Source organism: Cinclus cinclus, unplaced genomic scaffold (assembly GCF_963662255.1).
Source record: "Cinclus cinclus unplaced genomic scaffold, bCinCin1.1 SCAFFOLD_92, whole genome shotgun sequence".
Classification (NCBI taxonomy): Eukaryota; Metazoa; Chordata; class Aves; order Passeriformes; family Cinclidae; genus Cinclus; species Cinclus cinclus.
Window position 1 is genome coordinate 24,554 of NW_026912148.1, and position 70,034 is coordinate 94,587.

The 70,034-nt window shown below is 54.3% G+C and overlaps 1 protein-coding gene across 1 annotated transcript; it reads right to left on the minus strand.

The window, feature by feature from the left end:
- Positions 1-21,172: 21,172 nt before the first annotated feature.
- On the minus strand, positions 21,173-23,467 carry LOC134057489 (zinc finger protein 239-like). Its single transcript, XM_062514473.1, has 2 exons — positions 22,785-23,467; positions 21,173-22,598 (listed from the first exon to the last, which is right to left on the minus strand). The coding sequence occupies exons 1-2, from the start codon at positions 22,864-22,866 to the stop codon at positions 21,682-21,684; spliced, it is 999 nt and encodes a 332-aa protein (XP_062370457.1). The 5' UTR covers positions 22,867-23,467; the 3' UTR covers positions 21,173-21,681.
- Between the last annotated feature and the right edge of the window lie 46,567 nt (positions 23,468-70,034).

Below are 70,034 nucleotides of genomic sequence, written 5' to 3' on the forward strand. Positions count from 1 at the left end.
CACCATGGTCAGCACGTAGCGCTTGCCTTGGCGTGTCTGAGGCAGTGTGATGTAGTCAATCTGCCAGGCCTCCCCATACTTATATTTGGACCACCGCCCCCCATACCAGAGGGGCTTCACTCGCTTGGCTTGCTTGATGGCAGCACACATCTCATAGTCATGGATAACCTGGGAAATACTGTCCATGGTGAGATCCACCCCTCTATCTCATACCCACTTATAGGTGGCATCTCTGCCCTGATGACCTGAGGCATCATGGGCCCATCGAGCCAGGAACAATTCTCCCTTGTGTTGCCAGTCTAAGTCTATCTGTGACACCTCTATCCTTGCAGCCTGATCTATCTGCTCGTTGTGTCAGTGCTCCACATTAGCCCAACTCTTGGGGACATGGGCATCTACATGATGGACATTAAATATGTTAATGATTTTGGGAGAAAGGATTATAATATGTATCTTTATTCCAGGAAAATCAGTGAATATGTATATAAAATAGAGTATAAAAACAGAAGCATTTTCTATTATCACTGTGTGAGTTTGCTGGAGTTATGCCCCATACATCCAGCCAAATAACGCCTGCTTTCTACAGGAAAACACAGGAGACTGCTCCTCAAACATAGGGCTGAAATGCACAGAAAGAGAATGCTCACAAAATTGCACCAAACTGTTTCCAAGCCACCAAAATCCCTGAAATGTAATCAGACAGTTTAATTTAAACAGCAGAATGGGACAGACTCCTTTGCTTTGCAAAGAACAAGTACAATATATCTACTTAAGACAATTCCTTCTGGAATAACACATTCCTCAACTTCTCCTGAAACTGGGATTTTATACTAAATACAGACATGACTAAGACTTTTTTTTTCCAACCTGACTTTCACGGCAGTCCACTTTTGCCCTGTGAGTCTCACCTTAAAGAGCTTTTGTAAAGATTGTTTTATCTGCAATGACTTTGTGCCTGTATATGGGAAGTATTTTTAATTATTCTTTTAACCATTGCTGCCCTCAGAGTGGGTTTGCCTGAGGAGAATAGAAGCTCAGACATGCGGGTGTGAGCAGGCTGCTTCCCCTGGAGTAATCAAAGTATACACAGAGCTCACATCTGGGATTTGAGAGGTCCCAGCTGGCTGGAATCTGGCAAATGTACAAATGTCAAGGAGGACAAGAAGGGGGACCCCAGACACTCCAGGCCAGTCAGTCTCATTTCAATACCAAATAAAATAATGGAAAAGTTTATTCTGGGAAGTATTGAAAAACACCTGGAGGACAATACAGGCATCAGTCAGAGTCAGCATGGCTTCATGAGGGGAAGGTCCTGCTGGTGAAGTCTGATTTCCTTCTACAACAGGGTAAAACACATCAGTTGATGCAGGAAAGCCAGCACATGGAATCTTTCTGGATTTCAGCAAAGCTTTTGGTACTGTGTCTCCCAGAATGCTTCTGGACAAAGTGTCCAGCACACAGCTGAATAAACACATTGTGGGATGGGCAAGCAACTGGCTCAGGGGTCAGGCACCAAGGGTGGCAGTGACTGCGGTGACACCACACTGACAGTGGTCACCAGTGGGTTCTGCAGGGCTCCACTGCCAGCCCCAGCTCTTCAACATCTTCCTTAAGGACCTGAACACAGGGCTTGAAGGGATAATCAGTGAATTTACTGATGACACTAAACTGGGAGGAGCCGTCACCTGCCTGGAGGTCAGAGAGGCTCTGCAGAGAGACCTCACAGCTAGAGATGGGCAATCACCAACTGTGGAGTTTAACAAGGGCAGTGTCAGATTCTGCCCCTGGGATGGGGCACCCCTGCCTTGGTGTATGGACCAGGAAGGAGAGGCTGGAGAGCAGCTGTGGGGAGGGACCCAGGGGTCCTGGCCAAGGGCAAGTGGAACATGAGTCAGCAGTGCCCTGGCAGTCCAAAGTGCCACCATGTCCTGGGGCAGCAGGCCCAGCATCAGCAGCCGGGCCAGGGAGGGGATTGTCATGCTCTGCTCTGCACTGGGGTGGCCTCACCTTGAGGGACAGCACAACATAGAGAAGACATAAAGCCATTGCAGAGTGTCCAGAGGATAATAGCAATCTCTTCACTCTCATGAGCAGGGACAGGACTCGAGGAAATGGCTGGAGCTGAGTCAGAGGAGGCTTAGGTTGATTAGGAAAATCTTTTTCACCTAGAGGGGGCTTGAGCACTGGAACAGGGTCCCCAGAGAAGTGGTCCCAGCCCCAATTCTGTCTTGGGACAAGAAGCATTTGGACAGTGCTCTCAGGACCATAGTGGAATTGTTGCGGTGTCCTGTGCAGGGACAGGAGTTGGACTCAATGATCCTGATGGGTCCCTTCCAACTCAGCACATTCTGAACTTCTCTGAAATTACTTCAGCATCCAGCACTCAACTTCCACTCCAGAATAACTCACCTGCCCTGTAGAGGAGATGAATCTCTCTGCAAACAGCCCTTCAACAGTCCCCTGGAACCTCCTTTGAGATAAGAAAAACTACTTGCTTCGAATGACTCATGTTATAAAAATGCAAGCTCTTCCTATCTTTTTAGAATATTACTGGTTGGGTTTGGTTCTTTATAATTGGTTGTCCCAAACAAAGAAAGATAATGTAGTTAGCCAAAATGTGTTTACCCTGTTTTCCATTGGTTTACTTGTGATCCCCCCAAAACCTATAAAAGTACATGTGTGATCCCCTATCTTTGGATTTGTAGCCTGACCCCTTCACGGACAATAATAAAGCCTGTGGAAAAAAGTCTGAGCTGCTCTCCCGGTCTTTTTATGCCGGCTGGAAACTACAGGTTTCTGTGAGAAACCATGAAGCTAAGTGCCTGAAAGGCCAGCGCTCACAAACCTTGTCACTTTCCCCTGCCCAACAACACGGCAGGGGACACAACAAAAAGTTACACTGTCCCATCCTGTGTCCCCAGCTCTGCCCTGGCACTGCTGTCGCCGTGTCCCCTCCTCCTGCCCACAGGGCGCAGGTACAGCTGCAGGGATGGCCTTGTCCCTTGTGTCCCCTCAAGACCCCACGGCTCCTTGGGCACCTTGGAGGGGACAGAAAACACCCTCTGGATCAGCGCCCAGTGCACGCTGCCCTTGGGGACACCCCTGTCACCAGCCCTGTCGCTGTCGGGGTGGCTGTAGGAGCGTTTCCAGCCCTGCAGCCGCTCCCAGCGCTGGCTCCCCAGGGACCCCCCGCCCCTTTTGGGGTCCCCTCCTGGGGTGGTGACGGCCACAGTGTGCCACTTGTAGGTCTTCAGTAGTGCGGGGGGGGCTCAGGGGTGTCCGGGGGGGCTCACACCTCCATGTGTGGTGGCGGGGAGTCAATTTTGGGGGGTTCAGGGGCTGCATTTGCTGGCGGCATCATGCGGGAAGTCATTTTGGGGGGACCAGGGGTTGGATTTGGGGCTGGTGGGATGGGGAGAGGGATTTTGGGCTTGGATTTGGGGTTGGTGGGACAGGGGAGGCATTTTGGGGACTGAATTTGGGAGTGATGGGGTAGGGAGAATAATTTGGGTGGGTCCAGGAGCTGCATTTGCTGGCGGCATCATGCGGGAAGTCATTTTGGGGGGACCAGGGGTTGGATTTGGGGCTGGTGGGATGGGGAGAGGAATTTTGGGCTTGGATTTGGTGTTGGTGGGACAGGGGAGGCATTTTGGGGACAGATTTGGGAGTGATGGGGTAGGGAGAATAATTTGGGTGGGTCCAGGAGCTGGATTTGAGGGTGGTGGTGGGAAGCATCCCCAGCCTGGAATCCCCACCTTGAAGGGTCCCAAATTTCCTGACCACCCAGGGGTTCCAAATTTTTGGGTTCTCCTGCCCACCCATGCCAGCCTCCCGCAGCCTCCACCCCTGCTGGGGACAGGGTGACAGGTGTCCCGCTACCCCTGTGCCCCAAGTGCAGGAGGGACTGGAGGCATTTCTGCTGCGCCCCAACCACACTTCCCTTCCCCCCTACACCTTGGGGATACCCCTGACCACCTCTTTATCACCCTGGGGTGCCCCTCAGTCAGGGGGTGCTTGGTCATACCGCAGGACCCCCTCTCTGTGCAATCCCCGAGGTGGGGGTGGTGGCAACATTTTTGGGGTCACTCCCGACCATTTCCTTTTCCCTGCATCATCCTGAGGATGCTGCACCACCCCACATCACCCCCCCCCCCCAAACACTGCCCCTGCCACAGCATTCCCTGAAGGGACCTTGGGGACTGTCCCCATGTCCTCCCCTCCCCCCTGACCCCCCGTGGTACCTCCACTGCTCCACCTGTGCTTGGCCCCAGTTCCTGTCGCAACCTCCCCATGTAAACGGGCAGGAGTTTCAGTCACATCCTCACCTCCTCCTCCTTCTCCTGCGGTGGACTCACTGGTGACACCAGAAGAACACCACGGGTCACCCTTCGAGGGGACTGCAGAGTCACGGTGGCTCCTGGAGTCCCCCTGGTGTGACAGCTGAGGGGCCTGAGATCCTGCGGTGACAATCTGGGGGTTGGGTGCTTGTTTTGGAATCTCCAGGGTGGATCCCTAGGTCCTGAAGTCCCCTCCCACCACCATACTCACCCCCCCCCAGCTCATGCCTCAGTTTCCTCCTCACTCTGCAGGGACTACCCAAAGCTGATGTTCTGATACTGGGTTTATTTTGGGGTGTTTGGGGTTGGGGCAACTGGAATGGGCTGGTGGACCAGTGAGGCTGGCCAGGGCGTTGCCAGGCTGGTGATCATCTGTGCTGGGGGCTGGCCAGGCTGGGGGTCTGCAGGACCAAGGGTTGTCCAGACCAATGTCCAGCTGGGATCTACCCAGAGCATTGTCCATCCAGAGTGGGATCCCTGGCTCTGGTGTCCATCTGAACCAGTGTCCAGCTGGTATCCATGGCTCTGGTGTCCATCAGGACCAGTGTCTAACCTCTCCTGCCCCCATCCATCCCAGACTCCCTGGCGAGGGATACTCCTCACTGCAGAGTGGACAAGACCCACGGTCAGTCCCAAGATGACCCCAAACTCCCTCCCACCAGGAACTGCATTGAGCAGCGCTTTGCCATGGCCAAGATGAAGGTGCTGGTGGCACTGTGGTGGCACAAGTGGTGGCATTGATGCCATCCCAGTTCATGTCCCCATCCACGTCCCCCCATATCCATATTCCCCATGTTCCTACTCATGTCCATGTACCCTCATGTCCATGTCCCCTTACCCAGGGCTGTGTCCTTACATGTCCTCACACATCCCCACCCATGTCTTTGTCCTGCCACGTCTCCATCCATGGCCATGTACCCATCCATGTCCACGTCTCCCATTTCCCCACCCATGTCATTGTCCACCACGTGTCCTGATTCATGCCTTAGTACAATGACTTTACCCCGATTTTGGGTGTTTTTAATGACAAAGAGAAATGAAAGAAAATCTAGGCCACGAGGAGCCAGGAGGATGTGGAGCCCCCAGCCGGGTGCCTTCTCAACATAGATGAGTGGCAACACAGATCACCGGAGCTCTGCCCACTGGGGGTCACTGGGGATCATCCAGCACAGATCCTGCCATGGGGGATGGAGCTGGAGCAGCACATGAAGCTTTTCCCACACTCGGGGCACTCACAGAGCTTCTCTTAGTGGAAACTCTGTTGGTGTATGATCAAGTTAGAGTGCTGTGAGAATCTCCTCCCACACTCCCCACACCCGTAGGGCGTCTCCCCGGTGTGGATGCGCCGGTGCCTGACGAGGGTGCAGTTTTGCTTGACGCCCCTCCCACAGTCAGGGCAGCAGAAGGGCCTCTCATCCATGTGAATGCGATAGTGCTTGAGCAGATCAGAACTGCTCTGAAATCTCTTCCAGCACTTATCACACTCAAAGGGCCTCTCCCCTGTGTGGCTCCTTTGGTGGACAGTCAATTCTGAACTTATCCTGAAGCTCTTTCCGCATTCCCCACGTTCATAGGGCCGCTCCCCCGTGTGGATTCTCCAGTGGCAGATGAGGTTGGATTTCTGACTGAAGCTCTTCCCAACTTTTGAGCACTTGTGGGGCTTCTTCCCATCGTGAAGCTGCTCATGGACCACCAGCTCCAAGCTCTGGCCGCGTCTTTCCTCCTGGGATCCCCCTGATCTGCACTTGCAGCCCCTCCTCATGCGGGATCTCCAGGGCTTTTCCTCCCCGTTGGATTGCTGCACCGTGGAGCTGCTCAAAACGGCCTCTTCCACGAGGTTCTGCTGCGGGGATTTGTCCTTCCTGGTCTCCTTCCCCTGCTCCATCGGGCCAAGGTTGGGGAATGGGAAATCCTGGTTTGTGGGAAAACAAGGTCTGAGCACGCTGGGTTTGATGGTCCCTCTGCCCGAGGGCAGCTGGAGAAGCCAGGGCCCCTTGCAGCCTCGGGGAGCCCAGAGCCCGCTCAGCACCAACCTCCCACACCCCTCCAGGCTGCCGGGGGTCCCCCGGCTCCGGGTCCAGCAAGATCCCTGCCCTGCAAAAAACCCCTCCCGGAGACCCTTCCGCCGACTGATTTGGGACGAGCTTCCCCTCCCAGCTCACCTGCGGAGTCCGAGGGGGGGTGATGCTGCCGCAGCCGAGGGAGTTGCTGCCTGAGGGGAAAACTGCGTGTTTCTGCGGCTGCTACTCTCCCTCCCGTTCTGCCCTGGGGGATTCCAAAGCAGCTGCGCCCGCGGGGCACTGGGAGCGATACTAGGAGCACTGGAAGCGATACTGAGAGCCCCAGAAAGGAATTGGCAGCGCTATCCCTGCCAGGACCGCTCTTACTGGGAGCACTGGCTGCAGCCGGCGGTGGGCGGGGCCACATACAAGGGCATGGTTATGCAAATCCAGAGCGATCGCGCGCTGTAATTGGTGGGAGGGAGGACCGCGGGGTTTCCCCAGTCACGTGAGGATCGACGTGGGGGGGGGCTGGGGATGGCGGCGGCGTCAGGTGAGAGGGGACGGGAACCGGGAATGGGGACGGGGAATGGGAACCGGGTTCGGGAACGGGAAGTGTGACTGGGAATGGGGACTTGGAATGGGACGGGGAATGGGACCGGGAATACGGGACAGGAACCGGGAATGAGAGCGGGGATGGGAATATGGGAGCAGGTCAGGGAATGTGGGAGCAGCAAGCAGAGAGAGAATATGGGATGGGGATTAGTGTTCAGAAGTGTTCCAGTGAAACACCCCGGGGCTGTGAGCTCTGCAGCTGGGCCTGCCCTGGGCTGCTGCGGCCCAGGGCCCCAAGGCTGGAGCTGCAGCCTTGCTCCTGTGTCAAGAACAGGAGCCTCGTGCAGGCCCATGGCCCTTGCATGGCCCCACTATGAGGGAGGGCTCTGAGGCACAGGGGTGCTGGCAGGATGGGCTGCTGTGGCCAGCTGGGGGCCTCTGAGCAATGCCCAAAGCCTTGTACTCTCTGCAGCTGGCCAAGGAGAGCAGCAGGGCTGAAGGGTTCATGTGGCACGGCAGCCCCAGCTGTGAAACCCTCGGCCCCCATGGGAGAGGCGGCCCTCAGGAATGGGACTGGGAATACAGGACAGCACTGGGAATGGAACTGGGAATGGGACCAGGAATGGGGACCAAGATCTGGAATGAGACTGGGAATGGGGGTGGGAACTGAGAAAGGGCACCGGGGAACAGGGACTGGAAATAAGGACAGCGACTGGCAATACAGGAATGGGACCGGGAATACAGGGCTGGGACTGGGATTGGAGACAGTGACTGGGAATGGACCCCAAATACGGGACACAAGCGGGAATGGGACCAGGGATGCAAACATGGGTATGGGACAGGGAATATGGAAAGAGCAACCAGAGAGAGAATATGGGATGTGGATTAGGAAGATTGGGAACCTGAGTACGGGAGCAGAACTAGGAATGTGAACTTTGGAACAAGACAGGGACTATAGAAATGGAAGTATGGAACTGGAGCAGAACTGGGAATATGTCAGTGGGAACAGGACAAGGAATATGGGCCTGGGAATTTGGGAAAGGCAACCAGACAGAGAATTCAGGACACTGACAGGGAATGAGACCTCGAATGGGATCCAAACTGGCATGGGAGCAGGAGTGGGGTGACTTGGGAATGGGCTGGGGGCAAGGGAGCTGGCAGCAGGGACAGGGGGATCCTGGACAAGGCACACCAGGGACCGGGATGGGGGGACATGGGGACAGTTCCAGGGCAGGGGGTCCTTGGTCAGCTGCCCCAGAAACTCTGCCAGGGTGTCCCAGTGCCGACAGAGCTGCTGGGCCTGCAGTGCCCAAAGCCCTGAGCAACCCCCAAGTCCCTCTGAGGAACCCTGAAGTCCCACGAACCCAGCATCCCCCACATCCCCTGGAAGATCCCCCCATGTCCCCTTCCACATCTTAGTTCAACATCTTTATTTCTGCCCCAGTTTTGGGTGTTTGGAAAGGACAAAGAGAAATGCAAAGAAAATACAGGTAACGGGGAGCCAGGAGGATGTGGATCCCCCAGCCAGGTGTCTCCCCAACACGGATCAGTGGCACCACAGATCACCAGGACTCTGCCCACCCAGGGTCACTGGAGATCATCCAATGCAGACCCTGCCATGGGGGATGGAGCTGGAGGAACACAGTCTTGGTTTAAAGACAGGTGTCTGCTGAGGAAGACAGGAGCCTCTCTTGAAATGGAAAATGTAAACTCTCTCTCTCTGTTATAACTTTGAGATTAAGGAGCTCTCAGGCAAAGATATGGGAATAGGAATATCAGATTTTTACTGGGAAAATTAAAAGTATAGTAATATTAAAAAGAAAACACTGATAGAGTTAGAATGCAACCTGACACCCTATTGGTCACAGTGTTGGTAGCAGTCTGATTACATGCAGGCTATAGTTTTACTGGAGTGACAGATGTGGTTTTGTTGAAGCAATGATTTTGGAGAAGGGTGTGTTCTTTTTGATTTTTTTTTTTTTTAAGATTTACTGGTGATGAAGCTGGGCCTGGTCTTTCTGGTCTTTCTCTAGGAATTTAGTGGGAAAAGGTTGCTGTGATATTTCAAATTTTAGATTTTATTTAGGTAGGAAATGCTTGGCTCTTCCCCTTGGGTGGGGCATTTCAAATGGGATGATGTAATTTGATTAATCATGCAGCGAGACTTAATGGCTTATTAACAGAAAATACCTTTGTTATAAATGAGAAAGAAAGTCTCCATATTTAGCAAAATTTAAGTTGCTTTATTTGATATAGACGGAGCAAGCAGCGCTGGGGAACGTGAGGGGTCAGCGCCCACTCCACGCTCTGTCAAACCTTGGTTTGCAGCTCCTTTTTATAGGATGTTTTTCCTCGTAGTAATCAATAACTGTTATTTTTTTTGTTGTCATAATTCTGCCAGGTAAGCGGTGGTGGTCAAAAAAACATCCATGGGACCGCTTGTGAAATCTCTGGACAATTTGTCAAGTAACCATCTGGTTTTGGTAGATAAAGAACAGCAGAAGTGGGAAGTCTGGTCTTAGCAGATAGGTTGCAATTGATTACACAAAGGCAGGAAATCTGATTTTGCAAAATCTTTCAGGCTGTGGGAAATCCTCATTTTGCAAACTGGTATTGAATACAATTTACTAAAAAACACAATATTCATAACAGGGGTATTTAAAGAGAATGATTTAATCATATATATTTTTCTCTATTTTTCTCTATCTAATGTCCATGCTTCATTTCAGACCTAAGTATTCTGGTTTATACAAACCCCACTACTTTTATGATTGACACGAATCTTTTATCAATTATCACACCTTCCTGGACAAAGGATGGGTCCTGAAAGGGGTAAACAAAACTACCCCACCTGGCTTTAACAGCTGGCCTATTAACAGAAGATATTTCCCCCTGCCCCCTGGAGTTATGATGGATGGGTCATGGAAGAGAGAAGGAACACTGCTCCACCTGCTTTTAACAGATGGTGATAGAATATATACTTGTGGTTAACATCTTACATTGCAACCTTAGACTGGCACAAAGCTCTTCTTGCACTCCGGGCACTTGCAGGGCTTCCCTCAGTGGTGCATCTTGGTATCTGGTGAAATGAGAGCTCTGTGAGAAGCTCTTCCCACACTTGGGGCACTCATGGGGCCTGAGACATCACAAGGGGCAGGGCTGTGATGTGCTCTGGTACCTGTGACTGAAGGCTGGTAGGGGGTCTTTTGAGATTCAATGCTTCAGACCCAGGAAGCTGCCAGCCTTCCCAGAGAGAGAGAGTCCTGCAAGGAACTGCCTTCTAGGGGATCTTCTGTCTGTTCTCCTGGCCACTGGATAAGCCTCAGGAAGGGGTAGCTGTGGCCACAAGTCATCAGCTCTGGTCAGTGATTTAATCTCAGCGATTCCAGCTCTGCTTGCAAGGCTTTCCCAGGCTGCCTCAGGGACAGAGAGACGGGAAGCGTCTTATGGCAAATTCCACAAAGATTCCTTTATTATTCAGCAGCTCTGTGAAGGGAGCCAGGAACGACTGCTCCCTAGAGAACTGAGGGAAATAACTGAGGTTTTTATGGGAGAGAGCAAGGGGGAAAGACCAATTGGTTACAAAGGATTAACATGGATACTAGGGCATGGTGGGATAAGAGAAGCTATTCAGTAGCTCACCATGACAAGAAAAGGTGTGCTAACCTAATGAGCATCCTTCTAGGAGGGTTGAGATAAGCTAATCACAGCCCACTCAAGGGAAATTCCTCTAAGGCAAAGCCATGGGCCTCCACATTTGACATCACAAGGAGCAGGGCTGTGATGTGCTCTGGAGCCTGTGACATCACAAGGGGCAGGACTGTGATGTGCTCTGGTGCCTGTGACATCACAAGGAGCAGGGCTGGCTGTGATTTGTTTGGTGCCTGTGAAATCCCAAGGGCAGTGTCACAGTGGGGGCAGCTCTCAATGTCCCCACAGGTCACTCTGTCCAGTGCAGCCGTGCCAGCGGTCACTGCGCACTCGGGGGAGGCTGGGCTGGACGGGGATCCGGGCAGAGACGCCGCCCCCGGGACTGGAGTCTCCCCCTGCCTCTGGGCCCAGCCCCTGGTGGGAGTGCCTTGGGCACAGCACGGGGCTGCTGCTGGGCCAGGGGGAGAGCCCCTGCCAGCTGCCTGGGCCCTTCTGATGCCTGTGCCACATCCCTGTGGCTCCTGTCCCTGCTGCTCCCTGCCACCTTCACTCCCTCCATCAAAGCACCACTCAACCTCTTCACAGTGACCTGTGAAAAGAAAGAGAGAAAGAAAGAATGAGAGAAAGGAAGTGTTGTCAGATGACCCTGGCTGGATGGCCGACACCCACCAAAGCTGCTCTCTCACTCCTCTCCAGATACGGACAGGAGACAGAAAACAGAATGAAGGCTTACTGGGTTGAGATAAGGACTGGGACATATCACTTAGCAAATGTCACAATGGGTGAAACAGGTCTGAAATTGGTGATATTAATTGAATTAACTGCTCTCCAAATCAGACCAGGAGAGTGAGAAGTAAGATAACTGTATCTTCTGCCCATCCCTCCCTCTTTCCCAGCTCTGCCTCCTCCCCCAGTGGGTGCAGGGAGATGGGGAATGGGGGTTCTGGTCAGTTCATCACATGTTGTTTCTCCTGCTGCTGCTCAGGGAGAGGAGCCGTTCCCCTGCTGCACCATGGGGTCCCTCCCTGAGACGCTTCTCCATGAACTTCTCCAAGGTGAGTTCATCTCAGGGACAGCAGTTCTTCATAAACTGCTGCAATGTGGGTCACGTTCCTATGGGCTCGCAAGTCCTACCAGGACCCTGCTCCAGCGTGGGCTTCTCTCTCCACGGGTTGCTGGTCCCTGCCAGGTCCCTGCTCCAGCACGGGTTTCTCATGGGGTCACAGCCTCCACTCAGGCGTCCCCCTGCTCTGGCATGGGCCCCTCCAGGCGCTGCAGGTGCACCTCTGCACTCTGTGCCCTCCATGGGCTGCAGGGGCCCAGCTGCCTCACCAGGGACTGCACCACAGAATCTCAGGGCAATCAGCTCCAGCACCTGCAGTAGCTCCTGCCCCTCCTCCTGCCCTGCCCTGGCTGTGTGCACAGTTGTTCCTCTCATGTTCTCGCCCTGCTCTTCCCTGGCCACAGTTACAACTGCACGAGAACTGCTTTTCTTCAGTCTGTTTTCCCAAAGGTGTTCCCACCATTTCTACCTGGCCCAGCCTTGGCCAGCGGCTGGTCCGTCCTGGAGCCGGCTGGCGTTGACTCTGCAGGACATGGAGGAGCAGGTGCTTCCAGCAGGCTCTCACAGAAGGTGCTTCTAGAGACCCCCCATACCAAAACCTGGCCTGGCAAACCTAGTATAAGTGTGGTAGGGTTTTTATTACCATGATTAATTCTTATTATCGCTATTAGCTCTATTATTGCTATCAATAGTACAGTTATTCTTAGTTGTGTTATAATTAGTACAGGTAGTTTTAGTCTTTTTGACTATTAATCGTTGCTTTATTAGACATCAGAATAAAAGTTCTTAATTGCAAGTAGAAGGTAGGAGTTTGGCAGCTGCTCTCCCTGCCCTATTCTGTGTCATTGCTGCGTGTGAAGCGGCAGCTGCCAGGACCCCCCATTTCCCTGGTTTGGGAAATTGGATGGCATTGCTCACATGTCAGAAAGAGAGGCCTGATTCCAATTAAATGCATTGCCTGAGCTCTTGTAGTCGCAATGCTCAAAGCTTGTTTTCTAACGTTGCTGACTTGCTCAGCTTCTGTTCATATTTGCGATTTTGGACCAAAATGTTGTCAGATGTGATTTTGCAAGGTTTTCTGTAATGAGCTGTCTGTTTTGCTCTTGGATTTCTTAATGGTGGGTCAGAACGGAATGCAGCATTTTGGGTGGGAGCCCTTCAGTCTGATCTGGGACTGTCTGAGCAGCAGCTGGTTTTGCACCTGTAAGCAGAGATAGCAAAGATTGCATGAAGTGAATATTGTGCCCGGTTGCGGAAGCCGTAGCGCCTGGCGAGCGCGGGGCAGCTGCCGGGATCTTCGGGGCACGGAGGAGCCGCAGACGGACGTTGCAAGTGGCTCCTTCGGGGCAGGATTTTGTCCCGATGCGGGGGAATTGCCGCGGGCTGGGCGGGCTGGGGCCTCTGCCGAGCGCCGCCGCCTTTCCCCGGGAGCCCCCGGGCAGAGCTCTGTGCTCAGGGCCGAGGGCCAGGCACCCGCTCGGCGGCTCCGAGACGGCAGAGTTTTGGGGGTGCCGCTGTTGGGGGCAGTGCCGGGGGAGTTGCCCCGGGCTGGAGACTCAAGGGCGCCGAGGATGGCGAGCACCCAGTCCATGTGGCATGGGACAGCTGCGGACATGCCTGGGGGGCAACCTGTGTGGGGGCTGAGGAGGTTTAAGAAGTTGGAGAGGATTGGAGGAGGGGGAAGGCACCCAAAAACGTACCAGAAGCAAGAAGGTGCCTGAATTTAGGGGAAAGGATGGAAAATGGGGGAAAGGATCCAAAAGATGAGGAAGGGAAGCAAAATAAGGGGAAAGGAAACAAAATAAATGGTAAAGACTCAAAAGAGGGGGAAAGACACAAAATAGGGGATAAAGTATCCAGAATAGGGAGAAAGTATCCAAAATAAGGGGGGAAGACCCAAAATCCAAGGAGAAAAGGTTTCATGGGGTGTCATAACTGTCATGGCGTGTCCCTACGTGTGCTGGGGTGGGTGCAGACACTCAGCACCAGGAGCAGCCACGGAAACATCCTGAGGGACACAGGGAGACTCTGCAGGACATGGGCTGGGGACCTTGGAGGATCAGGCCCCACCAGGGGTGGAGGACAGGAACATAGGAGGAGACATGGGGGCACATGGAAGGGGACAGGGACACACAGAGGTAATGGCCACAGTGGAGGATGAGGACAAATGGAGGGGAAGGGACACAGTGCCACCAGGACACACAGCAGGGGACAACATTGCCACACCTGTGGGGACACTGCCACTAGGACACCACTGGTGACACCCTGCATGGGACACTGCTGGTGGCACTGACATTTGCGCTGTCCTCAGAGGTGGTTGGGCTCCCCTGAGGGTGGTGGCCCTGGTACACTGTGGTGGCTGTCACTTGCTTCCACACCCCTTGTCACCAACTGAACAAGCCCTGACAACAACTTGTCGACAACCCTCCCGCCCTGGTGGATGGTGACATTCAGCTGGGATACTGCAGCAGTGATGGTGGGAATGTGGTGGCAGGAACTGCATTAGGCAGTGCTTTGCCATGGCTGAGATGAAGGTGCTGGTGGCATTGATGCTGTCCCAGTTCGTGTCCCCACCCATGTCCATGTACCTTCATGTCCCCAGCTGGGTCTGTGTCCCCATCCATGTCTATGTCTCCATGAAAGGCTGTGTCCCCTCACGTCCCCATCCATGACCTCACCCATGTCCTTGTCCGCCACATGTCCCCATCCATGCCTTACTTCAACATTTTATTTTAACCCCATGTTGAGGGTTAGTTCTTTCTATTTTTTTTTTCCCTCTGTGGAATTTTCCCCATTGTCATGCTAAGATACCTGTTGACTGGGCCCTGGTGACAAGGGGGAGGGGACGGGAGGGAAGAAGCAAGCCCTGCGAGATTCAAACAGCCAGAAGAGGAAGAGGAAGGCTGGGCCTCGGCCCATTTCCCCCGCGGAGTTCGGACGAGAAGGACGATCGCCGTCTGTGTCCCATCCCAGCGTCGGGAAACCACCATCGGACCCTGCCCGGCTGTCTTCTCGCTGTGAACTACCACCATCCAGCACTCTACTGAGCACCGGGACCGACACCGTGAGCGGAGAGCTCTCTCTCCATCTCTCTCTCCCCCTGGGACAGCTCTGCCATCACCCCCAGCCCTCCTGCAGCTCTGCGGGAGCCACCCGCCCCCAGCACCGGGAACTGCAGCTCAGGGAAAAGGTGCCTGCAGCCAAAAAACACTGGGACTGAGTTACTGTTCTGTTTGTGGGTAATTTCATAGCTGTTGTTGTTCTTGTTTGTCTTGTTAAATATACTAGTAAAGAACTGTTATTCCTACCCCTATATCTTTGCCTGAGAGCTCTCTTAATTCCGAAATTATAATAATCGGAAGAATCATATTTTCTTTCAGTCCAAGGGGAAGCTTCTGCTTTCCTTGGCAAACACCTGTCCTTCAAACCAGGACAGATTTTGGCGCCCAACGTGGGGCCCGAGGGCATTGAGAGAAAAGGGTGAAAAAGGAATAACAGTTCTTGAGTTACCTCAGTTCTGTGTTAGGTGGCATCATGTTGTCCAGCTTACCGTGGTTTGGGCTCCATGTGGCCACAGCTCTATCTCTCCCATTTGCAATCCCTTACTTGAACATGGGTCCTATAACTCAGGCTGCTGTAACTATTATCCAGTTCCTTTTGTGGGCTGATAACATGAGAAATTCATGGATTTTTAACTTCCTCTGGAAGGTGGGCACATGGATTCGGAGCTATCACACTCTAACTGTATGTTTTTGGGGCTACTTTAATAATGGTACATACTGTGAGGATATGACACCAGGGAAAATTTTGTCCCAACCCCTTACACAGTTTTTTGGGTCTGCTCCACCAGCTTTTGAGGGGTTCAAATCTCTTCTAAGCAGTAATGATATCATACAGTGGCTGACATTGCTAATAGGCCTTGTAAACCTGTTCTATTTAACATTCCGAGATGAGGGGAGATTGACTTGGATGACAACCCTGATACGTCCCCCAAGGAATAGGGATCCTGCCCCAGAGCCTGGCCCTGCCCCAGAGCCTGGCTCTGCCCCAGAGACTAAGGACTCTGCCCCAGAGCCTGACCCTGCCCCTGCCCCAGAGACTAAGGATTCTCCCCCAGAGACTAAGGATTCTGTCCCAGAGCCTGACTCTGCCCCTGCCCCAGAGACTAAGGATTCTGCCCCAGAGACTAAGGATTCTGCCCCAGAGGTTAAGGATGTTGCCCCTGAGCCTGATTCTGCCCCAGAGCTCACCTCAGAAACGAACCATCCAGAGTGGGTGGGGTTTCTAGTGAAGGAGATGGGCCAAATGCTGAAGGAGTACCTTTCCCCAGCTCTTGAGAAACTCTCCCTCTGCCTTAAAGAGGGAGAACCTGATGGTGCAGCAGTGGAACCCACAAATGTTACATCTCTCCAGGCTCCAGCTGAACTGCAAGGGCACTCACAGCCAGCAGCAGTTGCCCCCGTGGAAACTAGAAAGTCTAAGGTGAAAACAAAGCACCTAGATAATAATGATCAGAAAGCAGGGCCCTCACAACCAGCAGGGGAGCCAGAGGTTGAGATCGTCACAGAGTCCCTGTCATACGAGAGTCTCCGTAATCTGCGTAAAGATGTTGTACGAAGGGGCCGTGAGGCTTTTACAACGTGGTTACTGCGGGTCTGGGACCTTATGGGTACAGGTGTGCAGCTGGATGGTACTGAGGCAAGGAATTTGGGACCCCTAACCCAGGACTCAGGTGTTGATCACATATTCGTAAGGGAACGAGGCCCCCTTTCCCTCTGGGAGCGGCTTTTAATGAGTGTAAGAGAGAGGTTTGTCCATAGAGAGAGAATGCAGGAGCACCACCATAGAATGTGCTGGAAAACCGCTGAGGAGGGGATCCAACAGCTGAGAGAAGTAGCAATACTGGAAGTACTCTTTGGGACGGGTGGACAACATGACAATGACCCCGACAAGGTCAGGTGCACAGGGCAGATGTTGTGGAATCTGGCACACCTGGGGCCATCTCAATACACCATATTCATTGCAGCCATTAATGCTGACACCAACCACGAGACAGTGGGTTCTGTTGCCGATAAGCTCAGAAATTTTGAGAGTATAATGAATGGCCCAATGCAGGCTCAGGTCTCTGCCGTGATTAGGGAACTCAGAGAGGAGTTCAAGGAGGAGATAAGAGGGGTGAGGGAGGAGATGAGGAAGGTCAATGCAGCACCAGTGCGAGTCACAGATCCCAGAGTTAGAGCCCAACGTCCCCCAGCTAAGGAGAGAGGATACACCCCACGAGCTGACCTGTGGTTCTTTCTGCGTGACCATGGGGAAGACATGAGGAGGTGGGATGGGAAACCCACTTCTGCCCTGGCAGCACGGGTGCGTCAACTCAAGGAGGGAAACACTAACCAAAGGAGCTCCACTAAAGTGAAGGTAGCCTCAACTTCCCATAACCAAGATGCAGGGTATTACAAAAGGGAGGATGATTTGTCAGATCCCCTTGAGGGAACCTCCAACATGTATGCCCAGGAAGGAAATAATAACCAGTGCTAGAGGGGCCCTGCCTCTAGCCAGGGAGAGGCACGGGAAAACTGGGTCTTTTGGACGGTGTGGATCCGATGGCCTGGCACATCAGAGCCACAAAAACATAGGGCCTTAGTTGATACTGGTTCACAGGTCACCCTAATACCATCAGAACATGTGGGGGAAGAGCCTGTTTCTATTGCTGGGGTGACAGGGGGATCACAGGAATTGACTTTGCTGGAGGCTGAGGTGAGCCTGACTGGGAAAGAGTGGCAGAAGCATCCAATTGTGACTGGCCCAGAGGCACCGTGTATTCTAGGCATAGACTTCCTGAGGAATGGCTATTACAAAGACCCAAAGGGACTCAGGTGGGCTTTTGGAATAGCTGCTGTAGAGGCAGAAAACATTAAGCAATTGAACACCTTGCTTGGACTGTCAGAGAACCCATCTGTAGTGGGACTCCTGAAGGTGAAGGAGCAGCAAGTGCCAATTGCCACCTCCACAGTGCACCACCGGCAGTACAGGACAAATCGAGATGCCGTGATCCCCATCCACAAGATGATCCGTGAGCTGGAGGGCCAAGGGGTGGTCAGCAGAACCCACTCACCCTTCAACAGCCCCATCTGGCCTGTGCGCAAGTCTGATGGAGAATGGAGATTGACTGTGGACTATCGTGCATTGAATGAAGTGACTCCACCGCTGAGCGCTGCCGTGCCGGACATGCTGGAACTCCAGTACGCGCTGGAGTCCAAGGCAGCAAAGTGGTACGCCACCATTGACATTGCCAATGCATTTTTCTCCATTCCTCTGGCAGCAGAGTGCAGGCCTCAGTTTGCTTTCACCTGGAGGGGCGTGCAGTACACCTGGAACCGACTGCCCCAGGGGTGGAAACACAGCCCCACCATCTGCCATGGACTGATCCAGGCTGCACTGGAAAAGGGTGAAGCTCCAGAACATCTGCAATACATTGATGACATCATTGTGTGGGGGAACACGGCAATGGAAGTATTTGAGAAAGGAGAAAAGATCATCCAGATTCTGCTGGGAGCCGGTTTTGCCATCAAGAGGAGCAAAGTCAAAGGTCCTGCCCAAGAGATCCAGTTCCTGGGAGTAAAGTGGCAAGACGGGCGGCGCCAAATCCCCACTGAGGTCATCAATAAGATCACCGCGATGTCTCCACCAACCAACAAGAAGGAAACACAAGCTTTCCTAGGTGCCATAGGCTTTTGGAGAATGCACATTCCTGAGTACAGCCAGATCGTGAGCCCTCTCTACCTGGTCACCCGGAAGAAGAACGAATTCCACTGGGGCCCTGAGCAGCAGCAAGCCTTTGCCCAGATCAAGCAGGAGATCGCTCATGCTGTAGCCCTCGGCCCAGTCAGGACGGGACCAGAGGTGAAGAATGTGCTCTACTCTGCCGCTGGGAACAAGGGCTTGTCCTGGAGCCTTTGGCACAAGGTACCTGGTGAGACCCGAGGCCGACCTCTGGGATTCTGGAGCCGAAGTTACAGAGGATCTGAAGCCAACTACACCCCAACAGAGAAGGAGATCTTGGCTGCTTATGAAGGAGTTCAAGCTGCCTCAGAAGTGATTGGCACAGAAGCACAGCTCCTCCTGGCACCCCGACTACCAGTGCTGGGGTGGATGTTTAAAGGGAAGGTCCCCTCTACCCACCACGCCACCGATGCCACATGGAGCAAGTGGATTGCCCTCATCACACAGCGCGCCCGTATCGGAAACCCAAATCGCCCTGGGATTTTGGAAATAATTACAAACTGGCCAGAAGGTGAAAATTTTGGTCTTGCCGATGAAGAGGAGCAAGAACAAGTGACCCGGGCTGATGAAGCCCCGCCATACAACCAACTGCCAGCAGATGAAACTCGCTACGCTCTTTTCACTGACGGTTCCTGTCGCATCGTGGGGATGAACCGGAAGTGGAAAGCAGCCGTATGGAGCCCCACACGACAGGTTGCACAAGCTACTGAAGGAGAAGGTGGATCAAGTCAACTTGCTGAACTCAAAGCTGTTCAGCTGGCCCTAAACATTGCTGAAAGAGAGAAGTGGCCAAAGCTTTACCTTTACACTGATTCATGGATGGTAGCCAATGCTCTGTGGGGCTGGCTGGAAAGATGGAAAAAAGCTAACTGGCAACGTAGGGGAAAGCCAATCTGGGCTGCTGATGAGTGGAAAGACATTGCCAGTCGGGTAGAGAAGCTACCCGTAAAGGTCCATCATGTAGATGCCCATGTCCCCAAGAGTCGGGCTAATGAGGAGCACCAACACAATGAGCAAGTAGATCAGGCTGCAAGGATAGAGGTGTCACAGATAGACTTAGACTGGCAACACAAAGGAGAGTTGTTCCTGGCTCGATGGGCCCACGATGCCTCAGGTCACCAAGGCAGAGATGCTACCTATAAGTGGGTATGAGATAGAGGGGTGGATCTCACCATGGACAGTATTTCCCAGGTTATCCATGACTATGAGATGTGTGCTGCCATCAAGCAAGCCAAGCGAGTGAAGCCCCTCTGGTATGGGGGGCGGTGGTCCAAATATAAGTATGGGGAGGCCTGGCAGATTGACTACATCACACTGCCTCAGACACGCCAAGGCAAGCGTTACGTGCTGACCATGGTAGAAGCCACCACTGGATGGTTGGAGACCTACCCTGTGCCTCATGCCACTGCCCGCAACACCATCCTGGGCCTGGAAAAACAAGTCCTTTGGAGACATGGTACCCCTGAGAGAATTGAGTCAGACAATGGGACTCATTTCAAAAACAGCCTCATAAGCACCTGGGCCAGAGAACACGGCATCGAGTGGGTGTACCACATTCCTTATCACGCACCAGCGGCTGGGAAAGTGGAACGGTGCAATGGGCTGCTTAAAACCACCTTGAAGGCACTGGGCGGGGGGACTTTCAAAAACTGAGAGATTAATCTACCAAAGGCCACATGGTTAGTGAACACCCGAGGTTCCACTAATCGAGCAGGCCCTGCCCAGTCTGAGCCCTTGAGAACACCAGATGGGGACAAGGTTCCAGTGCTGCATATGAGAGGTATGCTAGGAAAAACTGTTTGGGTGAACCCTGCCTCCAGCAAAGACAATCCAATTCGGGGGGTGGTTTTTGCTCAAGGGCCAGGGTGTACCTGGTGGATCATGCAAAGGGATGGAAAGACCAGATGCATACCCCAAGGAGACATTGTTTTAGGGTGAACTACCTACAATACTGTGCCTGTATCTGTAACTGTATGGATGCCTATAATTTGAAGATTTTTAATTTGATTTGGCATGATGGTAGGGGAAAATTCGGGGTGGATAATGTTGAGGGTTAGTTCTTTCTTTTTTTTTTTTCCCTCTGTGGAATTTTCCCCATTGTCATGCTAAGATACCTGTTGACTGGGCCCTGGTGACAAGGGGGAGGGGACGGGAGGGAAGAAGCAAGCCCCGCGAGATTCAAACAGCCAGAAGAGGAAGAGGAAGGCTGGGCCTCGGCCCATTTCTCCCGCGGAGTTCGGACGAGAAGGACGATCGCCGTCTGTGTCCCATCCCAGCGTCGGGAAACCACCATCGGACCCTGCCCAGCTGTCTTCTCGCTGTGAACTACCACCATCCAGCACTCTACTGAGCACCGGGACCGACACCGTGAGCGGAGAGCTCTCTCTCCATCTCTCTCTCCCCCTGGGACAGCTCTGCCATCACCCCCAGCCCTCCTGCAGCTCTGCGGGAGCCGCCCGCCCCCAGCACCGGGAACTGCAGCTCAGGGAAAAGGTGCCTGCAGCCAAAAAACACTGGGACTGAGTTACTGTTCTGTTTGTGGGTAATTTCATAGCTGTTGTTGTTCTTGTTTGTCTTGTTAAATATACTAGTAAAGAACTGTTATTCCTACCCCCATATCTTTGCCTGAGAGCTCTCTTAATTCCGAAATTATAATAATCGGAAGAATCATATTTTCTTTCAGTCCAAGGGGAAGCTTCTGCTTTCCTTGGCAAACACCTGTCCTTCAAACCAGGACACCCCAGTTACAGGGCTTTCAAAGGAATGAACAGAAACCTTTTTGTTTCAAGGCCAAAACAAAATAATTTATGTGTCCCTGCTGGCAAAGCATCCACATGCTTGGCTGGGTGGGAAGAACCCTTTTTGAAGGGGTTTCCACCCCACCATCTCCAAAATTGTGGGGTTTGCCCCAATATGTTCCCATTTGGCTGTGGAAGATGCCCATGAGCCAGAAAGGATTAAAATGATGGATTTCTATTGGAGAAGACCTCCAAGGCCATTCAGTGTTGCTTGATGCCACCAGAAGATGCAAAGAGTGAGATTTTTCTCGGGTCAGAAGTCGACAAACGTGCTCTTCACAATGGATTTCTGATGTTGATCTGTGGATATGTCCAGGTGCTCAAGGGAAGCCAGGAGGATGAAGAGCCGCCCAGCCAGGTGTCTTCCTAACATGGATCACCGGGGCTCTGCCCACCAGGGGTCACTCGGCATCATCCAGCACAGATCCTGCCATGGAGAATGGAGCTGGAGCAGCACATGAAGCTCTTCCTGCACTTGATTTGCAGGGCTTCCCTTAGTGGTGCCTCCATTGGTGTTTGGTCAGGTGAGAGCTCTGTGAAAAGCTCTTCCCACACTCAGAACACTCATAGGGCCTCTCCCCAGTGTGGATGCGCCGGTGGGTGACGAGGTTGGAGTTGTGCCTGAAGCCCTTCCCGTAGTCGGGGCAGCAGAAGGGCCTCTCCTCTATGTGAATGCGCTGGTGCAGGAGGAGACTGGAGCTGGTCAGAAACCTCTTGCTGCATTTATCACACTCATAGGGCTGTTCCCCTGTGTGGATCCTTTGGTGGACAATCAGTTCAGAGCTTGTCCTGAAGCACTTCCCACACTGCCCACACTCATAGGGCATCTCCCCAGTGTGGATGCGCCTGTGGGAGACAAGGCGGGAGTTGTATTTGAAGCCCTTCCCACAGTCAGGGCAGCGGAAGGGCCTCTCTTCTGTGTGAATCCGCTGATGCATGACGAGATTGGAGCTGGTCTGAAACCTCTTCCTGCGTATGTCACATTCATAGGGCCTCTCCCCAGTGTGGATCATCTGGTGGCGGATCAGTTTGAATCTCGTACTGAAGCTCTTTCCACACTCCCCACACTCATAGGGCCGTTCCCCCATGTGGATTCTCCAGTGCCAGATCAGGGAGGATCTCTTGCTGAAGCTCTTCCCACAATTTGAACACTTGTGGGGCTTATCCGCATCATGAAGATGCTCATGGAACCCCAGCTCTGAGCTCTGGCTGCAGCTCTGTCCGGTTCTTTGGCCCTGGTTCTCCTCCTCGGATACCCAAGAACTGTGTTTGCAGCCCATCCTCATGTGGGATCTCCCGGGCTTTTCCTCCTCGCTGGTTTCCTGTGCAATGGAGCTGCTCCAAACAGCCTCTTCCACAAGGTTCTGCTGCAGGGATTTGTCCTCCCTGGTCTCCATCCTCAGCTCCTTGTCTAGAGGGGGAAGGACAAGGAGAGGATGGGATTTGCCTCTGTTCCAGAGGGAGGGGGAAGGAGATCCCCCCAGCACGTCCCTGGCAGGACGGCGTCGGCAGCGGGGCTGTCCTGCAGCCGGGGGCCGTGCTGGGCTGGGAGATGGAGCAGGACAGAGGGTGAAAGGGGCAGGGACTTCCTCCTCACCTGCCTGGGGCTCCGGGGGCATGTTCTTCTTCCTCACGGCCTCATCCTCCATCGGGCCAAGGTTTAGGAATGGGAAATCCATTTTTGGGGGAAAAGAAGGGTTGAGCGCGTTGGGTTTATGTTCCTGCAGGCCAAGTTCAGCTGGACAAGCCAGTGCCCCTTTCAGCCTCAGAGAGCCTGGGGCCGCTTATCACCAACCTCCCACACCCCTCCAGGCTGCCGGGGGTCCCCCGGCTCCGGGATCGCCCCTCTGCGCTCTCCCCGCTCCGGGGTTCCCGTATTCCCCCACGGCTCTCCAGGATATCCCCAGAACCGATCTCGCCCCCTCTCCGCCAGAACGAGCGATCGCAATGTGGGACCCGCCAAGATCCCTCCCGGGGCATTTCCGGCTGAGCTTCGGGGTCCTGCAAGATCCAAACATCTCCTGCCCCACAAAGAAACCTCCAGGAGACCTCCCCACGATGGATTTGGGGCGAGCTCCCCCTCCCAGCTCACCTGCGGCTTCCGGGGGGAGGGGTGATGCCGGGGAAGTCGGGGAAGCTGCGGCCTAGAGCGGGCGAGCGAGTGAGCCGCTCGGTTCTGCTGCTGCTCTTCCTTCCACTACTCTTCTTCCTTCCGCTCCTCCTCCCCCAGCCCGGCCCGGCCCGGTGCCGACGCGCAAAAGCAGCCGCGCTCCACCCTGGGGGATTGCAAAGCGGTTGCGCCCCGCGCGGCACTGGGAAGTGATACTGGGAGCACTGGTAACGATCCTGACAGCACCTAGAAGCAACTGGGAGCGCTCTCCCTGCCAGTACCGCTCTTACTGGGAGCACTGGGAGGGAACTGGGAGCAAACTGCGCCTAGACCCGGCTACAGCCGGTGGTGGGCGGTGTCGGAGCAGAGGGCGTGGTTATGCAAATCTAGGAGCGATCGCGCGCTGTGATTGGTGTGCGGAAGCAGCGCGGGGTTCTCCCTGGTCACGTGAGGGCGGGAGCGGTGGGCAGAGCGATGGCGGCGGCGTGCGGTGAGAGGGAACGGGAATGGGAGCGGGAGCGGGAACGGGAGTGGGAACGGGGACTAGAATGGGGACTGGAATGGGGACAGGGACCGAGAATGGAAACAGGGAATGGGGACAGGGACCGGGAATACAGGACCGGGAATACAGGACCGGGAATGGGGACAGGGACTGGGATAGGGACAGCCCCGTGTCATGCCCTGGGGACCGAGGAGGGGACAGGGACAGGGGAGGAGCCAGGGACTGGGCTGTCGCACCGTGACCTTGCTGAACTGGGAGCTCGCGTGTCTCATTTTCGGGGCTCCTGCCCCCCACCTCCCCCCCCCCGGGGGTTCCTCTCGTCGTGTTCTGGGGGGGAAGCAGTCAGCACCCACAGTACCCCTCCAGTAGCTCCCAGTATCCCCAGTAACCTCAGTGCTGCCAGACCAGTATGGGGGCTTAAGATAGATCCTGGTTTGGTGTCCAGTTCCAGTGCCCAGCCCCAGACCCGGTGTCCATTGGTCTAGTCCCAGTCCCCACCACGTTTCCAGCTGCTGTGTCATGATGCCAGGCATTGTCCCAGGTGGCTTCCAGCCCCAGTGCCAGTCCCAGTTCCCAGGGCCATGATGCCAAGATTGGGCTTGGTGTAGGGCCCTGGGCATGACTGGGGCACAGCGTGAAGGGTTTCATGGGACATGGGACTAAAGACATGAAACATGGGACATGGGGCATATAGGACATGACACAGGGTGCAGGGTGTGGTATAGGACACAGGACATGACCTTGAGCATGGCACAGGACACGGAACAGGACACAGGGACAGGGGACATGATTTTGGAGCATGGTACCTGCCCCAGCCCGTGATGCATGAGTTCCTGTGCCCACATGTGCCCCACACGTCACCTGCCACCCCCCCTGCGGCACCACCATGTTCTCACCGGTGTCCCTCCTGCCTGCTGGGTACAGTTTGGTGGCCTCGGATGTGGCCTTCCCAGTGTGGGTCCTGCTCTGCCACAAGCCCTGGGGACATCATCCCTGCCCAGTGGCACCAGGTGTCTATCCATCGGCGATAACTGGGACAAGTCCCACACGGTGGCATCAGGTGGCACCTGTGCCACTGGCAGCAGAGATGTCTACAAGGGGGTAACTGAAGGGACAGAACAGGGTGCAGGTGCTCACAGTGTCCCTGTCATCCACAGGGGGTGGTGATCAGGGGTGTCAGGATGAGGTGGTCATAGAGGTGCCACCAGGGGTGTGGTGATACCAAGGCACACATGGCCATGGAAGTGCCGCTGCAGGTGCTGGAATGCCCGTGGAGATGCCACCACGAGCACGGCAGTGCCAGGGGACACATTAGTCTATGGTGTGGCAATGCTGGTGGGCATGGCAGTGACAGGCCAGGCGTGGGGCCAGGCTGGGGTGGCTCCGTGCCCACCCCATGGGTGGCCCTGCTGGTTGCAAGCCGTTTTGGTTGGTGTCTGTGCCAGTGCCTGGCCGGGTGCTACCGTTAATGCCAGCCCTGGCACAGGGACATGCACAGGTGTGGGAGTGACAAGGGGGACTGGGCACCCCGAGGGCTGTGCCAGGCCAGCACCTCCCACCCCATGCCTTTGTCCTCAAGAAGGTGGCACACGGACACCGAAAGGGGTTAGAAGAGTTGGGGACACAGTGGTCATCTGGGGACATGAAGGACCTCAGCCTATGGAGGTGATTTGGGACACTGGTGTGATTTGAGGACGCTGAGGTGCCCCAGTGCTATCCCCAGCACTGTTTCCCTGTCCCCACAGTACCTGGCTGTCCTCAACAAGACCCTGGGCCACTACCCCTATGCTGGCACTGCAGGTGTCACCAGAGATGGCACCAGGCACAGCACTTCTTCCGCACAGGGGACATTGACCCTGGTAATGACACCTTCGACATTGCCTCCAGCGTCATCACTGGTGGGGACACTTGGGGTTTGGGTTTTAGAGTTAGGGTTGGGATTTGAGATTTGGGATACTCTAAAGGCATTTGGGATGGTCCCAAGAGGTTTGGGAGTAGGGTTTTGGTTTGGGGTTTGGGGTTTGGGTTTGAGGTGCAAGGTTTGGGATGGTCCTGGAGTATATGTGATTCAGGATTTGGGAAGTCCCAGGGTTTCTGGGCTCTCAGCATTCCCTGACCCCAGTCCCAAGCCCACAGAGTGCCTGGGGGTGTACCCTGGAGACCCCCAGCTGCTGGTGCTGGATTGCACTGACAGCAATTTCACCCTCCAATTCCACAGGTAAATCCCACAAGTCCCACCCAGGGAAGTTTCCCATCCCTAAAATCCAAGTGTTGGATTTGCGACCCCTTTTTCCGAATTCCTGTGTGGGATTATGGGATGAAATTTTCCCTTTCCCAGGGTAATTTTTGGGGATTTTGTGGCCAAGTTTTCCCTTTCCTGATGTTTTCTGGGGGATTTTGGTGCAGAATTTTTCCTTTTCTAGAATGTTTTTTTTTTTTTTTGTTATTTTGGGAACTCCTGAGGTTTTTGGGGATTTCAGATGGAATTTTCCATTAGCATTGGATTTTTTGAGATTTTGGGGTGGAAATTTTCCTTTTTTTTTTTTTAGGATTTTGGGGTGGAATTTTAATTTCTGGGGGATTTTTGGGGTCAAATTTTTCCTTTTCCAGGTTTTTTTTTGAACTTGGGGAACTCACAGGGTTTTTTGGGGATTTATGGGCAGATTTGTTCTCTTTTTTGGGGATTTTTTGCGGCGGAGTTTTCCCTTTTGCATTGGTTTCTTTGGGATTTTGAGGTGGATTTTTTCCTATTTTATTTTTTAGTGATTTTGAGGCCTCTTGTAGTGTTTTTTGTCCCCTCAGGCTGATCAGTGTCATCATGGAGTTCCAGCTCAAGGCCATCAACATCCAAACGCTACTAAAACAGAAAATCCCCGACTGCTACACCTTCAGTGATATTGTGAGTGTCCGCAAGTGTCCCAGTGTCCCCTGAGTGTCCTTCTGGTATCTTCTCATGTCCCTTTTGTGTGCCTTATGTCTCTCCTGGTGTCTCACTCATGTCCTTCTGTCCCACATCTATCCATCTGTCCCCTGGCTGTTCCCCAGTACCTCTGCGGACCCTGGGGAGCAGCCAGTGAGTGCTATGACAGTGATGGTGATGGTGACAGTGACAGTGCTAAGGACAGTGACAGTGACAATAACAGTGACAAATGGCAGTGGCACTGACAGTGATGGTGACAATGATAGTGAAATGCCAATGACAGTGCAACCCAGTGTCCCCACATCACGTTTGACAACTCTGTCTATAGCAGGTGAGTGCAGATCCACCTGGACACCCATCCAGGAGTGCCACCACCCCTTGCTGCCCAGCAAAAGGGACAGTGGGGTACAGTGGATGATGGGAGACAGGGGGACACAGTGACAGGGTAACAGGTGCCATGTCCCCCTCGTGCTCCGGACACCGGCAGGACTGGACGCATTTCTGTTGCGCCCCAACCACACTTCCCCATAAAACCTGCTCCCCTCACACCTTGGGGACACCCCTGACCCCCCCCCCCCTTTGTCACCCTGGGGTGCCCCTCAGTCAGGGGGGTCTTGGTCATGCTGCAGGACCCTCTCTCTGTGCAATCCCCGAGGTGGCACCTGCGCTTTTTGTCACCGCCATCTGCCAATTTGTTACCAGCACCCCAAAGAAGGGGGCGGCCCACATGTTACAGGAGGAGGTGGTGAAAACATTTCTGGGGTCACTCCCAGCCATTTCCATCTCCCCACATCCCCCTGAAGATGCTGCTCCACCCTGCACCCCCTCCCCCCCGCCCCCACCACAGCATCCCCTGAGGGGACCTTGGGGACTGTCCCCATGTCCCCCCCCAGTCCCCATGGTACCTCCGCTGCTCCACCTGTGCTTGGCCCCCGTTCGTGTGGCGACCTCCCCATGTGAACGGGCAGGAGTTTCAGTCACATCCTCACCTCCTTCTCGTCTTCCTCCTGCTGAGGAGGTGATGTTGCTTCTGCTGGGGACTCGCCAGTGACACCAGAGGGACACCACAGGTCACCCCTCGAGGGGCCTGGGGTTGCAGTGGCTCCTGGAGTCGCCCCAGTGTGATAGCTGGGGGGCCTGAGATGCTGCAGTGACAATTTGGGGGGTGGGTGCTCGTTTTGGGGTCTCCAGGGTGAGTCTCAAAGTCTCCTCCCATCACCTCATCCCGTGCCTCAGTTTCCCCCTCACTCTGCAGGGAGCATCCAGAATTGATGTTCTGGAATTGGGTTTGTTTTGGGGGGTTTTGGGGTTGGGGCTACTGGGATGGGCTGGTGGGCCAGTTAGGTGATACACACCCAAGGTGTGTATCAAGGCTGGTGGTTATCTGGGCTCGGAGCTGCCTAGGCTGGGGGGCTGCAGGGCCAAGAGCTATCCAGACAAGTGTCAAGCTGGGATCCATGACTCAGGTGTCCATCAAGTGTCCACCAGTGTCCAATCTCTCCTGCCCCCATCCATCCCAGACTCCCTGGCCAGGGCTGCTTCTCACTGCAGAGTGGACAAGCCCCTGGTCAGTCCCAAGATGACCCCAAACCCCCTCCCACCAACCTCACCAGGCCACCCACCCTGAGCTCTGGTGCCATCAGCATCCCCTGGCAGCCGGTCCAGCTCTGAATCTCTTGGAAGAGGAAATCCACAGTCCCAGGCCGGGGACTCAAGGGTATCCAGGATGGTGAGCACTGAGTCCATGTGGCATAGGGGGACAGTTGGGGACACAGCTGGGGAGATGTCTGTGGGGAAGGGAGTTGGGGTGTAGGGGAGTGAGGGGCGCCTAAAAGGTGCGGAGGGGGTTGGAAGGGAGGGATGCACCCAAAAATGTGCCAAAGTGAAGGCGAGGGTGCATAAAATTGGGGTAAAGGATGGAAAGAATCCAAACAAGCACAGAAAAGACTCAAAATAGGGGGCACTGAACCCAAAAAAGGGGAAAAGGACTGAAAATGGAGGGGAGAAGGACCTAAAATCAGAGGACAAGGATGTTATGGGGTGTTACAGTGTTTTCCTACCTGTGCCAGGGTGAGTGCAGATGCTCCGTGCCAGAAGCAGCCATGGGGACATCCTGAGGGACATGGGCACACATTGAGGGACAGAGGGACACTACAGGATGGGTCCCCTCAGACAGCCCAGGACCTCATGGTTTTTGGCCCCACTGGGGGCAGGGGACACATGGAAGGCGAGAGGAAGATATGGTAGGGAATTTGGACATACAGAGGGGAAAGGACATGATGCCACCAGGACAGATAGCAGGGGGACAATGTCACCAGGACACCCCTGGTGACATGTAGCATGGGGCCACATGACACTGTGGGTGGCACTGACCCTTGTGCTGTACCTAGGGCCATTGGGGTCCTCTGAGCGTGGAGTCCCTAGGACGCCCTGGTGACTGTCACTCACCTCCGGGCCACTTGTCAACAGCCGAACAAGTTCCACCTCCTGCCCTGCTGGGTGATGACATCTGGCTGGTGCACTGTGGTGGTGATAGTGGGGATGTGGTGGCAGTACCTGCATTGGACAGCACTTCGCAATGTCCCCATCCATGTTCCTCACATCCTCATCCATCTCCCCCCATGGCCCCACCCATGTCTTAGTTCCTTGTCGTTATTTTTAACCCCAGTTACAGGGCTTTCAAAGGAATGAACAGAAACCTTTTTGTTTCAAGGCCAAAACAAAAGAATTTATGTGTCCCTGCTGGCAAAGCATCCACATGCTTGGCTGGGTGGGAAGAACCCTTTTTGAAGGGGTTTCCACCCCACCATCTCCAAAATTGTGGGGTTTGCCCCAGTATGTTCCCATTTGGCTGTGGAAGATGCCCATGAGCCAGAAAGGATTAAAATGATGGATTTCTATTGGAGAAGACCTCCAAGGCCATTCAGTGTTGCTTGATACCACCAGAAGATGCAAAGAGTGAGATTTTTCTCGGGTCAGAAGTCGACAAACGTGCTCTTCACAATGGATTTCTGATGTTGATCTGTGGATATGTCCAGGTGCCCATGGGGAGCCAGGAGGATGAAGAGCCACCCAGCCAGGTGTATTTCTAACATAGATCACGGGCACCATGGACCAGCAATGCTCTGCCCACTGGGGGCCACAGGAACATCCAGCACAGATCCTGCCACGGGGGATGGAGCTGGAGCAGCACATGAAGCTCTTCCTGCACTTGATTTGCAGGGCTTCCCTTAGTGGTGCCTTCATTGGTGTAGGGTAAAGTGAGAGCTTCTGGAACAGGACTTCACACATTTGGGACACTCGTAGGGCCTCGTCCTAGTATATATGCGCTGGTGGGTGATGACAGTGGAGTTTTGGTTGAAGCCATTCCCATTGTTGGGTCAGTGGAAGGGCCTCTCCTCTGAATCTGCTGATGCCTGAGGAGACTGGAGCTGGTCTTAAATGTCTTCCTGCATTCCTCACAATCGGCACGCCTCTGCTTTGTGTGGCTCATCTGGTGGGCAGTCAGGTCAGAGCTTGTCTTGAAGCCCTTCCCACACTCCCCACACTCATAGGGCTGTTCCCTCATGTGGATTCTCCAGTGTTGGATCAGGTAGGATCACTTGCTGAAGCTCTTCCCACATTCTGAGCACTTGTGGGGCTTCTCCCCATCATGAAGCTGCTCATGGACTCTCAGCTCTAAGCTCCAGCAGCATCTCTGGCCACCTCCCTGGCCCGGAGTGGGTCTTTCTGCTTTGGATCACCGTGATCTGCATTTGTAACCCCTCATGAGGGATCTCTGGGGCTTTTCCTCCTCCTTGGATTCCTGCACCATGGAGCTGGTTTAAAATGCCTTTTCCATAAGGTTCAGCTGTGGGGATTTGTCCTCCCTGGTCTCCATCCTCAGCTCCTTGTCTGGGGGAGGAAGGACAAGGAGAGGATGGGATTTGCCTCTGTTCCAGAGGGAGGGGGAAGGAGATCCCCCCAGCATGTCCCCGGCAGGACGGTGTCGGCAGCGGGGTTGTCCTGCAGCCGGGGGCCGTGCTGGGCTGGGAGATGGAGCAGGACAGAGGGGGAAGGGGGCAGGGACTTCCCCCTCACCTGCATAGGGCTTCTGGGCCATCTTCCTCACGGCCTCCTCCTCCATCTGACCATGATTTGGGAATGGGAAATCCTGGTTTTGGGGAAAAACAAGGGCTGAGCACATTGGTTTTGATGTTCCTGCGGGCCAAGGGTAGCTGGAGATGTCATCACCCCTTTCAACCTCAGAGAGCCTGGGGCTGCTCATCACCAACCTCTTGCACTCCTCCAGGCTGCCGGGGGTTCCCTGGCTCTGGGAATGCCCCTCTGCGCTCTCCCCTCTCCGGGGCTCCCGCATTCCCCCACGGCTCTCCTGGGGATCCCCAAACCCCATACTGGCCCTCTGCCCACCAGTACTGGGTGATCACCACGTGGGACCTGCCAAGATCCCTCCCGGGGCATTTCCGGCTGAGCTTCGGGGTCCTTCAAGATCCAAACGTACCCTGGCCCCTCAAAAAGAAAACCTTCCAGAGACGCCCCCGCTGGTTTTGGGGCGAGGTTCCCCTTCCCGCTCACCTGTGGGTTCCGGGGGGGCAGGACGATGCTGCCAGAGTTGGGGGAACTGCAGCCTGAGCGGGCGGGCGGGGGAGCCGAGTGGTTCTGCTGCTGCTCTTTCTCTTGCAGCTCCTCTTCCTCATGTTCCTGACTTTCCCCTTCTTGTTCTTCCCGCTCCTCTTTCCTTCCTCCCCCTCCTCCGCTCCCAGCCCGGCCCAGGTCGGTGCCGACACTGAAAAGCAGCCGTGCTCTGCCCTGGGGGGTTCCAAAGTGGCCGTGCCCTGCACAGTGCTGGAACCAATACTGGGAGCACTCGAAGCGATCCTGAGAGAACCCGGAAGGAATTGGGAGCGCTTTCCGTGCTAGGACCGCTCTTACTGGGAGCACTGGGAGGGAACTGGGAATAAACAGCGCCCGGACGCGGCTTCAGCCGGCGGTGGGCGGGGTCAGGACCGAAAGCGTGGTTATGCAAATCCAGGAGCGATCGCGCGCTGTGATTGGTGGGCGGAAGCAGCGCGGGGTTCTCCCTGGTCACGTGTGGGCCGCGGGGGGGGCCGGAGCGATGGCGGCGGGGCCTGGTGAGAGGGAACAGGGAATGGGGACAGGGAATGGGAACGGGAACCAGGAACAGAAACAAGAATACAGGACTGGGACGGGGAATACAGGACACGAACTGGGAATGGAAATGTGGGAACAGGACAGGGAATACAGATACAGCAACTGGAGAGAGAATATGGGATAGGGATTAGAAAGATGGGACCGGGATTAGAAATAGGGCTGGGAATGGAAATACGGAAATGGGACAGGAAATATGGAAATGGAAATGCGGGACCAGCATGAGGACTGGGAATATGAGAACGGGAACAGGACAGGGAATATGGGACCGGGATTATGAGAATGACAACCAGACAGAGAATACGGGACAGGGAATGAGACCAAGAGTGGGATCCAGACTGGGATGGGAGCAGGGTGGGACCAGGAGCGAGGTAACATGAGAATGAGCAGGGGGCAAGGAGAATGACAGCGAGGAGAGGGGGATCCAGGACAGGAGAAACCCAAAACTGGTACAGGGGATATGTGGACAGTTCCTGGGCAGGGGATCCTTGATCAACTGCCCCAGAACCTCTGCCAGAGTTTCCCAAAGCAATTAGAACTGCTCAGCCTAGAATATCCAAGACCCTGAGCGACCCCCAAATCCCTCCCAGGAACCCTCAACCCTCTTGAACACAGCACCCCCCACATCCCCTGAAAGATCCCCCCCCATGTTGCCATCGTTGTCTTAGCTCAACATCTTCACCCTGGGTTTGGGTATTTTGAAAGAACAATGAGAAATGCAAAGAAAATTAAGGCAGGAGGATGTGGAGCCCTCAGCCAGGTGTCTCCCCCACATGCGTTGTAGAGGAGACAAATCCCTCTGCAGATATACAAGGGACTGCAAGGTCCCTTGTTCCCATGAGGCCTTGCAGTGTCACAGGGGTCTCCTTGGTGATGCAGTGTCACAATGGACCCTTGGTTCTGTGGGGACTCACAATGGCAGAATGGTCTCCTTGGTTCCACGAGGCCCTGCAGAGCCCCTTGATTCAACGTGGCCTCAAAGTGTCATCATGGTCTCCAGAATTCCATGAGGCCCTGCTGTGTCAGAGTGGATCTTTGGTTCCATGGGGTCCGCACTGTTCCATGAATCCTTAGTTCCATGGGGCCCTGCAGTGTCACCATGGACTCCTTAATTCAATGGTGTCACACAGTGACACAATCACCCCTTAGCACAACAAGACCCCAGAGTGTCACAATGGTTCCTTGCTTCCATGAGGCCTTGTAGCGTCACAATGGACTCCTTGGTTCCATGGGGCCACAAAGTGTCACAGTGGCCCCTTGGTTCAGTGAGGCCTGTCATGGCATAAGATTTTAGCCTTTATATTTTTGAAATCCTGTTATGCATCAATGCATAACTCTAAACTCCATAGAAAGTATTAGTTAACTATCTTCACATTTTGGTCAGACAAAAAGATTCCTCTGAAACTCAAGGACACCCTACAGCCTCAGGTTCCAAATACAATAAACAAAAGTGAATTGGGAGGGGGGAGCAAACTGAGGGAATATGACTTCATTAGCGGAAGCTGTAATTGGAGGATTAACCCCTTATATGCAAACAGACCAAACTTATATCTGTCTGAAAAAGTCATGACCACCATCCACCTTGGGTGTAGCCTCTGGGAAGCTTTTCACTGTCCAAGGTGTATCTGTTGAAGGCCTTTAATAAGCACCGACTTTATTCCCTTAACCTTGTCTAGCCTGTGTTCTAGGTAGCCACTCCAAGACATCACCTGCAGTGCCACAATAGTCTCTGTGATTCGTTAAGGCCTGCAGTGTCAAAACAGACCATTGATTCCATGACACCCAAAGTGTCACAATGGCCCCTTGGTTCCACTGAGTCCAACAGTGTCACTAGGGTCCTGTTTGCTCCACAAGGCTCTGAAGTGCCACCATGGCCCTTTGGTTTCACAAGGCCTCAATGTGTAAAAATGGCCTCGATGGTTTCGTGAGGTCCTGCTCTGTCACAATGCACCTTTGTTTCCATGGTGCCCCATAGTGTTACAATGGTATCCTGGGTTCCACGGTGTCAGAATGAACCCTTCATCCTGTGCAGACCCACAGTGTTCACTGCCGTGCCCTTGATTCCATGAGGCCCTGCCAAGCTGTAACAGTCCCTTGTTCCAGTGGGTCCCAGAGTGTCAGAATAGTCTCCAATGTTCCATGAGGCCCCGCAATGTCACTGTGCTCCCCTTGGTTCCACAGGCTGCACAGTGTAGCAATGGACTCTTGGTTCCATGAGGTTCCTCAGTCACAATGCTCTTGGATCCCCAGTGTCAGTGTCAGTGTCAGTGTCAGTGTCAGCGTTAAGGAGAGAGAGTTCAAAGTGCACCTCATGATTTTTGGTTTTAATCAAGTGAATATTTTTTTAAATTTTTCAATTCAGAGAAGAGGTGACCGAAGCATTCCCCAGGTGATCTTGATGATGAATGTCACCTTAGAAGGTCTGGGCACAGAGAAGAATGATCCCTTTCAGGGTTGACCCTATTTGGACAACCTGCTTCTCACCTCCAACCTCACCATGTCAGACATTGCCCACCTGGGACTGACATCCTAAAACATAAAAAAAATCCCTGCATGTTTATTATTATAAATATATATTAATAAAATAATAAAATTACAAAGATGTTTTTCTTTTAATAATAAAAATAATATTTTTATTACCTAATTTTTCATTTATGTGTTAAAAAATCGATACGGTTTTAGCAATCATAAAAATTCTTGGTGATTGGTTCTAAGTAACACAATTCCCTTCATTAATTAATTGAAAACTACTGGCTATTGCTTTCTCCTTCTGTATGATAAGTAGACTTTTTTCAGTCCTTCTCTAATCCTTGTTATCATTTTCTCAGACAGGGTAAAAGGGGCCACTCTGGAGTCCAGGGAGACATTTCTGGGGTACATTTGGGGCAGTCTTGGGTCTACACAGGGAATTTAGAACTTGAGGGTATGTAGGACACTTCAATGGGCCGGGTGGGCACTGGGCAGGGCACTGAGGGATTCTGACGGACACCTCGGAGGCTGGGAGAGCTCTTGGGGGTCCAGGGCGAAAACTTGGAGGTCAGGGAGGGGAATGTGGAGCGCTTCGGGGTCCGGGCGGGCACCTGGGGGGCTAGAACGGGGCTCTCTGGGGCGCGGGGGATGATGGGAATTGTAGGCACGGGCATAATACGATTGAATACAGCCGCGGAGCATCACAGGAGGGCGCATCCGCATTGTCTCTTTGTGGGTCGCGGTGCCTGATGGGAGATGTAGTCACGGCTGGAATAGCACTCTAACGGGACTGCGGAGCATGATGGGAGCTGTAGTCCCGGAAGTGGCTCGGACGAAGCATTTGGGGTCCGGGAAAGCACCTGGGGGACACTTTTGAGTCCGAGCCGTGACTTGAGGTCCCCAGGGCAGAACGCATGTGGTTCTGGAGCACTTGGGGGAAGCTTGGGGGGCTCTAACCAGGCTTTTTGGGCACCGAACTTTGCAGGTGTTTTTGGTGCCGAACTGTATTATGAGGGGCTGTGAGGCTGTGGCGGATGAGACACTGTTCCCTGTGTCCCCAGTTGGTCCCACTATACCTCGTATCACTCACAGTATCCTCAGTTTGCTACATTATTGCCCAGTATCATTCCCAGTATGTCCCAGTATGTCCCAGTGGGTCTCTGTGTACCCTCACAGTCCAACCCACCTGTACTGGATCAAAAGCAAAACCAGTGAGACTTCAAGTCAGTAATACAATTTTTAATAGGGAAGAGAAAAAGGAAAAACAAAATACATGCAATTAAAAAAAAAATACAACCACTAACAGAGTCAGAATACAACCTGATACCCTGTCAGTCAGGGTGCTGGTGCAGTTTTCCTCCAAAGGGTCCAGTAATGATGTGGAAAAAAAGCCTGGTTCTTCCTCTGGAATCCAGTGGAAAAAGGTTGCCTTTGGCGTTCTAAGCCTCAGTTTTTTATCTAGGTAGGAAAGGCTTGGCTAGTCCTCCTGGCTGGAGTATCTCCCAATAGGATGATGTAATCTCATCAGTTATACAGTAGGACTCAATGGCCCATTAACAGAAGATACTTCCCACAGAGATAAGGATGATCACCTGTTGGGGGTTGGTTCTTTCCTTTTTCCCTCTGTGGAATTTTCCCCATTGTCATGCTAAGATATCTGTTGACTAGGCCCTGGTGGCAAGGGGGAGGGGAGAGAAGAGGGAAACCCCCCGAGATTCAAACATCCAGAAGAGGAAGCGGAAGGCGGGGCCTCGGCCCATTCTCCCCTCGGAGTTCAGAGGAGAAGGACAATCGCTGCCTCTTTCCCATCACCGCCATCCCAGCGTCGGGAACCATCCTCACTGCTGTCGGACCTTGCCCTGCTGTCTTCTTGCTGTAAACTACCACCATCCAGCACTCTGCCGAGCACCAGGACCGACACCGTGAGCGGAGGGCTCTCTCCATCTCTCTCTCCCCCTGGGACAATGCTGCCATCACCCCCAGCCCTCCTGCGGCTCTGCAGGACCTGCCCGCCCCCAGCACCGGGAACTGCAGCTCAGAAAGGACTGGGACTGAGTTACTGTTCTGTTTGTGGGTAATTTCATAGCTGTTGTTCTTGTTTGTCTTGTTAGGTATACTAGTAAAGAACTGTTATTCCTACCCCCATATCTTTGGCTGAGAGCTCCCTTAATTTCAAAATCATTATAATCGGAAGGAAGGAAGCATCACATTTTTCAGTCCAAAGGGAAGCTTCTGCTTTCCTTAGCAAACACCTGTCTTTCAAACAAGGACACCCAGGGACCTGATCCTTTATGTGCAATGTGTTACCGAGGATGTTGCAAACACCTGGGCTTTTATGTGGCAATTTTTATGGAGGGTGTTGTTCCAAGGGAAATGGTGCTTCACATGTGAAGTTTTGCTTTTCTGTCACAAAGCCTTGGGCATGCTCGGGGTGGCAGTGTGGGATATTTGTCCTCTGAAATGGGTCCTGTTTTGTGTAAAATAACCATTTTTTTTACTGGTTTTTGGTTTTTTTGTCCCTGAGGAGCATGAGGCTGACCAGTCCGGTTGGTGTCTGGGAATGGGGGGGGGGGGGGGGGGGTTGTTCTGGGTTCCAGCAGCACTCCCAGGGCTGCTGCTTTGAGATGTAATATGGAACCCAGCAATCTCTGTGCTCTGCAGATGCGGGAAGGAGTGGAACAGCAAGTGGCAAAGCTGGGCTTTGCTCCTTAAATCCCAGAACAGCTGGGTTTAAGTTCCATCAGCCAGGGGAGGGAATGAATCCTGGTGCCAGCTGTTGGGGGGCACTGGACTGGTGTTAGCATCTTCTCTCTTATTTTTTGCATGATGTGATTGTCCCTTGATGAGAGAAGTCAGAAAACGAGGCAGGAGGGGGAGCTCATTTTGTTTCTGTGAACTCCAGGCTTGGGGCAGCTGCAGAGCACTTTGGTTTCAAATAATGCTGCCCAAACACAGTGAACTTGAACCTCTCTTGGGCACTTTGGGATCCCTCTGTGCCACTCTTCCTCAGATCCTTCACCTGCGAGGTGGGGGCTCAGAAACCCCTGCCCCTACTTGACAGGTTTTTACATGTACAAATTGATTTTCTTAGAGAAGCCATCAGGCATAATGAGAATCTATGGAAAACAGGGGGTTGGTACACTAGCTGATAGTAGGTCTTGGGCTTTTCTTCTTTTCTTTAACTTGTTCTTAAAAGGATCCCTCCACTGGAAAACTGAATGGGGAGGGGAGGGAGTTGCTTTTCATTTTTGGAAGTATTGGTTTGGATTTTGGTATGTCAAGTGACACCACCAAAATAAGATTGGAAGAACTGAGCTTCAGGACTCAGCACTTAATTATTTTAATGTGTTTGTGTGGGTGCAGGAAATGCCAAATCCCAAAGCAATTCTGTTATCTGTAACATGAAGTGCAATAACAGCTTTAAAACCAAGTGCTCGGTGTGGGGTTTTCACATATGTTTTTATGGTCTAAAGGCTTTTCTTGTGCCCCAAAAGCCACAAGGAACCTGCCAGAAGCCGGCCTGCATTGAATATGTGGGATTTCATTTTGCTCTTGGATTCTTCCCTGCAGTCTTCTCTCGAGTTCTTGTTCCAGAGGCGCTCTTACTCCAGAGCCATACGCGGGGGGGGGGGGGGGGGGGGTGGGGGGGGGGGAGGGAGGGGGGGGGGTGCGTTGCCTTGATAAATGGGAATGAGATTGCCCAAGTCTGTCAGGAAAGCAAAACCATGCCCGAGGTTTGTTTGGCCAAAGATGGACCATGAAGACATCCGTACTGGCACTGGGTGTGAGCGCTGATGCTTTTGGGTGGTGTGGTGCCTCTGGCCCCTCAGAAGTCAGGGCGAGGCTGAAGGAAGGAGGGAAGCTGCCACAGCTGCAGGTGAGGGCAGTGCTGGCTGTTTCCAGCTGCTTGGTGCAGAACTGGGAGAAGTGGGAGAACAGCTTTCCTCCTTCTTTCTCTCCATCACTGGGCAGAATATTAGGATGAAGCTGCACTAAGCTATGTCAACAAATGTGGGTTGTTGATTGGTTATTTTTCTTCTGGCTCTTTTATCTATTTCCAAGTGATCCAGTGAGGAGCAAGTTGCTGGCTTACATGATTTCTGAGTGACCTGTCACGGAAACGGGCATCTCTGTGTGCACGTGCTTCCTGGCAAATCCAGATGAGACATGGAAATCCTAAGGGAGGATTTACAGCCTTGACCACACGTGACACAGGCTTGTGAAAATGGAAGTGACCTTGACAGAATAGCAGCTGTGAAGTGAAGCAGAACTGAAATCCACATAAGCAGAAAAACCAAGTGAAGTGGTACTTCTCGGTCATGCGTGCACCTCGTGCCTCTGCCTGCTGCCAACACTCGGTGGTGCAGCTCGACAGAGTCCCTTTCAGTGTTTGTTGGGTTTGATTTTTGTGGTCAGTTCCCATAAACAACTCCCCTCCTTTAGTGGATACATCCCTGGAGTGGGACCAGACTCACCTTTAGCCTGGAGGACTTCTCTGCTCCCCTGGTGTTTTAATGCACATTTATGTTTTTGTGTTGCACTGAGGATGGTTCGTTCTGTTTCACTCTCGGTTTGTATCGTGGTTGTCCCCTTCCCTTAACCCCTCCCTTTCCCCTGGCCAGCCCTGAGTGGCTGTGATACGGGATTCCTCCGCCCCTGAGTTGGGATTGAAAATACCCCGTGTTTCCCATGCTATCTCTCTTCTCCCTGGAACCCTTCAGGACAATAAACTTGGATCATCCCAGGAAAGAGAGCCTCCTCTCATCTTTTACCTTTGTCCATGTCAGATAAAAAATCCCCCATCTCTCTGACCCTGAGCTAGCCGAGACAGGTCAGAGAGACCAGGGGGAAGATCTGACACCCTGGAAAGGGGGTGAAGCCAAGGCTTATGAGTAAAGGGAAGACAACCACAGCATGGGCATTGTGTCCTCGATGCATGCAGCACCACGTGTTTTCCAAGTTCCCAGCACTGATGAATGTAAACAAGAAAATACCTCTTCCTTCAAGTGTCCAGCTCTCCCCCGCCACCTCCCCTGCTTCCCCTGCTCTTATCCCTCGCTTGCCAAGGTCCTGCATCTCCCTGCTCTCCAGCTTCAAGTCACCTTGTCCTGCCTGTGGCTGAGAAAATACGGGCCTGAGGTTCTTTTAGCAGCAATCCATTCATTTAAAGAGCACAAAGAGCATAAAGTGCAGAAGAGTCTTTAGACATCCAAAGAAGGGACTCTGCTTTTCCTGTAGTTCTCCTTCCTGTTTTCACATGGGCCGGAAGGATGGGCATGGCCAGTATTTATCATATGAAAGTGATGTTACTAAATTTGTCAGGAGTTCTGATTATTATTATTATCATTATTATTATTCATTTTCTGACAGAAAACATTCTCATTTTGCCTTTCCCACATTGTTTACAGGTGCTGCCCAGGGCGGACATCTGTGGCTTCAGACAGCAATTGCCTGGGAGGAAGGGGAGCCTTTGCACAGCTCACCTGCACAGCTCAGGTGGATAGGACAGGGTTGGTGTGGCCTGAGAAGGCATGAACAGCCGTCTGTGTTCTGGAGTGACTTGAAACCTTTCTCTGTCAGGTTTTGGAGGCATTTCTCTTTGGGATTTCTTGCAATGCAGCACCCTGGGTGTCCCTTTGTGCAAAGTCCAGTGGAGGGGTCCCGGTCCTGCCTGTGCTGTGAGGTCAGTCAGAGGATACAGGGTTCCCCTTTTCCTCCCTGCTGGGATGAAGTGCCTTGGGAATCTGGAATCTGGGTGAAACTCCAGCTCTGCTGGTGTCCAGGGATTCGAAGTCCGGGGGACTGGGTTTACCTGTGGCTTTCCAGGTCAGCAGGAGCAAGAGGAAGTGGAGTGCCAGAGCCGTGTCCCATCAGGCTGTGTTTCCCTCTGAGGACAGAGAGTCCGGGCTGAGGTGAGGTTGCCAGGAGCGCTTGGGTGGGCAATCCAGGGAACGGGGAGCTTGGAATTGCAGCTGCTGCTGGATCCATTGCCTTAGGTCTGCTCCGTTTTATCTGTGCCAAGTGGGATTTGTGCTGAGGAGAGAGGTGCTGTGGTGAACGAAAGGTGGAGTAAATCCTCTCTGGGGATGTGCAGTGAAGAACTAAGCAGCAGGGAAGGAGAAGATTTGTAAACAATATGACTGTTCCTGCCAAAAGTGGGGTGGAGCAGTGATGGGGTGGTTGGGTTTGGCCTGGGTCTGTTATTCTTTGTGCAAATTTTAAATTCTGTAGTATGATTTACTGTCCGGGATCTTTCTAACAAAAGCTGACGGAAATTTAGGTTTGCATTAGAAGTTGGGTCCATTCACTGCAGAAACTTGCTGAGGCTGGAGGACTGGAGTGATGGCTACTCACAGGAAAGGTCACTTGTATTAATACTGTCTCAGATTTCCCTCGGTGGCTGCCAGCCCTGAATGGCTGTGAGTCTGTGCTCTTCTCATTGGGGAATTGGAAATAATTTCAGTATAATTAGAAATTTTAGAAAAATCCAGCTAAAAATTTCACCTTGGTCCCGCCTAAGAACAGCTGTAAATTCAAAGGCAGAGAGAGAAGATGTACCAGCAAAGGACAGGAAAGGGGAAAGGTTTCAGAAAGCATTTCTGTGGTGTAATTAATGACAATTTCTGACGACCAAGGGAGAAGAAGATGAACTCCCAGCCATTCGGGCCTGACAGTCCCCTGCAGCGAGAGCTCAGCACATATCCCCAGAGGCAAGTCCAGCATGTGAAAGAAGAAAAAATATTATTTCTTTTGCTTCAAAGTTATTTCAGGTTCTTAAAGGCCAACCAGCATTTGCTCTTGATTGTGGTTGGGTGACCCATGAGCAGTAGGCGGCACGGGTCATGCCATTGATTTAGCTGAAAGCCCCGGTGTCATTTAGAGGGGAGACAAGAAGTGTTTGTGTAGGAAAATGCGAGGGGATGTCCAGGGCAGTGAGGAGGCATTTTTGAGGGGATTGCTGAGGTAGTTGAAGGGAGCCCGGCAGGCGGTTCCTCTGGGAAATTTCTCCGAGGCCCATGGGGAGCGCAGCCAGGACTCTCCAGGGCTAGCAGGCAGGGCTCAGCCCTCAGGACTCTGTGTCCTCCTTCCCTGGCAGCAGCCGGCGAGAAAGGGAGGAGAGGCTCCGTGTAGGATGAGGCCCGTGGGAGAGAGCAAGCAGAGGAGCGGCCTGGGGCTGGAGAGGGGCAGGAGAAAGGCAAAGGGACCTTGCTGGGGTCACTGGGGGAACAGAATGGACACTTGGATGACCAGTGGAGGTGAAGAGTGGATCTGAGTTCACCTACAGGGAAATAAGGAGGGGATCTTTTGGAGGGAAAAGCTGAGGTGATGAGTTCAGTGACCTTGGCACAAGTTGTGTTTGCAAAAAGTGGGACCAGAGGTACAGGCGATGCAAAGCCAACCCTGCTTGACCTCTGAATTCCGGGATAGTCTGTCAGCACACCAAGCTAGGAACTGATGGGAAAAATAAAGCAGCACTACCATTCTGGACCTCTGCATGGTATTCACCCAGAACTTGCTTCTCAAGGACTAAAATGGAACAAAAGCTATAAAAGAAATGTAATTCCAAGAGGGAAAATGGTCTGCAAGAAACAAATCCACGTAGGCCTGGATGCTGATCCCTATTGCTGGTCCATGAGAGCATCTGACAGGTCAGATTTCAAATGGTTTGATTTGACAGGGAGCTGGTTTGTTCCTTCTCATGAATAGGATCATTGGCTTGGCATGGGCCAAGCCACTTGACCTTTTCCATCTAGGTAAAGAGTTAGGGAACTGTTTGAAAACCTGGTCCTGGATGTAGACAGCTTGGCTCGGTATTGCTGTGTAGAAATAGGAGAATATCTCTTCTGATTTTTCTCTCATCTTTCTTGCACAGCTGTTTTTGTATTCCTGACTTGCGTTCGCGTCGGGGCCGTGTGGCTTGGAGCTCGGGAGCCGGATCTGTTACTTACCCACGTCAGATTGGTCTGCACTGGTGCAGGAGATGAACTACAGGCTGACTTGGGAGCTCGGAAACAAGGAGAAGAAGCTCTTTTGTCTCTCTGCAAAATAGTTTGGCTCCATCCGGGCATTAAGTCAGGGAACTAACACTTCATTTTTAATGTTCTGTGCTCTGCCATCATCGCTGTGAGCCCTGAAAGCCTCCTGAGCTGTTCTCATACAGACCTAACTTATTTGGTCCAAAAAAAAAATCTTAGTTTTGTTTGTTAAAAAAAATGCTATTACTGTGTGCAAACTCAGGGAGAAGATTTTATTCAACACCTCTCATTAAAGGGACATTAAAGCTCCGTTTTCCTTTTTATTGAACAGTCTGAGACACATTATTGCTTTATATCATTTTTCTTACAGGCGTTTTTAACTTTTTGAAGAGCCAGAAAGACAGTTTGTGCATATGTGTGTCACTCATACGCATCCTCTCTCCAATGTAGGATGGAAAAAAAGGCTGCAGAGCTTCCTGCAAGGGGCTGTAAGTGCAAATCAAGAGGAGCCAGAGGTTTAGATGCTACAAATTACCATTTCTTAAAAGAACCCTATGTACTTCATGCTATCAAAACCAGTACGAATAGGAGACTGAACTCGGGCATTGTGATGATCTCCTTGGGTTTTAAAAAGCTTTAATGGCCTTAAAAGACATATCACACTTAGTTTATTTTTAATACCCTTTCATTAAATTTAACAAAAGCCCTGATCCATCACTGCTGTTGTGATGTGTGACAAAAGCCCATCTTCCCTGCATTTGGAACAGGTGAGAGATGGAACTAAACGCCAAGAGATTTTCTGCTCCCGGACTGTGAGTTTTATTGGATGTTCTCTGCCAAATCTGGTCAGTTGTTCGTGAATGTGTCCATGAGGGGAGATGAACATGCCAGTCCAGATAGGCAAGCATGCAGTGCCAGAAGGAGAACCCTTGAAATGTAAACCGGGATTTATTCAACTGACTCACAGGTGTGTGCTGAGCCCAGGCCCTGTGTACAAACGGAGGGCCAAACGTACCCTACAAAAAGACATCAGCATTGTGGGCTCTTGAGTTTGGCTTCCTGGGGGAAAGTGCCACCTATGTCTAGCTCTAGGTTTCAGGTTAAGTTTAGGTTAATGTTATTATTAAGCTTAGGCTTAGCGTTAGAGTTAGGGTGCGGGGTTAGGTTTAGGGATGAGGTTTAGGGTCAGGGTTAGGATTAGTGTTAATATTACTCTTAGGGTTAGTGTTGGGTTTAGTGTTAGGGTTAGCGTTGGTGTTGGGGTTAGTGTTCGGGTACAGGTATGGGTTAGGTTTAGTTTAGGGAGAGGGAGAGGGATAGGGATAGGGATAGGGATAGGGATAGGGATAGGGATAGGGATAGGGATAGAGTTGGGGTTATGGTTAGGGTTAGGGTTCGGGTACGGGTTAGGGGTTAGGGTGACGGTTATGTTCTGTCAGAGCTTAGCAAGAGAAGCTGTCCTAGAGCGGGCTTTACATGAGATAGTTGCCCAATTCCTGAAATTCTCTCCATTCCTTGGACAGAATGGAGTGACACCACAGCAAACTAGCACGGAAGTTAGTTATTAGAACCTGGAAGTAAAAGGCAGGGACAAGAAATCAAAGACGGTGAAGGGCAATACCTTCCTGCTTGGCCCGCGTAAGTCGCATCACACCCACCAGGTTATTGTGTCTTTTCCTTATTCACTGCATCTGCCGAGGAGTTCTTTGCATTTCGAAACCTAATGGCAAAGCGCTTCCACGTAAGGCTCAGAGATGTCTCGCAGAGAAAAATGTTCCAGCGGAGAAACTTGCCCTGCTATGTTTCCTCCTCGTTTCCCACATGCTGTTGTTGTGGTGATTGCCTTGGCCATGGAAACGAGTAATCCAGCAAGTACTCCTCACCGGCCACTTCCCGCTGGTCGGCAGTTACGTGGCCTACGGGAACAGTGCCAATTAGAAAACACAGCAGTGGAGCTAAAGGCAGGAGAAAGCATGCACGACTCGCGGTATTCCTGTATAGTGCCCTCCGTGCTGAAACGCGGAAAAGCTAAATGCCCTGCCCGAGCTTCACTTATCGATGTTTCACAGAAAGCCAAGAATGAAGCGGCAGAAAACACAGATGGTTTCAGCAGCCTCCGGAACTGCAAAACTGCAGCAATATTTCTATCAAAGCAGTACTCAAGCGAGAATGCTTTTGCAGCTTGGCAAAGTAAGGTGCAGCTGTTGACAAGATATGCCCGCAGCGATAAGCAACTCCCTACCCATTCACTGTTGAAGAGGTCTGAAACAAAAACAAGCACGCTACCTCTCCCTTATAGGCTTTCTCCCAGCAGACGTGCAGCACCGCCTACATTCTGCACTCTGGCAGCCTAGTTGCCAGCTTTCGGCAGCTGCTGTCCTAGCAAGGAAGCTCAGGGAGTCAAAGCCAGTGCCGGGCGGCACCTTTCTGCTTTGCCCGCCTAAGCGGCGTCACGCTCCCTCGGATACTGTGTCCTTTCCCTCTGCACTGCGTCTGCCGAGGTGCTCTCTGCCTCTCGGAGCAGAAGGGCAAAGGACAATGTTATCCACAGCAGGGTAGAAATGGCATTGCTAGCAGGAAAGCTAGATGCCTTGGGACTGTCCCCTTAGCCCTTGCCACTCACTTCAGGCTCGTACGCTGAGCAGAACAGCCTGCTGTTCTGAAGCTTCGCTGGCTGCCGTTCGTGCCCAGACGCCATTTCCTTCCCAAGGAGGCGAAGCGCCGTCTACTTCTCGCAGCGAGCACGCTGCTCCTGGCTTTCGCTTCTGCCGCAACGAGCTCGCTACGAGCACTTTTCTTCTCAACCCTCTAGACCATTGCGTTCCTTGTCTCGTGAATGGAGACGGAAAGCTTCTCGGCTACAATCTCGCCTAGAACAACTGCGGCTACACATTAAGCTCGCCCGGAACGCCCTGCTGAAACTTGCCTTCTGGCACCCCATTCGCGGGGCAGCCGTCTTTCTTCGGCCACCTGCCAAGTGGCCCCATATCGCCGCGCTCGTTGCACTCCGCTTGTCAGATTGGCTTCCCGTGGCGCTGATTTCAGCCTGGCCAAATACTAGCGCTGCGGAGAGCTGTCTCGCAGACAATCATGTTCCAGCATAGAAATTTGTCCTGCAATGTTCCCCCCTCTTTTCCCGCATGGTGTTGCTCTGATGAATGCCTTGAGCATGGAACGACTTAAGCCAGCAAGTATTCCTCGCCGGCCACCGCTCGCTGTGCAAGAGGTATGCCGTGGACCCTTTGAACGCTGCCAAGCAAAAAGCAGAGCAGTGACCATAAAAGCGAGGAGAGAGCATGCACGAAGCACACTAGTTCTGTCTAGTGCTTTCCGTGCAGAGAGGCGGCAAAGCTGAATGCCGTGCCAGAGCTTCACTTCTCGCTGGAGCACAGGAAGGCAAGAATGAAGAGGCAGAACACAGCCTTGGTTTCAGCAGCCTCCGGGACCGCAAAAGTTCAGCAATAGCTCTGTCAAAGCAGAACTCGGCTGAGAATGCTCTCGCAGCTTGGGAAAGTTAGGCGCAGCTGCTGACCAGCTCTGCCCGTGGCCACAGGCTGCTTCTTCCACCTTCACTGTGGCAGAGCTTTTGCGGAGCAGAGACGGCATTCTTCAAGGGCGTGTTCTCCAAGGTGCTGTGAAACAGAGCCTAGCACGCTGTCTCGCTGATCCTGGCTTTCGGCAAGCAGGCGTGCCAGACCGCCGACATTCTGCACTCTGGCAGCCTAGTTGCCAGCTTTCGGCAGCTGCTGTCCTAGCAAGGAAGCTCAGGGAGTCAAAGCCAGTGCCGGGCGGCACCTTTCTGCTTTGCCCGCCTAAGCGGCGTCACGCTCCCTCGGATACTGTGTCCTTTCCCTCTGCACTGCGTCTGCCGAGGTGCTCTCTGCCTCTCGGAGCAGAAGGGCAAAGGACAATGTTATCCACAGCAGGGTAGAAATGGCATTGCTAGCAGGAAAGCTAGATGCCTTGGAACTGTCCCCTTAGCCCTTGCCACTCACTTCAGGCTCGTACGCTGAGCAGAACAGCCTGCTGTTCTGAAGCTTCGCTGGCTGCCGTTCGTGCCCAGACGCCATTTCCTTCCCAAGGAGGCGAAGCGCCGTCTACTTCTCGCAGCGAGCACGCTGCTCCTGGCTTTCGCTTCTGCCGCAACGAGCTCGCTACGAGCACTTTTCTTCTCAACCCTCTAGACCATTGCGTTCTGCTTTTCTTGTCTCGTGAATGGAGACGGAAAGCTTCTCGGCTACAATCTCGCCCAGAACAACTGCGGCTACACATTAAGCTCGCCCGGAACGCCCTGCTGAAACTTGCCTTCTGGCACCCCATTCGCGGGGCAGCCGTCTTTCTTCGGCCACCTGCCAAGTGGCCCCATATCGCCGCGCTCGTTGCACTCCGCTTGTCAGATTGGCTTCCCGTGGCGCTGATTTCAGCCTGGCCAAATACTAGCGCTGCGGAGAGCTGTCTCGCAGACAATCATGTTCCAGCATAGAAATTTGTCCTGCAATGTTCCCCCCTCTTTTCCCGCATGGTGTTGCTCTGATGAATGCCTTGAGCATGGAACGACTTAAGCCAGCAAGTATTCCTCGCCGGCCACCGCTCGCTGTGCAAGAGGTATGCCGTGGAGCCTTTGAACGCTGCCAAGCAAAAAGCAGAGCAGTGACCATAAAAGCGAGGAGAGAGCATGCACGAAGCACACTAGTTCTGTCTAGTGCTTTCCGTGCAGAGAGGCGGCAAAGCTGAATGCCGTGCCAGAGCTTCACTTCTCGCTGGAGCACAGGAAGGCAAGAATGAAGAGGCAGAACACAGCCTTGGTTTCAGCAGCCTCCGGGACCGCAAAAGTTCAGCAATAGCTCTGTCAAAGCAGAACTCGGCTGAGAATGCTCTCGCAGCTTGGGAAAGTTAGGCGCAGCTGTTGACCAGCTCTGCCCGTGGCCACAGGCTGCTTCTTCCACCTTCACTGTGGCAGAGCTTTTGCGGAGCAGAGACGGCATTCTTCAAGGGCGTGTTCTCCAAGGTGCTGTGAAACAGAGCCTAGCACGCTGTCTCGCTGATCCTGGCTTTCGGCAAGCAGGCGTGCCAGACCGCCGACATTCTGCACTCTGGCAGCCTAGTTGCCAGCTTTCGGCAGCTGCTGTCCTAGCAAGGAAGCTCAGGGAGTCAAAGCCAGTGCCGGGCGGCACCTTTCTGCTTTGCCCGCCTAAGCGGCGTCACGCTCCCTCGGATACTGTGTCCTTTCCCTCTGCACTGCGTCTGCCGAGGTGCTCTCTGCCTCTCGGAGCAGAAGGGCAAAGGACAATGTTATCCACAGCAGGGTAGAAATGGCATTGCTAGCAGGAAAGCTAGATGCCTTGGAACTGTCCCCTTAGCCCTTGCCACTCACTTCAGGCTCGTACGCTGAGCAGAACAGCCTGCTGTTCTGAAGCTTCGCTGGCTGCCGTTCGTGCCCAGACGCCATTTCCTTCCCAAGGAGGCGAAGCGCCGTCTACTTCTCGCAGCGAGCACGCTGCTCCTGGCTTTCGCTTCTGCCGCAACGAGCTCGCTACGAGCACTTTTCTTCTCAACCCTCTAGACCATTGCGTTCTGCTTTTCTTGTCTCGTGAATGGAGACGGAAAGCTTCTCGGCTACAATCTCGCCTAGAACAACTGCGGCTACACATTAAGCTCGCCCGGAACGCCCTGCTGAAACTTGCCTTCTGGCACCCCATTCGCGGGGCAGCCGTCTTTCTTCGGCCACCTGCCAAGTGGCCCCATATCGCCGCGCTCGTTGCACTCCGCTTGTCAGATTGGCTTCCCGTGGCGCTGATTTCAGCCTGGCCAAATACTAGCGCTGCGGAGAGCTGTCTCGCAGACAATCATGTTCCAGCATAGAAATTTGTCCTGCAATGTTCCCCCCTCTTTTCCCGCATGGTGTTGCTCTGATGAATGCCTTGAGCATGGAACGACTTAAGCCAGCAAGTATTCCTCGCCGGCCACCGCTCGCTGTGCAAGAGGTATGCCGTGGACCCTTTGAACGCTGCCAAGCAAAAAGCAGAGCAGTGACCATAAAAGCGAGGAGAGAGCATGCACGAAGCACACTAGTTCTGTCTAGTGCTTTCCGTGCAGAGAGGCGGCAAAGCTGAATGCCGTGCCAGAGCTTCACTTCTCGCTGGAGCACAGGAAGGCAAGAATGAAGAGGCAGAACACAGCCTTGGTTTCAGCAGCCTCCGGGACCGCAAAAGTTCAGCAATAGCTCTGTCAAAGCAGAACTCGGCTGAGAATGCTCTCGCAGCTTGGGAAAGTTAGGCGCAGCTGCTGACCAGCTCTGCCCGTGGCCACAGGCTGCTTCTTCCACCTTCACTGTGGCAGAGCTTTTGCGGAGCAGAGACGGCATTCTTCAAGGGCGTGTTCTCCAAGGTGCTGTGAAACAGAGCCTAGCACGCTGTCTCGCTGATCCTGGCTTTCGGCAAGCAGGCGTGCCAGACCGCCGACATTCTGCACTCTGGCAGCCTAGTTGCCAGCTTTCGGCAGCTGCTGTCCTAGCAAGGAAGCTCAGGGAGTCAAAGCCAGTGCCGGGCGGCACCTTTCTGCTTTGCCCGCCTAAGCGGCGCCACGCTCCCTCGGATACTGTGTCCTTTCCCTCTGCACTGCGTCTGCCGAGGTGCTCTCTGCCTCTCGGAGCAGAAGGGCAAAGGACAATGTTATCCACAGCAGGGTAGAAATGGCATTGCTAGCAGGAAAGCTAGATGCCTTGGAACTGTCCCCTTAGCCCTTGCCACTCACTTCAGGCTCGTACGCTGAGCAGAACAGCCTGCTGTTCTGAAGCTTCGCTGGCTGCCGTTCGTGCCCAGACGCCATTTCCTTCCCAAGGAGGCGAAGCGCCGTCTACTTCTCGCAGCGAGCACGCTGCTCCTGGCTTTCGCTTCTGCCGCAACGAGCTCGCTACGAGCACTTTTCTTCTCAACCCTCTAGACCATTGCGTTCTGCTTTTCTTGTCTCGTGAATGGAGACGGAAAGCTTCTCGGCTACAATCTCGCCCAGAACAACTGCGGCTACACATTAAGCTCGCCCGGAACGCCCTGCTGAAACTTGCCTTCTGGCACCCCATTCGCGGGGCAGCCGTCTTTCTTCGGCCACCTGCCAAGTGGCCCCATATCGCCGCGCTCGTTGCACTCCGCTTGTCAGATTGGCTTCCCGTGGCGCTGATTTCAGCCTGGCCAAATACTAGCGCTGCGGAGAGCTGTCTCGCAGACAATCATGTTCCAGCATAGAAATTTGTCCTGCAATGTTCCCCCCTCTTTTCCCGCATGGTGTTGCTCTGATGAATGCCTTGAGCATGGAACGACTTAAGCCAGCAAGTATTCCTCGCCGGCCACCGCTCGCTGTGCAAGAGGTATGCCGTGGACCCTTTGAACGCTGCCAAGCAAAAAGCAGAGCAGTGACCATAAAAGCGAGGAGAGAGCATGCACGAAGCACACTAGTTCTGTCTAGTGCTTTCCGTGCAGAGAGGCGGCAAAGCTGAATGCCGTGCCAGAGCTTCACTTCTCGCTGGAGCACAGGAAGGCAAGAATGAAGAGGCAGAACACAGCCTTGGTTTCAGCAGCCTCCGGGACCGCAAAAGTTCAGCAATAGCTCTGTCAAAGCAGAACTCGGCTGAGAATGCTCTCGCAGCTTGGGAAAGTTAGGCGCAGCTGTTGACCAGCTCTGCCCGTGGCCACAGGCTGCTTCTTCCACCTTCACTGTGGCAGAGCTTTTGCGGAGCAGAGACGGCATTCTTCAAGGGCGTGTTCTCCAAGGTGCTGTGAAACAGAGCCTAGCACGCTGTCTCGCTGATCCTGGCTTTCGGCAAGCAGGCGTGCCAGACCGCCGACATTCTGCACTCTGGCAGCCTAGTTGCCAGCTTTCGGCAGCTGCTGTCCTAGCAAGGAAGCTCAGGGAGTCAAAGCCAGTGCCGGGCGGCACCTTTCTGCTTTGCCCGCCTAAGCGGCGTCACGCTCCCTCGGATACTGTGTCCTTTCCCTCTGCACTGCGTCTGCCGAGGTGCTCTCTGCCTCTCGGAGCAGAAGGGCAAAGGACAATGTTTTCCACAGCAGGGTAGAAACGGCATTGCTAGCAGGAAAGCTAGATGCCTTGGAACTGTCCCCTTAGCCCTTGCCACTCACTTCAGGCTCGTACGCTGAGCAGAACAGCCTGCTGTTCTGAAGCTTCGCTGGCTGCCGTTCGTGCCCAGACGCCATTTCCTTCCCAAGGAGGCGAAGCGCCGTCTACTTCTCGCAGCGAGCACGCTGCTCCTGGCTTTCGCTTCTGCCGCAACGAGCTCGCTACGAGCACTTTTCTTCTCAACCCTCTAGACCATTGCGTTCTGCTTTTCTTGTCTCGTGAATGGAGACGGAAAGCTTCTCGGCTACAATCTCGCCCAGAACAACTGCGGCTACACATTAAGCTCGCCCGGGACGCCCTGCTGAAACTTGCCTTCTGGCACCCCATTCGCGGGGCAGCCGTCTTTCTTCGGCCACCTGCCAAGTGGCCCCATATCGCCGCGCTCGTTGCACTCCGCTTGTCAGATTGGCTTCCCGTGGCGCTGATTTCAGCCTGGCCAAATACTAGCGCTGCGGAGAGCTGTCTCGCAGACAATCATGTTCCAGCATAGAAATTTGTCCTGCAATGTTCCCCCCTCTTTTCCCGCATGGTGTTGCTCTGATGAATGCCTTGAGCATGGAACGACTTAAGCCAGCAAGTATTCCTCGCCGGCCACCGCTCGCTGTGCAAGAGGTATGCCGTGGAGCCTTTGAACGCTGCCAAGCAAAAAGCAGAGCAGTGACCATAAAAGCGAGGAGAGAGCATGCACGAAGCACACTAGTTCTGTCTAGTGCTTTCCGTGCAGAGAGGCGGCAAAGCTGAATGCCGTGCCAGAGCTTCACTTCTCGCTGGAGCACAGGAAGGCAAGAATGAAGAGGCAGAACACAGCCTTGGTTTCAGCAGCCTCCGGGACCGCAAAAGTTCAGCAATAGCTCTGTCAAAGCAGAACTCGGCTGAGAATGCTCTCGCAGCTTGGGAAAGTTAGGCGCAGCTGCTGACCAGCTCTGCCCGTGGCCACAGGCTGCTTCTTCCACCTTCACTGTGGCAGAGCTTTTGCGGAGCAGAGACGGCATTCTTCAAGGGCGTGTTCTCCAAGGTGCTGTGAAACAGAGCCTAGCACGCTGTCTCGCTGATCCTGGCTTTCGGCAAGCAGGCGTGCCAGACCGCCGACATTCTGCACTCTGGCAGCCTAGTTGCCAGCTTTCGGCAGCTGCTGTCCTAGCAAGGAAGCTCAGGGAGTCAAAGCCAGTGCCGGGCGGCACCTTTCTGCTTTGCCCGCCTAAGCGGCGTCACGCTCCCTCGGATACTGTGTCCTTTCCCTCTGCACTGCGTCTGCCGAGGTGCTCTCTGCCTCTCGGAGCAGAAGGGCAAAGGACAATGTTTTCCACAGCAGGGTAGAAACGGCATTGCTAGCAGGAAAGCTAGATGCCTTGGAACTGTCCCCTTAGCCCTTGCCACTCACTTCAGGCTCGTACGCTGAGCAGAACAGCCTGCTGTTCTGAAGCTTCGCTGGCTGCCGTTCGTGCCCAGACGCCATTTCCTTCCCAAGGAGGCGAAGCGCCGTCTACTTCTCGCAGCGAGCACGCTGCTCCTGGCTTTCGCTTCTGCCGCAACGAGCTCGCTACGAGCACTTTTCTTCTCAACCCTCTAGACCATTGCGTTCTGCTTTTCTTGTCTCGTGAATGGAGACGGAAAGCTTCTCGGCTACAATCTCGCCCAGAACAACTGCGGCTACACATTAAGCTCGCCCGGAACGCCCTGCTGAAACTTGCCTTCTGGCACCCCATTCGCGGGGCAGCCGTCTTTCTTCGGCCACCTGCCAAGTGGCCCCATATCGCCGCGCTCGTTGCACTCCGCTTGTCAGATTGGCTTCCCGTGGCGCTGATTTCAGCCTGGCCAAATACTAGCGCTGCGGAGAGCTGTCTCGCAGACAATCATGTTCCAGCATAGAAATTTGTCCTGCAATGTTCCCCCCTCTTTTCCCGCATGGTGTTGCTCTGATGAATGCCTTGAGCATGGAACGACTTAAGCCAGCAAGTATTCCTCGCCGGCCACCGCTCGCTGTGCAAGAGGTATGCCGTGGAGCCTTTGAACGCTGCCAAGCAAAAAGCAGAGCAGTGACCATAAAAGCGAGGAGAGAGCATGCACGAAGCACACTAGTTCTGTCTAGTGCTTTCCGTGCAGAGAGGCGGCAAAGCTGAATGCCGTGCCAGAGCTTCACTTCTCGCTGGAGCACAGGAAGGCAAGAATGAAGAGGCAGAACACAGCCTTGGTTTCAGCAGCCTCCGGGACCGCAAAAGTTCAGCAATAGCTCTGTCAAAGCAGAACTCGGCTGAGAATGCTCTCGCAGCTTGGGAAAGTTAGGCGCAGCTGCTGACCAGCTCTGCCCGTGGCCACAGGCTGCTTCTTCCACCTTCACTGTGGCAGAGCTTTTGCGGAGCAGAGACGGCATTCTTCAAGGGCGTGTTCTCCAAGGTGCTGTGAAACAGAGCCTAGCACGCTGTCTCGCTGATCCTGGCTTTCGGCAAGCAGGCGTGCCAGACCGCCGACATTCTGCACTCTGGCAGCCTAGTTGCCAGCTTTCGGCAGCTGCTGTCCTAGCAAGGAAGCTCAGGGAGTCAAAGCCAGTGCCGGGCGGCACCTTTCTGCTTTGCCCGCCTAAGCGGCGTCACGCTCCCTCGGATACTGTGTCCTTTCCCTCTGCACTGCGTCTGCCGAGGTGCTCTCTGCCTCTCGGAGCAGAAGGGCAAAGGACAATGTTATCCACAGCAGGGTAGAAACGGCATTGCTAGCAGGAAAGCTAGATGCCTTGGAACTGTCCCCTTAGCCCTTGCCACTCACTTCAGGCTCGTACGCTGAGCAGAACAGCCTGCTGTTCTGAAGCTTCGCTGGCTGCCGTTCGTGCCCAGACGCCATTTCCTTCCCAAGGAGGCGAAGCGCCGTCTACTTCTCGCAGCGAGCACGCTGCTCCTGGCTTTCGCTTCTGCCGCAACGAGCTCGCTACGAGCACTTTTCTTCTCAACCCTCTAGACCATTGCGTTCTGCTTTTCTTGTCTCGTGAATGGAGACGGAAAGCTTCTCGGCTACAATCTCGCCCAGAACAACTGCGGCTACACATTAAGCTCGCCCGGGACGCCCTGCTGAAACTTGCCTTCTGGCACCCCATTCGCGGGGCAGCCGTCTTTCTTCGGCCACCTGCCAAGTGGCCCCATATCGCCGCGCTCGTTGCACTCCGCTTGTCAGATTGGCTTCCCGTGGCGCTGATTTCAGCCTGGCCAAATACTAGCGCTGCGGAGAGCTGTCTCGCAGACAATCATGTTCCAGCATAGAAATTTGTCCTGCAATGTTCCCCCCTCTTTTCCCGCATGGTGTTGCTCTGATGAATGCCTTGAGCATGGAACGACTTAAGCCAGCAAGTATTCCTCGCCGGCCACCGCTCGCTGTGCAAGAGGTATGCCGTGGAGCCTTTGAACGCTGCCAAGCAAAAAGCAGAGCAGTGACCATAAAAGCGAGGAGAGAGCATGCACGAAGCACACTAGTTCTGTCTAGTGCTTTCCGTGCAGAGAGGCGGCAAAGCTGAATGCCGTGCCAGAGCTTCACTTCTCGCTGGAGCACAGGAAGGCAAGAATGAAGAGGCAGAACACAGCCTTGGTTTCAGCAGCCTCCGGGACCGCAAAAGTTCAGCAATAGCTCTGTCAAAGCAGAACTCGGCTGAGAATGCTCTCGCAGCTTGGGAAAGTTAGGCGCAGCTGCTGACCAGCTCTGCCCGTGGCCACAGGCTGCTTCTTCCACCTTCACTGTGGCAGAGCTTTTGCGGAGCAGAGACGGCATTCTTCAAGGGCGTGTTCTCCAAGGTGCTGTGAAACAGAGCCTAGCACGCTGTCTCGCTGATCCTGGCTTTCGGCAAGCAGGCGTGCCAGACCGCCGACATTCTGCACTCTGGCAGCCTAGTTGCCAGCTTTCGGCAGCTGCTGTCCTAGCAAGGAAGCTCAGGGAGTCAAAGCCAGTGCCGGGCGGCACCTTTCTGCTTTGCCCGCCTAAGCGGCGTCACGCTCCCTCGGATACTGTGTCCTTTCCCTCTGCACTGCGTCTGCCGAGGTGCTCTCTGCCTCTCGGAGCAGAAGGGCAAAGGACAATGTTATCCACAGCAGGGTAGAAACGGCATTGCTAGCAGGAAAGCTAGATGCCTTGGAACTGTCCCCTTAGCCCTTGCCACTCACTTCAGGCTCGTACGCTGAGCAGAACAGCCTGCTGTTCTGAAGCTTCGCTGGCTGCCGTTCGTGCCCAGACGCCATTTCCTTCCCAAGGAGGCGAAGCGCCGTCTACTTCTCGCAGCGAGCACGCTGCTCCTGGCTTTCGCTTCTGCCGCAACGAGCTCGCTACGAGCACTTTTCTTCTCAACCCTCTAGACCATTGCGTTCTGCTTTTCTTGTCTCGTGAATGGAGACGGAAAGCTTCTCGGCTACAATCTCGCCTAGAACAACTGCGGCTACACATTAAGCTCGCCCGGAACGCCCTGCTGAAACTTGCCTTCTGGCACCCCATTCGCGGGGCAGCCGTCTTTCTTCGGCCACCTGCCAAGTGGCCCCATATCGCCGCGCTCGTTGCACTCCGCTTGTCAGATTGGCTTCCCGTGGCGCTGATTTCAGCCTGGCCAAATACTAGCGCTGCGGAGAGCTGTCTCGCAGACAATCATGTTCCAGCATAGAAATTTGTCCTGCAATGTTCCCCCCTCTTTTCCCGCATGGTGTTGCTCTGATGAATGCCTTGAGCATGGAACGACTTAAGCCAGCAAGTATTCCTCGCCGGCCACCGCTCGCTGTGCAAGAGGTATGCCGTGGACCCTTTGAACGCTGCCAAGCAAAAAGCAGAGCAGTGACCATAAAAGCGAGGAGAGAGCATGCACGAAGCACACTAGTTCTGTCTAGTGCTTTCCGTGCAGAGAGGCGGCAAAGCTGAATGCCGTGCCAGAGCTTCACTTCTCGCTGGAGCACAGGAAGGCAAGAATGAAGAGGCAGAACACAGCCTTGGTTTCAGCAGCCTCCGGGACCGCAAAAGTTCAGCAATAGCTCTGTCAAAGCAGAACTCGGCTGAGAATGCTCTCGCAGCTTGGGAAAGTTAGGCGCAGCTGCTGACCAGCTCTGCCCGTGGCCACAGGCTGCTTCTTCCACCTTCACTGTGGCAGAGCTTTTGCGGAGCAGAGACGGCATTCTTCAAGGGCGTGTTCTCCAAGGTGCTGTGAAACAGAGCCTAGCACGCTGTCTCGCTGATCCTGGCTTTCGGCAAGCAGGCGTGCCAGACCGCCGACATTCTGCACTCTGGCAGCCTAGTTGCCAGCTTTCGGCAGCTGCTGTCCTAGCAAGGAAGCTCAGGGAGTCAAAGCCAGTGCCGGGCGGCACCTTTCTGCTTTGCCCGCCTAAGCGGCGTCACGCTCCCTCGGATACTGTGTCCTTTCCCTCTGCACTGCGTCTGCCGAGGTGCTCTCTGCCTCTCGGAGCAGAAGGGCAAAGGACAATGTTTTCCACAGCAGGGTAGAAACGGCATTGCTAGCAGGAAAGCTAGATGCCTTGGAACTGTCCCCTTAGCCCTTGCCACTCACTTCAGGCTCGTACGCTGAGCAGAACAGCCTGCTGTTCTGAAGCTTCGCTGGCTGCCGTTCGTGCCCAGACGCCATTTCCTTCCCAAGGAGGCGAAGCGCCGTCTACTTCTCGCAGCGAGCACGCTGCTCCTGGCTTTCGCTTCTGCCGCAACGAGCTCGCTACGAGCACTTTTCTTCTCAACCCTCTAGACCATTGCGTTCTGCTTTTCTTGTCTCGTGAATGGAGACGGAAAGCTTCTCGGCTACAATCTCGCCCAGAACAACTGCGGCTACACATTAAGCTCGCCCGGAACGCCCTGCTGAAACTTGCCTTCTGGCACCCCATTCGCGGGGCAGCCGTCTTTCTTCGGCCACCTGCCAAGTGGCCCCATATCGCCGCGCTCGTTGCACTCCGCTTGTCAGATTGGCTTCCCGTGGCGCTGATTTCAGCCTGGCCAAATACTAGCGCTGCGGAGAGCTGTCTCGCAGACAATCATGTTCCAGCATAGAAATTTGTCCTGCAATGTTCCCCCCTCTTTTCCCGCATGGTGTTGCTCTGATGAATGCCTTGAGCATGGAACGACTTAAGCCAGCAAGTATTCCTCGCCGGCCACCGCTCGCTGTGCAAGAGGTATGCCGTGGAGCCTTTGAACGCTGCCAAGCAAAAAGCAGAGCAGTGACCATAAAAGCGAGGAGAGAGCATGCACGAAGCACACTAGTTCTGTCTAGTGCTTTCCGTGCAGAGAGGCGGCAAAGCTGAATGCCGTGCCAGAGCTTCACTTCTCGCTGGAGCACAGGAAGGCAAGAATGAAGAGGCAGAACACAGCCTTGGTTTCAGCAGCCTCCGGGACCGCAAAAGTTCAGCAATAGCTCTGTCAAAGCAGAACTCGGCTGAGAATGCTCTCGCAGCTTGGGAAAGTTAGGCGCAGCTGCTGACCAGCTCTGCCCGTGGCCACAGGCTGCTTCTTCCACCTTCACTGTGGCAGAGCTTTTGCGGAGCAGAGACGGCATTCTTCAAGGGCGTGTTCTCCAAGGTGCTGTGAAACAGAGCCTAGCACGCTGTCTCGCTGATCCTGGCTTTCGGCAAGCAGGCGTGCCAGACCGCCGACATTCTGCACTCTGGCAGCCTAGTTGCCAGCTTTCGGCAGCTGCTGTCCTAGCAAGGAAGCTCAGGGAGTCAAAGCCAGTGCCGGGCGGCACCTTTCTGCTTTGCCCGCCTAAGCGGCGTCACGCTCCCTCGGATACTGTGTCCTTTCCCTCTGCACTGCGTCTGCCGAGGTGCTCTCTGCCTCTCGGAGCAGAAGGGCAAAGGACAATGTTATCCACAGCAGGGTAGAAATGGCATTGCTAGCAGGAAAGCTAGATGCCTTGGAACTGTCCCCTTAGCCCTTGCCACTCACTTCAGGCTCGTACGCTGAGCAGAACAGCCTGCTGTTCTGAAGCTTCGCTGGCTGCCGTTCGTGCCCAGACGCCATTTCCTTCCCAAGGAGGCGAAGCGCCGTCTACTTCTCGCAGCGAGCACGCTGCTCCTGGCTTTCGCTTCTGCCGCAACGAGCTCGCTACGAGCACTTTTCTTCTCAACCCTCTAGACCATTGCGTTCTGCTTTTCTTGTCTCGTGAATGGAGACGGAAAGCTTCTCGGCTACAATCTCGCCCAGAACAACTGCGGCTACACATTAAGCTCGCCCGGGACGCCCTGCTGAAACTTGCCTTCTGGCACCCCATTCGCGGGGCAGCCGTCTTTCTTCGGCCACCTGCCAAGTGGCCCCATATCGCCGCGCTCGTTGCACTCCGCTTGTCAGATTGGCTTCCCGTGGCGCTGATTTCAGCCTGGCCAAATACTAGCGCTGCGGAGAGCTGTCTCGCAGACAATCATGTTCCAGCATAGAAATTTGTCCTGCAATGTTCCCCCCTCTTTTCCCGCATGGTGTTGCTCTGATGAATGCCTTGAGCATGGAACGACTTAAGCCAGCAAGTATTCCTCGCCGGCCACCGCTCGCTGTGCAAGAGGTATGCCGTGGAGCCTTTGAACGCTGCCAAGCAAAAAGCAGAGCAGTGACCATAAAAGCGAGGAGAGAGCATGCACGAAGCACACTAGTTCTGTCTAGTGCTTTCCGTGCAGAGAGGCGGCAAAGCTGAATGCCGTGCCAGAGCTTCACTTCTCGCTGGAGCACAGGAAGGCAAGAATGAAGAGGCAGAACACAGCCTTGGTTTCAGCAGCCTCCGGGACCGCAAAAGTTCAGCAATAGCTCTGTCAAAGCAGAACTCGGCTGAGAATGCTCTCGCAGCTTGGGAAAGTTAGGCGCAGCTGCTGACCAGCTCTGCCCGTGGCCACAGGCTGCTTCTTCCACCTTCACTGTGGCAGAGCTTTTGCGGAGCAGAGACGGCATTCTTCAAGGGCGTGTTCTCCAAGGTGCTGTGAAACAGAGCCTAGCACGCTGTCTCGCTGATCCTGGCTTTCGGCAAGCAGGCGTGCCAGACCGCCGACATTCTGCACTCTGGCAGCCTAGTTGCCAGCTTTCGGCAGCTGCTGTCCTAGCAAGGAAGCTCAGGGAGTCAAAGCCAGTGCCGGGCGGCACCTTTCTGCTTTGCCCGCCTAAGCGGCGTCACGCTCCCTCGGATACTGTGTCCTTTCCCTCTGCACTGCGTCTGCCGAGGTGCTCTCTGCCTCTCGGAGCAGAAGGGCAAAGGACAATGTTATCCACAGCAGGGTAGAAACGGCATTGCTAGCAGGAAAGCTAGATGCCTTGGAACTGTCCCCTTAGCCCTTGCCACTCACTTCAGGCTCGTACGCTGAGCAGAACAGCCTGCTGTTCTGAAGCTTCGCTGGCTGCCGTTCGTGCCCAGACGCCATTTCCTTCCCAAGGAGGCGAAGCGCCGTCTACTTCTCGCAGCGAGCACGCTGCTCCTGGCTTTCGCTTCTGCCGCAACGAGCTCGCTACGAGCACTTTTCTTCTCAACCCTCTAGACCATTGCGTTCTGCTTTTCTTGTCTCGTGAATGGAGACGGAAAGCTTCTCGGCTACAATCTCGCCCAGAACAACTGCGGCTACACATTAAGCTCGCCCGGAACGCCCTGCTGAAACTTGCCTTCTGGCACCCCATTCGCGGGGCAGCCGTCTTTCTTCGGCCACCTGCCAAGTGGCCCCATATCGCCGCGCTCGTTGCACTCCGCTTGTCAGATTGGCTTCCCGTGGCGCTGATTTCAGCCTGGCCAAATACTAGCGCTGCGGAGAGCTGTCTCGCAGACAATCATGTTCCAGCATAGAAATTTGTCCTGCAATGTTCCCCCCTCTTTTCCCGCATGGTGTTGCTCTGATGAATGCCTTGAGCATGGAACGACTTAAGCCAGCAAGTATTCCTCGCCGGCCACCGCTCGCTGTGCAAGAGGTATGCCGTGGACCCTTTGAACGCTGCCAAGCAAAAAGCAGAGCAGTGACCATAAAAGCGAGGAGAGAGCATGCACGAAGCACACTAGTTCTGTCTAGTGCTTTCCGTGCAGAGAGGCGGCAAAGCTGAATGCCGTGCCAGAGCTTCACTTCTCGCTGGAGCACAGGAAGGCAAGAATGAAGAGGCAGAACACAGCCTTGGTTTCAGCAGCCTCCGGGACCGCAAAAGTTCAGCAATAGCTCTGTCAAAGCAGAACTCGGCTGAGAATGCTCTCGCAGCTTGGGAAAGTTAGGCGCAGCTGCTGACCAGCTCTGCCCGTGGCCACAGGCTGCTTCTTCGACCTTCACTGTGGCAGAGCTTTTGCGGAGCAGAGACGGCATTCTTCAAGGGCGTGTTCTCCAAGGTGCTGTGAAACAGAGCCTAGCACGCTGTCTCGCTGATCCTGGCTTTCGGCAAGCAGGCGTGCCAGACCGCCGACATTCTGCACTCTGGCAGCCTAGTTGCCAGCTTTCGGCAGCTGCTGTCCTAGCAAGGAAGCTCAGGGAGTCAAAGCCAGTGCCGGGCGGCACCTTTCTGCTTTGCCCGCCTAAGCGGCGTCACGCTCCCTCGGATACTGTGTCCTTTCCCTCTGCACTGCGTCTGCCGAGGTGCTCTCTGCCTCTCGGAGCAGAAGGGCAAAGGACAATGTTATCCACAGCAGGGTAGAAATGGCATTGCTAGCAGGAAAGCTAGATGCCTTGGAACTGTCCCCTTAGCCCTTGCCACTCACTTCAGGCTCGTACGCTGAGCAGAACAGCCTGCTGTTCTGAAGCTTCGCTGGCTGCCGTTCGTGCCCAGACGCCATTTCCTTCCCAAGGAGGCGAAGCGCCGTCTACTTCTCGCAGCGAGCACGCTGCTCCTGGCTTTCGCTTCTGCCGCAACGAGCTCGCTACGAGCACTTTTCTTCTCAACCCTCTAGACCATTGCGTTCTGCTTTTCTTGTCTCGTGAATGGAGACGGAAAGCTTCTCGGCTACAATCTCGCCCAGAACAACTGCGGCTACACATTAAGCTCGCCCGGAACGCCCTGCTGAAACTTGCCTTCTGGCACCCCATTCGCGGGGCAGCCGTCTTTCTTCGGCCACCTGCCAAGTGGCCCCATATCGCCGCGCTCGTTGCACTCCGCTTGTCAGATTGGCTTCCCGTGGCGCTGATTTCAGCCTGGCCAAATACTAGCGCTGCGGAGAGCTGTCTCGCAGACAATCATGTTCCAGCATAGAAATTTGTCCTGCAATGTTCCCCCCTCTTTTCCCGCATGGTGTTGCTCTGATGAATGCCTTGAGCATGGAACGACTTAAGCCAGCAAGTATTCCTCGCCGGCCACCGCTCGCTGTGCAAGAGGTATGCCGTGGACCCTTTGAACGCTGCCAAGCAAAAAGCAGAGCAGTGACCATAAAAGCGAGGAGAGAGCATGCACGAAGCACACTAGTTCTGTCTAGTGCTTTCCGTGCAGAGAGGCGGCAAAGCTGAATGCCGTGCCAGAGCTTCACTTCTCGCTGGAGCACAGGAAGGCAAGAATGAAGAGGCAGAACACAGCCTTGGTTTCAGCAGCCTCCGGGACCGCAAAAGTTCAGCAATAGCTCTGTCAAAGCAGAACTCGGCTGAGAATGCTCTCGCAGCTTGGGAAAGTTAGGCGCAGCTGCTGACCAGCTCTGCCCGTGGCCACAGGCTGCTTCTTCGACCTTCACTGTGGCAGAGCTTTTGCGGAGCAGAGACGGCATTCTTCAAGGGCGTGTTCTCCAAGGTGCTGTGAAACAGAGCCTAGCACGCTGTCTCGCTGATCCTGGCTTTCGGCAAGCAGGCGTGCCAGACCGCCGACATTCTGCACTCTGGCAGCCTAGTTGCCAGCTTTCGGCAGCTGCTGTCCTAGCAAGGAAGCTCAGGGAGTCAAAGCCAGTGCCGGGCGGCACCTTTCTGCTTTGCCCGCCTAAGCGGCGTCACGCTCCCTCGGATACTGTGTCCTTTCCCTCTGCACTGCGTCTGCCGAGGTGCTCTCTGCCTCTCGGAGCAGAAGGGCAAAGGACAATGTTATCCACAGCAGGGTAGAAATGGCATTGCTAGCAGGAAAGCTAGATGCCTTGGAACTGTCCCCTTAGCCCTTGCCACTCACTTCAGGCTCGTACGCTGAGCAGAACAGCCTGCTGTTCTGAAGCTTCGCTGGCTGCCGTTCGTGCCCAGACGCCATTTCCTTCCCAAGGAGGCGAAGCGCCGTCTACTTCTCGCAGCGAGCACGCTGCTCCTGGCTTTCGCTTCTGCCGCAACGAGCTCGCTACGAGCACTTTTCTTCTCAACCCTCTAGACCATTGCGTTCTGCTTTTCTTGTCTCGTGAATGGAGACGGAAAGCTTCTCGGCTACAATCTCGCCCAGAACAACTGCGGCTACACATTAAGCTCGCCCGGAACGCCCTGCTGAAACTTGCCTTCTGGCACCCCATTCGCGGGGCAGCCGTCTTTCTTCGGCCACCTGCCAAGTGGCCCCATATCGCCGCGCTCGTTGCACTCCGCTTGTCAGATTGGCTTCCCGTGGCGCTGATTTCAGCCTGGCCAAATACTAGCGCTGCGGAGAGCTGTCTCGCAGACAATCATGTTCCAGCATAGAAATTTGTCCTGCAATGTTCCCCCCTCTTTTCCCGCATGGTGTTGCTCTGATGAATGCCTTGAGCATGGAACGACTTAAGCCAGCAAGTATTCCTCGCCGGCCACCGCTCGCTGTGCAAGAGGTATGCCGTGGAGCCTTTGAACGCTGCCAAGCAAAAAGCAGAGCAGTGACCATAAAAGCGAGGAGAGAGCATGCACGAAGCACACTAGTTCTGTCTAGTGCTTTCCGTGCAGAGAGGCGGCAAAGCTGAATGCCGTGCCAGAGCTTCACTTCTCGCTGGAGCACAGGAAGGCAAGAATGAAGAGGCAGAACACAGCCTTGGTTTCAGCAGCCTCCGGGACCGCAAAAGTTCAGCAATAGCTCTGTCAAAGCAGAACTCGGCTGAGAATGCTCTCGCAGCTTGGGAAAGTTAGGCGCAGCTGCTGACCAGCTCTGCCCGTGGCCACAGGCTGCTTCTTCCACCTTCACTGTGGCAGAGCTTTTGCGGAGCAGAGACGGCATTCTTCAAGGGCGTGTTCTCCAAGGTGCTGTGAAACAGAGCCTAGCACGCTGTCTCGCTGATCCTGGCTTTCGGCAAGCAGGCGTGCCAGACCGCCGACATTCTGCACTCTGGCAGCCTAGTTGCCAGCTTTCGGCAGCTGCTGTCCTAGCAAGGAAGCTCAGGGAGTCAAAGCCAGTGCCGGGCGGCACCTTTCTGCTTTGCCCGCCTAAGCGGCGTCACGCTCCCTCGGATACTGTGTCCTTTCCCTCTGCACTGCGTCTGCCGAGGTGCTCTCTGCCTCTCGGAGCAGAAGGGCAAAGGACAATGTTATCCACAGCAGGGTAGAAATGGCATTGCTAGCAGGAAAGCTAGATGCCTTGGAACTGTCCCCTTAGCCCTTGCCACTCACTTCAGGCTCGTACGCTGAGCAGAACAGCCTGCTGTTCTGAAGCTTCGCTGGCTGCCGTTCGTGCCCAGACGCCATTTCCTTCCCAAGGAGGCGAAGCGCCGTCTACTTCTCGCAGCGAGCACGCTGCTCCTGGCTTTCGCTTCTGCCGCAACGAGCTCGCTACGAGCACTTTTCTTCTCAACCCTCTAGACCATTGCGTTCTGCTTTTCTTGTCTCGTGAATGGAGACGGAAAGCTTCTCGGCTACAATCTCGCCCAGAACAACTGCGGCTACACATTAAGCTCGCCCGGGACGCCCTGCTGAAACTTGCCTTCTGGCACCCCATTCGCGGGGCAGCCGTCTTTCTTCGGCCACCTGCCAAGTGGCCCCATATCGCCGCGCTCGTTGCACTCCGCTTGTCAGATTGGCTTCCCGTGGCGCTGATTTCAGCCTGGCCAAATACTAGCGCTGCGGAGAGCTGTCTCGCAGACAATCATGTTCCAGCATAGAAATTTGTCCTGCAATGTTCCCCCCTCTTTTCCCGCATGGTGTTGCTCTGATGAATGCCTTGAGCATGGAACGACTTAAGCCAGCAAGTATTCCTCGCCGGCCACCGCTCGCTGTGCAAGAGGTATGCCGTGGAGCCTTTGAACGCTGCCAAGCAAAAAGCAGAGCAGTGACCATAAAAGCGAGGAGAGAGCATGCACGAAGCACACTAGTTCTGTCTAGTGCTTTCCGTGCAGAGAGGCGGCAAAGCTGAATGCCGTGCCAGAGCTTCACTTCTCGCTGGAGCACAGGAAGGCAAGAATGAAGAGGCAGAACACAGCCTTGGTTTCAGCAGCCTCCGGGACCGCAAAAGTTCAGCAATAGCTCTGTCAAAGCAGAACTCGGCTGAGAATGCTCTCGCAGCTTGGGAAAGTTAGGCGCAGCTGCTGACCAGCTCTGCCCGTGGCCACAGGCTGCTTCTTCCACCTTCACTGTGGCAGAGCTTTTGCGGAGCAGAGACGGCATTCTTCAAGGGCGTGTTCTCCAAGGTGCTGTGAAACAGAGCCTAGCACGCTGTCTCGCTGATCCTGGCTTTCGGCAAGCAGGCGTGCCAGACCGCCGACATTCTGCACTCTGGCAGCCTAGTTGCCAGCTTTCGGCAGCTGCTGTCCTAGCAAGGAAGCTCAGGGAGTCAAAGCCAGTGCCGGGCGGCACCTTTCTGCTTTGCCCGCCTAAGCGGCGTCACGCTCCCTCGGATACTGTGTCCTTTCCCTCTGCACTGCGTCTGCCGAGGTGCTCTCTGCCTCTCGGAGCAGAAGGGCAAAGGACAATGTTATCCACAGCAGGGTAGAAACGGCATTGCTAGCAGGAAAGCTAGATGCCTTGGAACTGTCCCCTTAGCCCTTGCCACTCACTTCAGGCTCGTACGCTGAGCAGAACAGCCTGCTGTTCTGAAGCTTCGCTGGCTGCCGTTCGTGCCCAGACGCCATTTCCTTCCCAAGGAGGCGAAGCGCCGTCTACTTCTCGCAGCGAGCACGCTGCTCCTGGCTTTCGCTTCTGCCGCAACGAGCTCGCTACGAGCACTTTTCTTCTCAACCCTCTAGACCATTGCGTTCTGCTTTTCTTGTCTCGTGAATGGAGACGGAAAGCTTCTCGGCTACAATCTCGCCCAGAACAACTGCGGCTACACATTAAGCTCGCCCGGAACGCCCTGCTGAAACTTGCCTTCTGGCACCCCATTCGCGGGGCAGCCGTCTTTCTTCGGCCACCTGCCAAGTGGCCCCATATCGCCGCGCTCGTTGCACTCCGCTTGTCAGATTGGCTTCCCGTGGCGCTGATTTCAGCCTGGCCAAATACTCGCGCTGCGGAGAGCTGTCTCGCAGACAATCATGTTCCAGCATAGAAATTTGTCCTGCAATGTTCCCCCCTCTTTTCCCGCATGGTGTTGCTCTGATGAATGCCTTGAGCATGGAACGACTTAAGCCAGCAAGTATTCCTCGCCGGCCACCGCTCGCTGTGCAAGAGGTATGCCGTGGAGCCTTTGAACGCTGCCAAGCAAAAAGCAGAGCAGTGACCATAAAAGCGAGGAGAGAGCATGCACGAAGCACACTAGTTCTGTCTAGTGCTTTCCGTGCAGAGAGGCGGCAAAGCTGAATGCCGTGCCAGAGCTTCACTTCTCGCTGGAGCACAGGAAGGCAAGAATGAAGAGGCAGAACACAGCCTTGGTTTCAGCAGCCTCCGGGACCGCAAAAGTTCAGCAATAGCTCTGTCAAAGCAGAACTCGGCTGAGAATGCTCTCGCAGCTTGGGAAAGTTAGGCGCAGCTGTTGACCAGCTCTGCCCGTGGCCACAGGCTGCTTCTTCCACCTTCACTGTGGCAGAGCTTTTGCGGAGCAGAGAGGGCATTCTTCAAGGGCGTGTTCTCCAAGGTGCTGTGAAACAGAGCCTAGCACGCTGTCTCGCTGATCCTGGCTTTCGGCAAGCAGGCGTGCCAGACCGCCGACATTCTGCACTCTGGCAGCCTAGTTGCCAGCTTTCGGCAGCTGCTGTCCTAGCAAGGAAGCTCAGGGAGTCAAAGCCAGTGCCGGGCGGCACCTTTCTGCTTTGCCCGCCTAAGCGGCGTCACGCTCCCTCGGATACTGTGTCCTTTCCCTCTGCACTGCGTCTGCCGAGGTGCTCTCTGCCTCTCGGAGCAGAAGGGCAAAGGACAATGTTTTCCACAGCAGGGTAGAAACGGCATTGCTAGCAGGAAAGCTAGATGCCTTGGAACTGTCCCCTTAGCCCTTGCCACTCACTTCAGGCTCGTACGCTGAGCAGAACAGCCTGCTGTTCTGAAGCTTCGCTGGCTGCCGTTCGTGCCCAGACGCCATTTCCTTCCCAAGGAGGCGAAGCGCCGTCTACTTCTCGCAGCGAGCACGCTGCTCCTGGCTTTCGCTTCTGCCGCAACGAGCTCGCTACGAGCACTTTTCTTCTCAACCCTCTAGACCATTGCGTTCTGCTTTTCTTGTCTCGTGAATGGAGACGGAAAGCTTCTCGGCTACAATCTCGCCCAGAACAACTGCGGCTACACATTAAGCTCGCCCGGAACGCCCTGCTGAAACTTGCCTTCTGGCACCCCATTCGCGGGGCAGCCGTCTTTCTTCGGCCACCTGCCAAGTGGCCCCATATCGCCGCGCTCGTTGCACTCCGCTTGTCAGATTGGCTTCCCGTGGCGCTGATTTCAGCCTGGCCAAATACTAGCGCTGCGGAGAGCTGTCTCGCAGACAATCATGTTCCAGCATAGAAATTTGTCCTGCAATGTTCCCCCCTCTTTTCCCGCATGGTGTTGTTCTGATGAATGCCTTGAGCATGGAACGACTTAAGCCAGCAAGTATTCCTCGCCGGCCACCGCTCGCTGTGCAAGAGGTATGCCGTGGAGCCTTTGAACGCTGCCAAGCAAAAAGCAGAGCAGTGACCATAAAAGCGAGGAGAGAGCATGCACGAAGCACACTAGTTCTGTCTAGTGCTTTCCGTGCAGAGAGGCGGCAAAGCTGAATGCCGTGCCAGAGCTTCACTTCTCGCTGGAGCACAGGAAGGCAAGAATGAAGAGGCAGAACACAGCCTTGGTTTCAGCAGCCTCCGGGACCGCAAAAGTTCAGCAATAGCTCTGTCAAAGCAGAACTCGGCTGAGAATGCTCTCGCAGCTTGGGAAAGTTAGGCGCAGCTGCTGACCAGCTCTGCCCGTGGCCACAGGCTGCTTCTTCCACCTTCACTGTGGCAGAGCTTTTGCGGAGCAGAGACGGCATTCTTCAAGGGCGTGTTCTCCAAGGTGCTGTGAAACAGAGCCTAGCACGCTGTCTCGCTGATCCTGGCTTTCGGCAAGCAGGCGTGCCAGACCGCCGACATTCTGCACTCTGGCAGCCTAGTTGCCAGCTTTCGGCAGCTGCTGTCCTAGCAAGGAAGCTCAGGGAGTCAAAGCCAGTGCCGGGCGGCACCTTTCTGCTTTGCCCGCCTAAGCGGCGTCACGCTCCCTCGGATACTGTGTCCTTTCCCTCTGCACTGCGTCTGCCGAGGTGCTCTCTGCCTCTCGGAGCAGAAGGGCAAAGGACAATGTTATCCACAGCAGGGTAGAAATGGCATTGCTAGCAGGAAAGCTAGATGCCTTGGAACTGTCCCCTTAGCCCTTGCCACTCACTTCAGGCTCGTACGCTGAGCAGAACAGCCTGCTGTTCTGAAGCTTCGCTGGCTGCCGTTCGTGCCCAGACGCCATTTCCTTCCCAAGGAGGCGAAGCGCCGTCTACTTCTCGCAGCGAGCACGCTGCTCCTGGCTTTCGCTTCTGCCGCAACGAGCTCGCTACGAGCACTTTTCTTCTCAACCCTCTAGACCATTGCGTTCTGCTTTTCTTGTCTCGTGAATGGAGACGGAAAGCTTCTCGGCTACAATCTCGCCCAGAACAACTGCGGCTACACATTAAGCTCGCCCGGAACGCCCTGCTGAAACTTGCCTTCTGGCACCCCATTCGCGGGGCAGCCGTCTTTCTTCGGCCACCTGCCAAGTGGCCCCATATCGCCGCGCTCGTTGCACTCCGCTTGTCAGATTGGCTTCCCGTGGCGCTGATTTCAGCCTGGCCAAATACTCGCGCTGCGGAGAGCTGTCTCGCAGACAATCATGTTCCAGCATAGAAATTTGTCCTGCAATGTTCCCCCCTCTTTTCCCGCATGGTGTTGCTCTGATGAATGCCTTGAGCATGGAACGACTTAAGCCAGCAAGTATTCCTCGCCGGCCACCGCTCGCTGTGCAAGAGGTATGCCGTGGAGCCTTTGAACGCTGCCAAGCAAAAAGCAGAGCAGTGACCATAAAAGCGAGGAGAGAGCATGCACGAAGCACACTAGTTCTGTCTAGTGCTTTCCGTGCAGAGAGGCGGCAAAGCTGAATGCCGTGCCAGAGCTTCACTTCTCGCTGGAGCACAGGAAGGCAAGAATGAAGAGGCAGAACACAGCCTTGGTTTCAGCAGCCTCCGGGACCGCAAAAGTTCAGCAATAGCTCTGTCAAAGCAGAACTCGGCTGAGAATGCTCTCGCAGCTTGGGAAAGTTAGGCGCAGCTGTTGACCAGCTCTGCCCGTGGCCACAGGCTGCTTCTTCGACCTTCACTGTGGCAGAGCTTTTGCGGAGCAGAGAGGGCATTCTTCAAGGGCGTGTTCTCCAAGGTGCTGTGAAACAGAGCCTAGCACGCTGTCTCGCTGATCCTGGCTTTCGGCAAGCAGGCGTGCCAGACCGCCGACATTCTGCACTCTGGCAGCCTAGTTGCCAGCTTTCGGCAGCTGCTGTCCTAGCAAGGAAGCTCAGGGAGTCAAAGCCAGTGCCGGGCGGCACCTTTCTGCTTTGCCCGCCTAAGCGGCGTCACGCTCCCTCGGATACTGTGTCCTTTCCCTCTGCACTGCGTCTGCCGAGGTGCTCTCTGCCTCTCGGAGCAGAAGGGCAAAGGACAATGTTTTCCACAGCAGGGTAGAAACGGCATTGCTAGCAGGAAAGCTAGATGCCTTGGAACTGTCCCCTTAGCCCTTGCCACTCACTTCAGGCTCGTACGCTGAGCAGAACAGCCTGCTGTTCTGAAGCTTCGCTGGCTGCCGTTCGTGCCCAGACGCCATTTCCTTCCCAAGGAGGCGAAGCGCCGTCTACTTCTCGCAGCGAGCACGCTGCTCCTGGCTTTCGCTTCTGCCGCAACGAGCTCGCTACGAGCACTTTTCTTCTCAACCCTCTAGACCATTGCGTTCTGCTTTTCTTGTCTCGTGAATGGAGACGGAAAGCTTCTCGGCTACAATCTCGCCCAGAACAACTGCGGCTACACATTAAGCTCGCCCGGAACGCCCTGCTGAAACTTGCCTTCTGGCACCCCATTCGCGGGGCAGCCGTCTTTCTTCGGCCACCTGCCAAGTGGCCCCATATCGCCGCGCTCGTTGCACTCCGCTTGTCAGATTGGCTTCCCGTGGCGCTGATTTCAGCCTGGCCAAATACTAGCGCTGCGGAGAGCTGTCTCGCAGACAATCATGTTCCAGCATAGAAATTTGTCCTGCAATGTTCCCCCCTCTTTTCCCGCATGGTGTTGCTCTGATGAATGCCTTGAGCATGGAACGACTTAAGCCAGCAAGTATTCCTCGCCGGCCACCGCTCGCTGTGCAAGAGGTATGCCGTGGAGCCTTTGAACGCTGCCAAGCAAAAAGCAGAGCAGTGACCATAAAAGCGAGGAGAGAGCATGCACGAAGCACACTAGTTCTGTCTAGTGCTTTCCGTGCAGAGAGGCGGCAAAGCTGAATGCCGTGCCAGAGCTTCACTTCTCGCTGGAGCACAGGAAGGCAAGAATGAAGAGGCAGAACACAGCCTTGGTTTCAGCAGCCTCCGGGACCGCAAAAGTTCAGCAATAGCTCTGTCAAAGCAGAACTCGGCTGAGAATGCTCTCGCAGCTTGGGAAAGTTAGGCGCAGCTGCTGACCAGCTCTGCCCGTGGCCACAGGCTGCTTCTTCCACCTTCACTGTGGCAGAGCTTTTGCGGAGCAGAGACGGCATTCTTCAAGGGCGTGTTCTCCAAGGTGCTGTGAAACAGAGCCTAGCACGCTGTCTCGCTGATCCTGGCTTTCGGCAAGCAGGCGTGCCAGACCGCCGACATTCTGCACTCTGGCAGCCTAGTTGCCAGCTTTCGGCAGCTGCTGTCCTAGCAAGGAAGCTCAGGGAGTCAAAGCCAGTGCCGGGCGGCACCTTTCTGCTTTGCCCGCCTAAGCGGCGTCACGCTCCCTCGGATACTGTGTCCTTTCCCTCTGCACTGCGTCTGCCGAGGTGCTCTCTGCCTCTCGGAGCAGAAGGGCAAAGGACAATGTTATCCACAGCAGGGTAGAAATGGCATTGCTAGCAGGAAAGCTAGATGCCTTGGAACTGTCCCCTTAGCCCTTGCCACTCACTTCAGGCTCGTACGCTGAGCAGAACAGCCTGCTGTTCTGAAGCTTCGCTGGCTGCCGTTCGTGCCCAGACGCCATTTCCTTCCCAAGGAGGCGAAGCGCCGTCTACTTCTCGCAGCGAGCACGCTGCTCCTGGCTTTCGCTTCTGCCGCAACGAGCTCGCTACGAGCACTTTTCTTCTCAACCCTCTAGACCATTGCGTTCTGCTTTTCTTGTCTCGTGAATGGAGACGGAAAGCTTCTCGGCTACAATCTCGCCTAGAACAA

What these genes read in the sequence shown, in the direction of transcription:
- LOC134057489 (XM_062514473.1), bottom strand. Translation starts at nt 22,866, where the DNA reads ATGGATTTCCCATTCCTAAACCTTGGCCCGATGGAGGATGAGGCCGTG. An exon ending in GCCCCCGGAGCCCCAGGCAG is followed by an intron (nt 22,599 to 22,784) that starts GTGAGGAGGAAG and finishes TTCCCCCTCTAG; the next exon opens with ACAAGGAGCTGAGGATGGAG.